The sequence below is a fragment of the Saccostrea cucullata genome, unplaced genomic scaffold, assembly GCF_032062105.1.
Source record: "Saccostrea cucullata isolate Sc308-1 unplaced genomic scaffold, CSIRO_AGI_Scuc_v1 ctg1207, whole genome shotgun sequence".
Classification (NCBI taxonomy): domain Eukaryota; kingdom Metazoa; phylum Mollusca; class Bivalvia; order Ostreida; family Ostreidae; genus Saccostrea; species Saccostrea cuccullata.
In genome coordinates, this window is record NW_026928115.1 from 1 (window position 1) to 55,512 (window position 55,512).

Genomic DNA, 55,512 nt, shown 5'->3' on the forward strand with positions numbered 1-55,512 from the left:
TGAATGGCATGTTCAAATCTGAGCTAAACATTAATTTAAGAAAAGTGAGGTGAAGGTCAAAGGAAAGGTCAGGGTCAAAAAATGTTGATGCAGTTGCATAGCTCTCATCAATATCTATCAACATATGAAGTTTGATGAAAATATCTTGGATAGTTTCTTTTAAACTTACCTTTGAGCAGACCTATACGCAATGTGTGACGGAAGGACGAAGACGGACATGACAAACACTATATGCCTTGGCCAAATTCATGGCGGGACATAACAATACAAAATAGGAGCAGATTAAACACAGACCTCCAAAACATCAGAGGTGGGATCAGGTGTCATGGAGGAATGAGCATCCCCTGCTGACCGGTCACACGCTCATTGTCTTGATCAGGAAATAACAGAATAACAGAAATATCTTTCATCAATTTAGTGTGTAAATAAAGGACTTACAATTGGTATGAAAAAAATCAGACAGCATTTTTACTCAATGATAAATTGTATTTGCTGACAAAGTCATTGTATTGACCATAGAACTTAGGCAATGATGACTTTGAACATGACTGCTGTAATCTTGTTTTGAAATTTTCAATAATTTACCTAGTTTTGGAAATTGCACATACATAGAGCATGCTATTGCACATCAATTAAACTGAGAGATATAACCATCAGCAGGTGATGAAAGTTTATTGCTGCACAATTAAGGGAAGTTCACAATGAAAAGTTTAATTCATCATATTTATCATAGAGCTTGGTTAGTAATCTATTTCTGGACATGCTTAAAAGCCTGCTCTGAAAACATTAACCTGGTCATTCTTTAGCTGAAATTGCAGCATCTTAAAACTTAACTGGTACAAAGAAACTTACTAGAAATATTTTTTTTTTTTAAAAATGCTCCCTAAACCTTATCCTAGGACACCTACACTGAAAGTTTACCAAAAGCTCTCCTTAACTTTTTTGAAGTGAACTAAACATATAGGTAACAAATATTACGAAGCTCATCTCGACAAATGTTATCAGTTTAAGTAATGCAAATCTACATCATATTTTCTCAATAGTAGGTATTTATCCTGAGAAATAGTTTAAATAAGTCTTACAGTTCCTTGGGGATTGACCTGTTCCAAAAACTTCAAACAAGAGGCCCAGGGGCCACATCACTCACCTGAGCAATAGGCTAGGAAAAAGCACACATCAGATCAGAACTGAAAGTTTACTGCTGAAGGGGGAGGGGGCTTGAATTTTAACCACCCAGAGGGTCATGATTTGAACAAAGCTTGAATCCACACTACCTAAGGATGATTCCCTATAAATATCACTAAGCATGGCTTTAAAGTACAGTTAATTCTCGATAAACCGCCACCTTTTGTAATTTAGAAATCATGGCGGTATAACGAATTTGGCAATGAATTGAATTTCCCATCTTATTGAAAACAAGAAGGAGACCATTTAGTGTTTCTATTCTTATTATTACATGTTCATGTATATAAAAACATATTCAGATTGAAAATACTTCAAGTAATTTTTTTAATGTACAATTTCACTAAAACAAAATGTGCAGTTATGAAATAAAGACATGTAGGTGTGTGTGCATGCAGGTAAATCTGCGCGTCTGATATTAAAAAAAAAACATGCTAAATTATTGTTAATGGCATCATTGTTAATGAAAAGTTCACAATTCATACCGTTTAAGTATTATTTCAGCAAACTTTGCATTGTTTAAAGTGGAGATCATCAAAATAATATCGTTATCGGCATACTTTAAAACAACCGCGAAGCTGGGCTAAATGATTTTTATTAAACAGAAAACAAATTAAATATAACAGTTCATGTTGAAATTATTGTTTATTTAATTCATGTTTATTTATTTAATTGCAAGTACCTTCTCTGCCTTTGCATGTTTTACAACAGGGATAGCGTCAACCAATTAGCTACACTTCACTGTCCGCATACACCTGAGGCCGTATATCGAGATAATTTACATTTAAAAAATGGACGTTTGTTGTGAAAACAGGGTGGCGGATGGCGGGATGCAAATTTGGCGTTATAAAGAGAAAAGATTTTAAAAGGTTTCCCTACAAATTCCTATGTAAAACTTTTATCACCCATTTGGCCCCACCCTACTGTCATGATTTGAACAAATTTGAATATTCACTACCTGGGGATGATTCCATAGGAGTTTCATCTTTCCTGTCTCAATGGTTCTTGAGAAGATTTTTCCTATATATTCCTATTTTTCTATATCAAATTTTGATTGGCCATTTGGCCCCACCCTACCCCCCGGGGGTCATGATTTAAAAAAACTTAAAACTACACTACCTGAGGATGATTCCACATGAGTTTCATCTTTCCTGGTCCAGTGGTTCTTGAGAAGAAGATTTTTAAAGATTTTTCCTATATATTCCTATGTTAAACTTTGATCGGCCATTTTGGCCCCACCCTACCCCTGGGGGTCATGATTTGAACAAACTTGAACCTACACTACCTGAGGAAGATTCCACATGAGTTTCATTTTTTCTGGCCCAGTGGTTCATGAGAAAAAGATTTTTAAAGATTTTTCCTATATATTCCTATGTAAAACTTTGATCGGCCATTTTCGCCCCACCTTACCCCTGGGGGTCATGATTTGAACAAACTTGAATCTACACTACCTGAGAATGATTCCACATGAGTTTCATCTTTTCTGGCCCAGTGGTTCTTGAGAAGAAGATTTTTAAAGAGGCCCAGGGGCCTATATATTCCTATGTAAGCACATTGGGCTTGCCATTTATGGCCCCACCCCTTCCAGGCGTTCATCATTTGAACAAACTAGAATCTACACTACCTGAGGCTGATTCTGTATAAATATCACTAATCATAGCTTTAAAGTACTTGAAAAGAAGATTTTAAAAGGTTTCCCTATATATTTTTGTAAATTATCGGCCATTTTGGCCCCACCCTAGCCCTGGGGGTCATGATTTGAACAAACTTGAATCTACATAATCTGAGGATGATTCCACATGAGTTTCATCTTTCCTGGCCCTGTGCTTCTGGAGAAGAAGATTTTTAAAGATTTTTCCTGTATATTCCTATGTAAAACTTGGGTCCGACATTTTGGCCCCACCCTTGCCCCGGGGTCATGATTTGAACAAACTTGAATCTACACTACCTGAGGATGATTCCACATGAGTTTCAGCTTTCCTGTCTCAATGGTCCTTAAGAAGAAGATTTTTAAAGATTTTTCCTATATATTCCTGTGTTAAACTTTGATCGGCCATTTTGGCCCCACCCTATCCTTGGGGGTCATGATTTGAACAAACTTGAACCTACACTACCTGAGGAAGATTCCACATGAGTTTCATTTTTTCGGGCCAAGTGGTTCTTCAGAGGAAGATTTTTTTAAAAGCCATTAATTTTTCCTATATATTCCTTTGTAAAACTTGAACAAACTTGAATTTCTTTTATCCAAGGAAATATTTTGGCCCCACCCTGAAAGCCCAGCAGCTTGAGAAGAAGTCGAAAATGTGAAAAGTTTGAACAAACTTGAAGACACATTACCTGAGGATGATTCCACATGAATTTCATCTTTCCTGGCCAATATTCGGCTCAGAAGTGATGTTTTTTTAAATGCCATTAATTTTTCTCTAATTCATTATTATCTCCCCTTGGAAAAGTGTGTGGCCCTTCATTTGAACAAAGTTGAATCCCCTTTACCCAAGGATGCTTTGTAGCAAATTTGGTTGAAATTGGCCCAGTGGTTCTTGAGAAGAAGATGAAAATGTGAAAAGTTTAGGACAACGACGCCAACGACAACGACAGACAACGGACAAATTTTGATCAGAAAAGCTCACTTGAGCCTTTGGCTCAGGTGAGCTAACTAGTAACTTGTTTGAAAAATTTAGGTCAGATCCATCATCCAGAGCAAGTCTTGATTGTCCATCCTTAGATGTATTATCCATGCAAGTTTGGTCCAGGTAGGGCTTATAGTTTCTTGGAAATAACCTGGTCACTCATCTGAAAAATGTAGGACAGATCCAGCATCCGAAGCAAGTCTGGTAGTGTCCATCCCTAGATGCATTATCCATGCAAGTTTGGTTCAGGTAAGGCATTTAATTTCGTTGTTTTGAAAGTAACCCTATTCAATATATAGTCATGTAAAATTTTGTGTGGGATTTAATATCTTTAATAATTGTTTTCAATGAAATAATTGTAATTTAATCCCCCACAAATATTTGTGCTTTTACAGTAGTTACATGGGAATGGACTTGCTCCTAGACCTTTAACCTGGTACACCAATGCTTATGTCAACGCCAATGCTGGGGTATAGCATAAGCTCATCTCGACTTCCTCCAGGTGAGCTAAGAAGGAAACATTCCTCACAAGGGGCAAAAGAGTACAAAGATGATCAGCCCTGTGAATCCATGCAGAGAACTGAAGCTTCAGTTCTGGACAACACATAAGAATTGCTACACATACCATTCTGAAGACTTACCTTTGATGAAGCTGGCTATGTCTACTGCTGACTGTTCTATTCTAAACTGATACCTGGAACAGTGTGGAAAGTCCTTTCAACTTGACAGCTTTTCCTGTCATGGGCTGAAAAGAAGTAGAAAACTTCAATGGTGCCTGGTACTGATTCAAACATAATAAACATGGACAAGGAACACTTATGTTTGTTAAGAGACTATAATTTTTTTTTTCTTTTGGACCAAAAATTCTTGATAGAATTGAAATATAATCTAAAATGGATCATATTATAAAAATCAACATCAAAATGTATTATAAGTATTTACTAGAATTTTTTTGAAAGTAGAATACATAAAAACTGTACTCATTGATTAAGGCTTGCGGATACTCAACATTGGATCTTTGGGAATCTGTATGGACACCTGTTGTAAAAGGATGTAGAGTGGCTCATCATCTAAATCAACAACAAAGTAGGAAAGATTACTTCAAAAGCAAACAAGAGGATACATGCTGATATGAGCACTTTTGCTAGGGAAAAAGCAGATATCAGTTCAGTATTAAAAAGTTTATTTATAGAAGTGGTCATAGGGGGGAGGGGGTTATTTATAGAAGTGGTCTCAGGGGGGAGGGGGTTATGATTTGAACAAACTTGAATTTTCACTCTCCCTGTGCATACTTCCAAATTCCTTTGGTCGCCCTCTTGGCACAGTGGTTAGAGCGTCTGCTCTAGAGTCGCAAAGTAAGAAGTTGATCCTTAGGTCTCGGGTTCAAATCCCACAAGGAGACCGGTCCTTTGGATGAGACCGTTTAAGGTCTCACACAAGGAAATAATTTCACTATATGTTACTATATAGCTTTGATTAAATTAATTAATTAACTAGACTCTCAGCAGATAATTCATAAAATAGAAAATAAAGATTAATGCTTTGACAAAAATTTGAGATCAGAGAAAATACCCCTAATGCGGCTTTTAAGAAAAAAAATTGAGATTAAACATACCTACCCTGAAATACACGTGGGTTTCAGATGTTGACGAACAGCCTACACACCATCCAGGAAGTTGCGTCACGTGCACCTAAAAAAGAGTTCCCTTTAATTCAGTGGCACAATTCTGCTAAAGATATGATATTCCTAGTACATGAGTCCAAAATTAAAACTGTAGACCTAAAAAAAGTTGCCGAAAATGAAAAAAGAAAAAGAAATTGTCCCCATGTATATGGAGCTTCATTTGACTAAGTTTGTTTTGATTGGCAATTTCCTTGCGTAAAACCTTAAACTGAGGTTCCATGTCACAGTAGGTGCTTGCATGAAAAAGATCCCTCACTGTTCAATGGCCCTGAGTGTAGAACAAAGGACAAAATTGGCAGTTCTCCACCGACAAATGGTGGCGTCTCCATAGGAGTAAAAAATTCTCAAGAAGGACGTTAAACAATATACAATCAATATATCCTTACCTGTCTGCGAAACATAACAAAGGTTACAGTGGTGATTGGTAGAAATACAGCGTCAAAACTCTCTGTTGATGTCCAGGCAGTATCCAGCAATGTTTATTATGGATGTTCCTTAACAGGGGAGACTACTCCTAAAATCAGAGGAAATGTCGTCAAAATAAAAGTTACCCATGATTCTTACAACTAGGTTCCAAACCAGAAAATATTTTCTTTACAGTATAACACGATAATAACAAACACTTAAACAAGAGGCCCATGGGCCACATCGCTCACCTGAGAACTGTGGCTAGGAAAAAGTAGAAATTGGTTTATTATTGAAAAGTTGAAATCCAAAAGTTGTTCCATGACCAGTCATGGCTTTGCTATTCTTGAGAAGATGATTTTTAAAGAATTTTCCTATATATTTCTATGTAAAACTTAGTGGGCCATTGTGGCCCCACCCTACCCCCAGGGGTCATGATTTGAACAAAGTTGAATCTACACTACCTGAGGATGCTTCCATATAAATATGATCAATTCTGGCTTTGCTATTCTTGAGAAGAAGATTTTTAAAGAATTTTCCTATATATATGTATATGTAAAACTTGGGTCAGCCATTGTGGCCCCGCCCTACCCCCAGGCATCATGATTTAAACAAATTTGAATCTACACTACCTGAGAATGCGTCCGTATCATTTTGATCAATTCTTGCTTTGCTATTCTTGAGAAAAAGATTTTTAAAGAATTTTCCTATATATTTTTATGTAAAACTTTGGTAGGCCATTGTGGCCCTAGCCCTGGGGGTCATGATTTGAACAAACTTGAATTTATACTACCTGAGAATGCTTCCATATAAATATGATCAATTCTGGCTTTGTTATTCTTGAGAGGAAGATTTTTAAAGAATTTCCCTATATATTTCTATGTAAAAGTTTGTCGGCCATTGTGGCCCCACCCTACCTCTTGGGTCATGATTTGAACAAACTGGAATCTACACTATCTGAGGATGTGTCCATATAAATATGATCAATTCTGGCTTTGCTATTCTTGAGAAGAAGATTTTTAAAGAATTTTCCTATAAATGTCTATGTAAAACTATGGTTGGCCATTGTGGCCCCGCCCTACCCCTGGGGGTCATGAATTGAACAAACTTGAATCTTCACTACCTGAGGATATGTTTCCCCATAAGTTTCATCTTTCCTGGCACAGTGGTTCTTGAGAATTTTCATTAATTTCCAATTATCTCCCCTTGAATGAGGGCACGGCCCTTCATTTGAACAAATTTGAATCCCCTTCACCCAAGGATGCTTTGTGGCAAGTTTGGTTGAAATTGGCCCAGCAGTTCTTGAGAAGAAGTTGAAAATGTGAAAGGTTTACAGACAAACGGACAGACAGCTAGACAGATGGACGCCGGACAAAATGTGATCAGAAAAGCTCACTTGAGCCTATGGCTCAGGTGAGCTAAAAAGAATTGACATTTACAGCAAAGTGGTTCTTATTCCCCATGGCTATAAATATATTGTAAACTAAACAGATACATCTTTAATGAACAATAAGGAAGCAAAATCCCTGGCACTTTCTATAAATCTGTTTCACTGTAAAAATGTAAAAAATGAAGACAGTTAGATTTGCATGCAGGGCTGACTGCTTCATTAGAAACAGATCTGTGTGGAATTAGTATAAAAAGTCATTGGTAAGAAGTTTGAAAAGTCAATGACCCCCCCCCCCCCCCACCATTTCAGTTAAAAAAATTTTTTTGGATTGTCAACTTTACTGGGTTAATTTGGGACCCCCCTTTTTTTGGAGGGAAAAAAAGATTCACACCTTGGGTGCATGGTTATTTCAACATTGGATATACTGATACTTGAATATTTCATAGAAATCAAATGCTTTTAAAAAAATGTGACCTTCTTTTGTAAAATTGAAAAATGAGGGTGAACTGCTACATATTTTTCTTATTCAGTTTTGAACTTTTCAACAATGTTCAATGAAGAAAAAAAATGAAAACTGTCCCTAAATAATGTATTTTACAGGGAAGTAGATGAACAGACACTCCAAAAGACGTTGGACACATTAAAAAAATGAAAACTGTAAGAATAAATTTTTTTTTCTAAAATATTCTTTACAGACAAAGACCTTGTATAAGGGTCTACCTCACAGTATCACTCAAGGCGATAAGCGCTCCTGATCTCGGACCAGTAGAGCTAAAAACTCATTTTACTTGAGCTTTTTTAAAATAAAAACAGATTTACCTATAAATAGTATCATGTGGCTGATTAAACATCGTCTCACTAGCCCTGAACAACCTCTCATTTCCCGCCACGGACGTCATACAAATGGCGTTCCAGTATTACGATCCCGATGCTATTTCACACCGGACATTGGCCCCACGATCAACAATTAAATCTGTAAACAGAGTAAACAAAAAAAGCATTCCCTCATGCAAGTCTTTCTTTCAGATTATCTTTGCCAAAGTCATGCATTGCATATTTTTTTCTCCACATTTGTATTTTTTTTGGTTAATCCAAAACTTTTCCTTCATTGATCAATATGTTTAAGATAATTTTACTCATAACATCCATAATGTTAGAATAAATTGAAAACATGTGCATGTATTAATATTGTATATGTACAGATATATGTTTAAACAGACAGTAGACAAAAATCTCTACATCGTGCGCGGATCTAAGAAAATTTTCAAATGTGAGATGATCAGATCTAGAGGGGTCGCGGTCCACATTACACTAACTTAACAAATTTACCAGGAATAGGAATTTCTTGGACAAGAGAAAAAAAACTCAAAACAAATAAAACAAAATCAAAGTTATTTCTTTTTTGTTACGTCATTCCAATTTTCTCTTTCTTTCATTAGCAAAAAAAAAATGTTTTCACTGAATTACAAAGTTTAATAAAGTTAATTATGTATAAATCGTACAGTACTCATCTGCTGTCTACCTGAATTTCTATTGACAGATGGAGGAGTGTTTCCTTACAATTTCACATGGACATAAAAAAAACGACTCACTCTCGAGCATTCTGAATCGAACATTCCGTATACCCTATTATGTAGTTGAAGCTATTTTTAATGGACTTTACGTACATTTGTATATATATTGTACAATACTCACTTGTCTATATCTGAATTTCTTTTGACCAGTGAACAAGCGGCTCCTCACATGTACAACTTCACGTGGACATAACAAAATCCAAAGACTCATTCTGAGCGTATTGAATCAAACATTCCCTGTACCCTGTTGTTGAAGTTATTTTAACAGGACTGTGTGCAAAGGCGCTCGTGCGTGAAAAACATAAAGTGTGGCCAGCAGACTAAGAAGTCGGAAATTCACGAAAACTACCGAACCTGAAAAAATGTAAAGAAATCTGTGTTATATTTTTTTTTTCGAGAGAAGACTTAGACATAAACGAATATATAGATAATTTCTAAAAAGAAATCAAATATTTAAAATTCTTTAGTGCCGGGGTTATTTATTCCATTGGATTTAGGTCAATACAGGACTGAGGGCCAGGTGGGTATAGCCTTACAGAAGACCTAAACAAGAAAAACAATCATGAGATATTTTTCTACGGACTAGGGATACACAATATATTAGCATAGTTTTCACTGTAATGTGTGCAAAAATAATTTCAAAAAAAATTTGCAAAATTATGAAAGAGCGCCTGTAGCTCTACGATTCTTGGTTCCAATGGGCTGGCTAAATCAGCCCCCACCATACCCCACCCCCTTCTGCATGGAATTTCCAGATTTACAGTGTATAATTATACAATATTTCTAAGAAGAAGTCAGGCACGTAGCATACCAGAGAAAATTTTTTTTACTTACCTGAAAAAGTTGACAAGCAAAAAAAAAAAAACAACAACAAAAAAACAACAACAAAAATTCAAACTTGCCCAAAATCCTATTTCGTGGGGGGAGGGGGGGGGGGAGGGGGGGGGCGGTAGCGGCCAATTTTTTCAAAGCCAACTTACTATCACTTTCAATTTTTCTACAATCCTTGATATTTACAGTGTATAATTGAACATTTACTATAGTAAAGGTTATTTCTAAAAAAGAAGAAGTTACAAATAAATAGCATTGGATCCTATAGAAAACACACTGACAAATGCCTCCAAGAATGGGGAAGAATTTATAAAGTCTTGTTTTGAACAAACTGATTCAAAAAAGTCTCCAAAATCAACGAAATAGGTTTTCCCAGGTTTTTTCGGTCTCTTTGATTGATCGTCGCCTGTCTTAACTTTTGCCTATAAAACTTTCGTTTCCATGCGATATCTTGAAGCTATATCTAAATGAAACTTGACATAACAACTACATCTACCTATGACTTACGAAAAACCTACTGATTTTGAGTCAAAGTTCAAGGTAATAAATTCAGTCATTCTGTTTGACTGTAAAACTTTCTGAGCAATATCTCTAAAAGCTTTTGAGTTTTTTCAGTGAAATTTTATGCCAAAACTCCCTATATAGCACCCACCCACCCCTTCTAGATCCATGCGTTATCTTCTTTATTCGTTAAGCGGCGGACACTGTCTTTAAATTACCTTGTTAATGAATGTGCTAGAAAGCTCTGAAGGGAGAAATTTCAATAGGGACGGGCGGGGGTTGCACAACGAAGTTTAATTATGTTAAGTTTTATGGTACAATCAAACTCAAATGTCTCGACAGAAATGCATGTATTTTGGTATTCATATAAATCAATTTTTCCAAAGTCCTATCTAAAAAAAATAAATAAACACTTGCTGTGGCTTCAAGAGACATTATACATGTACAATATTATAATTTCATGTAAATAAGTTGAATCTGATTGGTCGAGAAACATTTGTTAATTAAAAAACACTATTACCGGCTGAATAACGAAGCCACGCCCTCCAGTGTAGCAACAGTGCTTGACGACGGGTGATATTCCAAAAAAAAAAAAGCAACTGCGCAGAATTTATACGCTCACGGTTCACTGTTATATGTATTTGTATAAAACATTCAGTATAATATAATAAATATTGTATTTAGTTTTGTGCAACATTGAAAATTTTCACCCCAAGAAAACCACTGTCCACCTCGGCTGCTCCTCGGTTGACAATGGTTTTCTTGGGGGTGAAAATTTTCAATGTTACACAAAACTACATGCAATATTTATATATTAATATATACATGTATCAACGACATATTGTCAATTAACAGTCCACGTGGCGCAGTTGGTAGAGCGTCTGCTCTAGAGTCGCGAAGTAAGGAGTCAATCCTTATGTCGCGGGTTCGAATCCCACTAATGAGTCCGTATATAAACCGAGGTCCCGTGTCGCAGGTGCTTGGACGAAAAAGATCCTTCCCTGCTCAATGGCCTTAAGTGCCAAGTATAGGACAAAATATTTGCAGCTCTCCACCGGCAAGTGGTGGCGTCTCCAAGAGTGAAATATTCTCAAGAACGTTAAACAATATATGATCAATCAATTAACTATGGATATTTTTCCATTTTTTTAGTGAGCTTAAAATAAAAGATACCACAGAGTCTGACACATCTGTTTCATATTTAGATATTTTACTTGAAAAAACGTTAACTGTAATCTAACAACCATTCCAAGCAACTTTTCAATCAACTTCCCTTACTTATGCAGTAATATACCTTCGTCACCTGCATACAATCTCTCAAGTTGATTCGATACAAAAGAGAATGCTCTATGTGCATGTATGAACTATTTTTAAGGCAAGGTAAGTTGTTAACAAACAAGTTGCTGAAACAAGAATATCAGCAGTCTCATATAAAGTAGTCATTTTGTAAGTTCTATGGTCAACACAATGACCTTGTCAGCAAATACAATTTATTATCAAGTCAAATACTGACGTTTTTTATGCTAATTGTTATTCCATTATTTACACACTGAATTGTCGAGAACTTTTTTCGTTATTTCCCGCAATCATGAAAATGAGCACACTGTTGGTGTGAACAGTCGGCAAGAGATGCTCACTCCTCCATGGCAACACCTTAATTAGTCAAATTTCAAACATTTTTGTGCATCAGGTGAAATCTGTTCTTTGTCAAAAAAAAAAAAAAACAAAACAAAAAAAAACAAAAAAAAAACAAGATAATTCATAGCTTGCAATGATTTATTGCGGATTTTTCTACTTGTTAATTGTATAAAATAAAAATATATCTACCAGTTACAATAGCATCAATACAGGAGGGAGGAGAGAAACAGAGGAAATGTGGATTATCTCTAACAAAATATACACAACGCAAGACAACCACATCATGAAACATCAAGAGAAAGAAAAATAATGTACCGATACAAATGCACATAACTTATAGGAATATACTTTGTGAAGTGCATCTGTAAACAAGGAAACTTTAGACCGTACTACAATGTTTTGACAATTTTTTGTGCTCTTCTTTGTTTTAATGAAATTTTTTCATGTGAAATAAAGCAAAAAGAATCTATTAGTATTCAGTGAATAATGATGATCAGAAAGTCCTTTTTATGCTTGTTCTCTTCCCACTTACATACAGGGTATAAAAATAACATAATTTTAAAATATCTGTCTCATTAACCAGAAAAAAAATATAAAGAAATTGAAGAGATGGACCAATTAATAAAGTGTTCATTCTTCAAAAACAAGTAACTAAGCACCTTAATTAACCTGTATTGAAATTGCTTCAATCAATTGTTTTATGTAGTAGTCTTGTTGACTTTTGGTGCAATATAAAATTAAAGAATTGAAATCTGTTTTTTTTTTAATCTCCAACAATACGTACTGCTATAGATACTAGTAATACATGTACCTATAAGGATGATAAATGTAAACTAATAAAGGGAGTTGTTCAAACTTCCAATCAGTGATTAAAACTGCCGAGTTCAAAGATAGCTCTTTAAAAAAGTGACATAAAATATGTCCTGTGTACATAAAGTTAATCCCTTCATCTTCATACACACCCATATTACATATTTTAGCACAGAAAAAAAAGTACTAACCTTCCTCATGTAAAATTTTGTATAAATTATCTATTTCCTTTGTACTGTAAATTAGAAAAACTTTTTAAACTCCACCCCTAATATGTTTAAATCTACACTCAAAGAAAATATAAATTTTGGAATGGTCTATCAATTGTTGCAGTACATTATTGCTGGGACAGTATATTGTAACTAAAAATGAATTATGAATTTTAGATTGTACCATGTTCTCTTTTAAATAAAAAAATCTTTTAATTAAATATAAACAATGACCAAAAAAATTGCAAAAGTACAATTTTTTTTTCTTCTGAAGAACAGTAGGGCTTTATGAATACTCCTGGTATATGAATTTTTATCAAACATTCCCCTGCAGGTAATAATCTCTTTCTTCTTTTTTTCAACGTTCCAATGAGAATCCTAGTTTTTTTTTTTTTTTTAAATGATGCAATTTGTAAAAGAGTCACAAAAATTTCTTTAAGCGGTCTTGGTACATATAACATCAGAGATTTGTTATAATGAATTACAAGAAGCAATCAGACATGAAAACAAGGCCAGGGCAGCACTTTTTGTGATCTTGTAGACATAAAAAAATGTAATATACATATATATCATAGATTTAAGAAGAAAAACCCTCCTCTGAATATGAAAATTTATGACAATATATCAAATTTCTTATCTTTATACTCACTGACGAAAAAAAATGTGTGTACCCCATCAGTTTGTCAATGTCCACGTTACTTAAAAATAAAAATTAAAAAGCAGTGAACATGGTGAAGCATACGCAAAAATACAATTTTGCATAGATACTGTGAATATATTAACAAGTACCTCACATGTACATACATAACAACAACAAAAAAAGCAAGAAGACCAAGAGAGACTATCACACATATCGTCCTATCTAAACTGTACACAGTACACAAGTACCTAGAAAATCAACATAATACAACAATGGAATTGGTTTCCTCTATGGAGTAGCTCAAGACACTGAGACAAAAAAATCTATTGGACCCTATACATGTAAAACAAGAGGCCCAAGCTTTGACCATTCTGTTCTTTACCAGATTTCATCCTTGTTATACATAATGCATCCCCACCCTACCCCACTGATCATAATTGAGACATTTTGAAATCTACACTACCCCATGATTCTTCCATGGGCACATATGTTTCAGCTTTTTTGGCTCAGTGGTTCCTGAGAAGAAGATTTTCAAAGATTTTTCCTATATATTTCTATGTAAAACTTTGATTCCCCATTGTGGCCCCGACCTTCCCCCGGGGGTCATGATTCCTACAATTTAGAATTTACACTACCCCAGAATGCTTCAACGTAAGCTTCACTTTTTCTGGCCCAGTGGTTCTTGAGAAGAAAATTTTCAAAGAATTTTCCTATATATTTCTAAATAAAACTTTGATTCCCCATTGTGGCCCCGCCCTTCCCCCAGGTGTCATTATTTGAACAATTTAGAATCTACATTATACCAGGATGCTTCCACATTAGTTTCAGCTTTTCAGGCCGAGTGGTTCTTGAGAAGAAGATTTTCAAATATTTTTCCTATATATTTCTATGTAAAATTTTGATACCCCATTATGGCCCCACCCTTCCCCTGGGGGTCATGATTAAGTTTCAGCTTTTCTGGCCGAGTGGTTCTTGAGAAGAAGATTTTCAAAGATTTTTCCTATATATTTCTATATAAAACTTTGATTCCCCATTGTGGCCCCGCCCTTCCCCCAGGTGTCATTATTTGAACAATAGAATCTACATTATGATGCTTCCACATGGCTTTTCTGGCCCAGTGGTTCTTGAGAAGAAGATTTTCAAAGATTTTTCCTATATATTTCTATGTAAAACTTTGATTCCCCATTGTGGCCCCGCCCTTCCCCTGGGGGTCATGATTTGAACAATTTGAATCTACACTATACAAGATGCTTCCATATAAGTTTCAGCTTTTCTGGCCCAGTGGTTCTTGAGAAGAAGATTTTCAAAGATTTTTCCAATATATTTCTATATAAAACTTTGATTCCCCATTGTGGCCCCGCCCTTCCCCTGGGGGTCATGATTTGAACAATTTGAATCTACACTACCCCAGGATCCACATAAGTTTCAGCTTTACTGTCCCAGTGGTTCTTGAGAAGAAGATTTTTTAATGACCCCACCCTATTTTTGTGTTTTCTTGATTATCTCCCCTTGCGAGGGGATATGTCCCTTCATTTTAACAATTTAAATTCCCCTTTACCCAAGGATGCTTTGTACCAAGTTTGGTCAAAAGCCCAGTGGTTCTTGAGAAGAATCGAAAATGTAAGACAAAATGTGATGAAAAGATGATGTGAGCTAAAAAAAAAAAAAGTCAGATGTGAACTGGTTCTCCTGAAATGTGTTTACTGGTTCTCCTGAAGGATATGTCACGCACTTTGGCACTCTTGCATCCGTTTCTTGGTTACCATGGTTACATTTTGCAAACAGATATAATATAAGCTTCAGATATGTCAAATCATTAGTGTTAGCTTTTATTGGGATGAAAAAACAAGAGAGCTCAAAATATGAAAAGGATCTGTAAATTGAAGAGTGATTGTGAAGGGGAATAACTCTGACCAAAAAAATCAATAAGGTTGATATATTTATCTTTCTCAAACTCTTTTTACTCTCTAATTAAAAATGAAAAAAATGTTTTCCCACTACATTTAGTCCCTACAATTTGAATGCCAGATGAATATTTAATGCCTGATAGATGAAGCAGTAGAAAATTACCTGTAACCAGATAAAACAATGCATGGGAATGTTTAAATGTATAAAACATGTATAATTCTTAACCCTAATCATATGACAACAAAATATTGCTTTTGTCTTTTTCTTATGAATACATGATCTAGATGAACATTCTGGCAATGTGTTATGAGGAATTGTGATTACCTTTTTGGAAAAAGGATAGTAAGGCAGTGTGGATATGTATGAAGATGAAGGATTTTTAAAAAATATATACCATCATGCATCCAATTATTTTTTTTTTTTAATTATTCATCTGATGAATGCAATCAAAACAAATTTCAATCACAAATATTTGCCTGTTTTTTTTGCCCTACTTGTGCTGACTTGTGTGTGTGAAATGATATGTGCCAATGACTTCTGTGGTTAAGGAATCAGCCTTACTTATGTGGTTGTACCCATATGTAAAGAGGGTTCACTGAGGGACACAAAGTAACATAGCTCAAATGCACACACTCACTGAAGAGAGGGAGAGTGGTTCAGGTAACACAGATTACAACAACTCCACAGGTGCAAAAACATGAAAAAGCCCAAGTTACTGTAGATGTACTTTTTACCACGGGATCATATTTACGCGGAATCTCAATTTCTGTTTAATTAGCGTGTACAAAATTACGCGGATTTCCTAGACCGTCACTTTATGCCTTACATTATATGAAGTACGCTATGACAAATTTCCGCGGACAATTTGTGACCGCTTACATAACGTAAATTAATACCGCGCGGAAAAAAGTACTTCTACAGTACATCCGAGAGAAGAAAAATACAACATCTGAGATGCTGTGGATGAAATGTCATGAAACTGATACACGTAACAATTAAAGTACGGCAAAAACAAAACAAATGTAACTTTTAACGAAATACGCACACAAATAATTTCAATATTAGAAAATGAGCCTCGAGAAAAAAAGCATAAACAGAGCTATGCTTTCATTATTCAAGTTATGCTGGACCCTAGTACACAAATATACATATGTGACATTGAATGTACATAACCAGTGGAATTATTTGTAAAAAGCCTTGGGAAAAATACTTGTAAACTATTGCTAGGTGAAGGGAATTTTCTTTGGTCCACATTGGATCTGATCAATAACAAATTGAATGCACTCATAGTTAAAATATACATATATAATCATATATCTTTCTGACATGGATTTGATCCCAATTTGCATGTATAATTATCAATAATGACTAATTATCTAACAAACCTTAGAAAGTACAATGTAATTTATGAGAGAACAACACGCCATGTGTGAAAAAGAAAATGATGTCGGCTTGGTCAAAATTGGTAAAGGGATTCTAAACAATTTAACAATTTGGTGGAAAAGAAATAACATAAAGCAAAATATGCTGTTACACAAGTACATTATAAAAGCCTGTAAATAGTCAGAAACACTTTTCAGTGCATATAGCCCTTTGAAGACATGTTCAAACTGTACCATCTAATGGCACAGTCAGTACATAAAAATAACTTATGTCTGATTTTTAACAGTAATATACTGTCTACAGAAAATAATAATGAAAACAAAATCTTATCTGTTTTTATACACCCAGTTGAGACCTCACTAAATTACAAAAACCTTGAAGCTATATTTTCCCAAAATACGACCATTTTTTTGAAAAAAAAAAAGAAAAAAAAAGAGAAATCCTCTATAAAAATGTGAAGCATTTTAACAGCGAGAAATGGACCGTCACACCAAGGAGACTTTATTATCGATATCCTCTGCCAGCTCCATGTTGTCTTCACCCGTGGAAGACCAATCAGCTATATGCTTACAACTATGACACTTGGTAGTGTCCATGTTTTCATTGCACATTGAAGGGCCATTTTCTTCTGTCACTTTATCTAAAATGTCTGAACACAGAATTAACTTCTTTAGATCTTTTTCTTGACAAGAATCTTTTTCCGTTGAAATATTTTCCTTCAAACTTTCCTTTAACACTTCCTCTGGATTTTCTTTGTTCAACCTGCTGTTTTCTGAAATCTGATTGGATGGTTCACACTCAGAACTGTTTTCATTGGTTACACTGAGTTCACACTCAGAACTGTCCACATTTTCATTGGTTACAATGAGTTCACTTTCTTTGTCCTGATTGGTGAACACTGATTTGTCCTCCATGTCTTCTTTTTCTTCAATGGAGATCTCAAGGATTTTTTCAGGATCCACTCGACCTATGACCCAGGGATGTTGTAAACATTGTTTGGCAGTCAATCTTTCCCTGCAAAAGTTATCAATTTGACAGTTACATGTAACAACAGTTACCTCTAATTAAACTCTCTAAAATCATTTTGTTACTGACAAAATTTCATTTTTTTTTTATTTTTTGAATTTTCTGATAAATGCTTTCCTTTAGAAAGGGTTTCATCTAAATAAAAAATGCTTTTTCTTCCATTATAACAAATATGATTAAACATTTTGAGAAAAATAAGCCCCATCCCCTCCAACAAATGTATGATTCAGAATATTGGATGCAACTTTTATGGGAACACTAGTACATGTAATACAATATGTCATATACATAACAAACCTTTCAACCAGTGATACATTTTTTTCTGCAATGTTTGCAATCCTTAATTCCCACACATTGTACATGTATTTAAAAAAAAAAAGAAACATTAAGACATGTTATTGTTTATGTCTGTATATCTTTTTCTTTGAACTTCCTCATGACTTACTCGGGGTCTTTGACCAGTAACTTGGTGATGAAGTCCTGGGCCAGTGGTGAGGTACCCTTAAAGAGACTCTCCGGGAAGTCCAGGTTGACCTGTGATATGTTGAGAAACGTCTCCTGGTTATCCTTACCGGCGAACGGTGAGTGGGCGGTCAGCATGACGTACGTTAGTACCCCCAGACTCCTAAAAATAGACAAAGTGTTGTAAGTAAACTTAAGTCAGTACCCCCAGACTCCTTTAAATAGACAGTGATAGGCATTCAATAGTGAAGATTTAGTCAGTGCAGAGAGCATAAACACATTTAACTCTCTTTTCATACTGATGTTCATGTATTTCATTTTGATTATTAAAGCATCAATACCCTAAGTAAGGATGTTTTTATTAAATAAAAGTTTCCTAAATTTTTCTCATAATTTTTAGCTAATATAGTTTGAATTTCAATCCATTGGCAATATTAATTTTGCTTTTAAAATTTTTTTTAAATATAGTTAAATTCTATTTTAGTGAGCAGCAGGTCATATTTTTTTCCTTGATAAATATCCAAGCATATGTTAAATTAATTGATTACTTTTCAACCAGTATAACTTCGAAGTTGCAGACACTATGTCCTTACAACAACCTTAAGCTGAGAGGGTAACACCACCTTAAACCTTGCCTAAACACTGCATCACCTTAAGCTTTTTACAAAATACAGAAAGAGTGTGACATTCCATCACTAGCCTGACGTACATGGATACACTGGGAAGATAAATCACAGCTTACACGCTGTAAACAACATCACGGACATTGTCCGCCCCATCTGTGTATTTATAGCCTAGAGGATCAGAGTCACATCAAAGCTTTAACCTAAGCTCAAATCAGGTCTCATTAATAAAACATTCAGATCACCCACAGTCTGCAAAGAACCAGCACAAAGGGATGGGGAACTAATCTGGATCTTTTTAATTCATTCAGGATAAATCTATTACCCCCATATGTAAAACTCAAAGAGGATTGTTGAGTATTAATTGAATTTAATACACTTCACATCTACATGATCATGTGATGATCTAAGAATGTACTTTCTGAAGAAATGACAAAACATATCATTAAGTCTCTCAATAGTTTTTTTGCTAGGCTAATTAGGCTTATTCTATCACTCTTTAACAATACATACATTCTTAATTTCTCTTCAAAGAAATGGAAAGAAAAAAACCAACTCACTTCAATTCAGTACATATCACAAATCATATCAAATCCTATTAAATAATTTTAAAATATAATTAAAATTAATACACCTGTAACTGTAAAAATGCCCTCTAAAGTTTGTTATATTTTTGATCATCAATACAGTAAAACTCGGTTATAGCGAAGTCAATGGGACCTATGAAATTACTTCGCTATAACTGTAATTTGTTATATCCATAGAAGAAATAAATTAAATTTACATAGCTCGGGACCCAAGATAACTTCGCTATATATATATTCGCAATATCCGCGTTCATACTAAATGGGTTTTAACTGTATTTCATCTGAGCAATAAGCAATCAAACCTCAGTATACCTTGGTCAGAAAAATTTCTTGTCAAGATAAGACACTTTGAAATGATTCTATTAACTGACTCTAACCATGGTATGTGTAAACTGAACAGTCATACTATACCAGCCCCATCAGATGAAAACTCAGCTCCTAGCAGCAAACTTAATCAGGAGAAAGTTCATCAACTAATAACAAAGGTAATGAAGTGAAGGCTCAACTCTCAAAATATCTAACCAAGTAAAGGCTCAACTATCAACATATCTAACCATGCAAAGACTCAACCCTCAACAAACCTAACCAAGTGAAGACTGAACTCTCAACATACCTAACTAAGTGAAGACTCAACTCAACAACTATCAACATATCTTACTAAGTGATGACTCAACTCTCAACATACCTAACCAACTGAAGGCTCAACTCTCATCATACCTAAACAAGTGAAGGCTCAACTCTCAACATACCTAACTAAGTGAAGGATCAACTCTCATTACATAAACAAGTGAAGGCTCAACAGTCAAAATACCTAACTAAGTGAAGGATCAACTATCAACATACCTAACTAAGTGAAGACTCAACTATCAACATACCTAACCAAGTGAAGACTCAACTATCAACATACCATACTAAGAGATGACTCAACTCTCAACATACCTAACTAAGTGAAGGCTCAACTCTCATCATACCTAAACAAGTGAAGGCTCAACTCTCAACATACAGGTCTATATAACCAAGTGAAAACTCAACACTCAACATACAGAACAAAATGAAGGCCCAACTCTCAACATACTAACTAAGTGAAGACTTAACTCTCACTATACCTAACCAAGTGAGGGATCAACTATCAACACACCTAACCAAGTGAAGGCTCAACTTTCAATGTTAACCTACACAACTATCAACACTGCTTCATCAATGTTTTAAAAAAACATAAAAACAGAATTCTTCCTATAAAACATCAGTCTGGAGTCTATATTTCTTTACTGATTATGCAGTGTTTTTCTACGACCCATAATCACAGCAAAAAATAAGCAGTTTCCTCAGGGGTCAAGAAAATGTGGTAATTTTTCCCCCAAAATAAACATTATTTTCCCAGAAAGAACTATATTTTCTCAATTGTTATAAAGATTTCAACAGTGTTCAACATAAAAAAAAAATCCCAAAATAAATGAGAAATTAAGGCTGCGTTTGAATATGGGTGAAAATACTGCCGTGACCTCTCAAGACCTTGTCCTGACACGGCATGTAATGTAATTGAGGAAATAGTCATTTACTGAACAGGAAGTCTGCGGAACCCCGTACTTCAAACGGAAGTCCCCTTAAGTGTTTGTGTGAATAAAGTTATATAGAGTAATTCCACATCTGCAGCCTAGCTGGCACAGATAAAATCATTTATAAATACATGTAATATTTAATGTAAAAGATTAAAATCTAAGTGAAAAAAAATATAAGGATTACAATGCTTCATTTCCCTGTCAATCACTATGTGTGACATATGCATTGTATTCATTTAGAAAACTTAAATTTAGAAAGTCTTATATAATATGAAGCTGCTACAATGAAATAAATTCAGGTGAATTTTTAAAGAATGGTGTGGTTCATCCACAAATAACTTTTAAAAATAGCACAAAGTTTTAGTGTCATAATGGTTATAATCTTTACCTATCGAAATTGATTTAAACAACAAACTAAAAAACATGAGGATTTCTTCAAAAGACTATAATAATCATGGCATATATTAAGAAACTGTTTCTTAATTATTGTGAAAATTAACCTAATTATGGAAACTGTATTTTTTTTTTCCAAACAATTTCTTAATTCCAGTTTTTGGTGTAAGTTGCAAGTTCTTTTGTAAAACGGGCCCCTGGCTGAGAAGAAAAAAAAAACAAGTCGACACCTTCCACATCAGTTGACAAATTCTTCTGAGGCCCAGAGAGAACTTATTAAAAGAACATAAAATCTAACTATACATGACAGAAAAAGGAAATAAAAGCAGTGTTTAAACCACCACTCATTGGACTTTATTGCTAATAAACTTTACCTCATAAACAATATTTTGCATTGTCATGGTTTAACATTAAGTTAAAGGCCAAAAAAAAGAATAAATAAATAAAACGATATGCTTGAAAGGGGAACCAAAATCAGTTTCAAATGCTGATTAGTTTGAGATATGGAAGTAAAAAAAAAATAATGTAAATTGGTAATGATAGAAGAAACTTGAGGACCGCTTTTTATGCCACATTCCAATTTCTGTCTCATTTACAACCCACCCACAAAACCTGCTTTTGTTAAAAGTACATTTCCAGTTCATATTTCGTATTTCCCATATCTATTACAGTGTCCAGGTTGATAACGCTATAGCTTTATTTTAAAAAAATTATTTTTTTAAAAACTCTTTTTATTAAAGTGCAATTTTGGATCAACTTTCGCGTATTAAAATGCAAATCCATCAATTCAAATGCCTGCCTTTATTCTGCAGCCCATAATTCATCCTATAAATGAGCCCCTTCTTTCTATGAGAGAGACAGATTCCCTCAAGCCCTCGTGTTTATTGACCCTTCTGCTGCAATCCAAACATATTTCATTCTTAAAAGCAGTGTAATCCTTTCTTTAACACACTGTTTCCTATACATAGCAGGTTTAAATGTATTACTTAGTGAAATCACAAATACGGAATGGAAAACTAATGTTTAGGGATGGGTATCGCCAAAAATTTCATATCGCGATATATCACAATTTTTTCTCAAAATATCACGATAATATCATGATATTTTTACAATCAATTTTTACAATGATTTTTAATGAATTGTCATTATTTTTCTTCAAAATACAGCAAAATTTCACAGATATATGTTTGGAAAAATGTTCTTTACACACAACATTTTTTAGATTTTCTATAATTGTAATTTAAAACATTGAACAAATAAATGAATAATTTCTGGACTTTATAAAGTGTACCTAAATACGGTATTATATAATATGAAGCAACAAAAAATTGTGATATATATACCGGTATACCGATAAAATCGCACATCTCTACTAATGTTGAGAGTGAAATTCCCTAATTAGAATTTTTATGACCCATTTTTGTTGTAAACAATAATTTCGGATATATCATATTTAAATATAATTATTGAAATAAATCTTATATACAAAAATTAATACTAGAAAAACATTCTTTCTACCTAATTATTGAAATAAATCTTTTTTAAAAAATTAAAACCATACATTTGAATTTTTAAAAAATATTAAGGAAATGGTTGATTCAAATAACTATATAATACTTAATATGATGCCAGCCAGTGACTTGTCACAGTGTTTTATGATATACGACCCCCTGCAACTCTGAATCATCCCATTAGGAGAAATTCCAGACCCTCGTTAGATTTCAGTGACATGCTGGCATTATATAACGACTCCGGTTTAATCTATTGGTTATAAGAGAGGGAACTAGGTACTGCTTTATTTTCGTTGTTGAAAAATTAACAAAGAATGAGTCAGCTTTCTTTGAATTATCTATTGTCATGGCAAATTGAAACTTGGAGATTCATTCATAAAGCAATGCTTTGTTAAAATTGTTAACCATAATAAGAGAGTAATGATATCGTGTAGTGTAATAATTATATGGAGTACAATAATATAAGTTAAACGTGTAGTGTAATACAGTCAAACCTGTCTTATCTGACATGCACTGGGAGACAAATTTTGTGTTGGAATAGATGGTGTGCCGGATTGAAAAGTGTAAAATAACATTAAAATTAGTAAAATGGGAGAGAAATTTTGGGTCAGGATTTACAGTGTGATGGATTACGTGGGTGTTGGATAAGACAGTTTTCACTGTAATAAATTTCTTACCACATATCTGTGTACAAACCCAGGGGTTCATAAGACAGCACTTCTGGAGCTATGGAATGAAAATCAAAATTTATCATGTTAATTATACTGTACACATTTTGAACTTTTCTAATATTCATGCTAAAATATATATCTATTTTTAAACCATATGGTAACCATTGTTAGTGTCATGGTTTTCAAGTACCTGCTGTATGTACCTACCTACATAATCTGGAGTACCAATGATGTCTCTGATATCCTCCCCTGTGTTGACCAGACAGGCAAAGCCAAGATCACAGACTTTTATATCACCATGGGGAAATGGCTTGGTAAATAATATATTCTGAGGCTAAAAAAAAACAAAGCAAATACTAAACAGCATTTTGTCATTTTATTCCTTAGTAAGAAGGAAATTTAATGTGAATATTTGCATGCCAGTTTGAATCAAATTCACATTATTAAGCAATTAAACTCTCTCAGTGTCTCTCTCTCTCTCTCTCCCCCTCACTTCCCCTCTTTCTCTCTCCCTCTCTCTATTTCTCATAGAATGACTCTGATGGAGTATTTTGTCTTATACAACCACAACTCCCGCTAAATATTACACCTTGACACTTTCCACTTCACCTCCCACAAACTTATAAGCATGACTGAGATAAATAGACAGGCATGACTTTATTGTACAACAAGAATTCAATTAAAAAACGCCACAGTGATCTGTCACGTTAGGTTATTTTAGAGTCGGTCAAATATCGGATCCTTCCCTCCCTACATCTGCTTACAACTGGCTGACAACTGGTCAAATGTCAGATCCTTCCCTTCACTACACCTGTTATGGTCCTGCTTACAACTACATGACAACTGTCAAACCATGTTTTTTCTGCTTTTTAAGAGCTTTATTTTTTTTTTAAAAAGTAACAAATAAAAAGGTTAATGAACTTCTAAAATGGATGGTTTAATCCCCCCCTTTTGTTTGTTTGTTTGTTTTTTTTTTTTAACAATAAAAACAACTAAGCAATAATAACTTTCAATTCCGAAAAAATAATTTGTGTTCTGCCTATTCAGCAATTTTAATTTATATTTTTTCACACTTATTAAGTTATTTTTCTGCACATATTAACTCAAAGGTACATTTTTAAAAACATTTATGAGCACTATATGGCCTCCCACTAAACACTGCAAAAAACCGAAACACTGCAGTTAAAATAAAGTTTAATGAAGCCTCCAATAACTTTACGACCACATTAACAGCGTTTTAAACCTTTCTTCCTCACCCACACGTCAACTCCCCCCTTTTTCTTTAAAACTTCATAAGCAAGAGTTATTACAGTCAACAGGTCATAAAACTTTCTCTACATGGACCAGTACAGTATGCCCCTATACAAAGTTTTTAAACGATCGTAATAATAAAAGTCCTTGGGGACAAATTGTCTTGGTTTGACAACAAGAGCTGTATAAATCAACACTCTTCAGCGAAACTCAATTAAAAGAGTCTAGACCTTAGCAATTTTTCTTCCAATCAGATAAGACACATTGAGTTGCAGACTTTCCCTTTTCTTATATAGTTCTATGGTCCAAAAGCTCCTTCACACACAAGAGAAGAATTTGACTGGTTCTATCAAGAGTAAATTACTTAAACCTAACAGCATTATCAATGCTCAGTGGATAATTTTAAAGGATGCTCTACTTTAATATGTTTAAGATTCCAACTGATTCTAATAGATGTGCTTGGGTCTTTATACTTTTGAATTATCATATACTTGTCAACTTTATGTGTTAAAATTGGTCAGCACAAAGATGTCTCATGAAGATCTACACTTTAGAAGTAAAATTCCTCCTTTATATGATTCACAGGTCTAAAGTAGCATGTTAGACATGTCTGTTCTGTTTGACTTTGGAAAGTACTTTATGTACCTAAAGTGCTCAGAAAAACACAGACACAATTTTTAGCATTTACAGCAAGATCTTTAATATTTCAGTTTCGTATATAAAATTAACATTTATTTATGCAGCAATTCATATAAAAAAAAATCCCCAACACACCAGTTCCATCCTAATAACAAATTAACCCATAATTATGAAGAAAAATGTATTGTAAAGGGTTAACATCACATCAATAAACCCTTTAATAAATTAAGGCTAGACCTAAACTAAAATTTTTACTAGTGTACACAGGGAAAACTTCGCCCCCGTTTATTTTTCGCCCCTTTCGCCCTCTTCACCATTGCTAAATGCTGTTTGTTACAGGCTAAGGTTTGATCTTTATGAGCAGAAACTCCTTTAACCTTACAAGAAATTTTTATTTCAAAGCAGTATTTTTATCAATTGAAGCGATCACTTTGGCCGTTTGTCGGTTCTTATGGAAAACACTGGCTGTCATTTGTTTTAAGCATTATTGTATAAGCAAAATTTTTAGCGAGGATTTAATTTTGGCATTATTAGCGATGGTGCTGAGATCACTAAAAACTGAATATCGCTAAAAATTAATTGTGTTTTATTGTAATAGCTTCTTTAGTGAGCATTTTAAAATTGCTAAAATTACATCTTGCAAAAAATAAAACGCCAACTTTTAAGGACAAATTGCTAAATTTGTATCTCACTAAAAATTTCCACTTGTACAGAAATCATTACCTTTAGATCTAAGTGCACTATATTTCTTTCGTGAAGGTAGTCGAGGCCCTCCAAGATCTGTGCCAGGAATCGGACGACATCGGCTTCACTGAAGGACTCCTCTATCACACACTCCGTGAATAACTCCCCACCCGCACAGCTGGAATTATACATAACAAAACTGTCAAAAGAATGTACAAAGCAACAATAGCAAAAGAATGTGCAACAAAACACTGTAAACTAAATGTACAGTTGTATCAGAAGCAGCTCAACGACCTTATTCAAGCAGATCATTTTGCAGAAGTTGGGTTTTATTTGAATGTATGCTTTGATTTTGAGCTTTGAGATTGGTTTATTAATCTGTGATATGTATGAGCTGTGATCTGAGATTGACCAATCCAGTAACTATCTGATGATTGAGTATGAGCCAATATCTGAGATTGACTTACGTACTACTTTGTGATGAGAATATGAGTTTGAGTCATTAGTATGCAATGAATAGGAGCTGAGATGCGAGATTTGTTTAATACTCTGCAATAAATAAGTGCTGAGATATTGGCATATAATACTATTCTAGCTGTGATGAGTATGAGCTGAGATCTGATATTGACTTACTACTCTGTGATGAGTATGAGCTGAGATCTGATATTGACTTACTACTCTGTGATGAGGATGAGATGTGATATTGACTTACTACTCTGTGATGAGTATGAGCTGAGATCTGATATATCGACTTACTATTCTGTGATGAGTATGAGCTGAGATCTGATATCGACTTACTACTCTGTGATGAGTATGAGCTGAGATCTGATATCGACTTACTACTCTGTGATGAGGATGAGATGTGATATTGACTTACTACTCTGTGATGAGGATGAGATGTGATCTGATATCGACTTACTACTCTGTGATGAGGATGAGATGTGATATTGACTTACTACTCTGTGATGAGTATGAGATCTGATATCGACTTACTACTCTGTGATGAGGATGAGCTGAGATCTGATATTGACTTACTACTCTGTGATGAGGATGAGCTCAGTTTGCGTCTCAAACACTTCTTTGAGATCCACCAGTCGGGGATGTTCTAACCCGAGCTCTAACATGACCACCTCTCTCAGGATTTCATCTCGACACGACTTTCCCTTCCGGCGCTTGCGGATAAATTTGGCGGCTACCTCTTCCCCTGTCTCATTATTGATACACTTCCGTACAACTGCAAACTTCCCTCTGAAAAAAAAAAAGAAAAGAAAACAATTACTAGAGACTTCAGATCATTTTTCTAGTCATTACTTTGGGAAGTCATTCTTATGGAAGATGAATCAATGAGCATGACGAGGGCAGTGTTGAAACATGCAACCAATTACATGTGTGTAAAACCAAAAAATTGAAACTCAAAATAATTGTAGCATAGATACACAGAAACAGAGAAAGGAGCAATTTGTGATAGTGCATAATGAATTTCATGCAATTAACAATCAACAGTTTAAAATGGACATGACAATCATTAACTATTTATAAATATATGATGTTTATCAATTCAACATGTTCAACATCATTTTTATGGATCATAACAAAAAAGAGATAAAAATCTTTCATTTATTTTTTATGAAAATACTTGTGGCAGGTCAAAATTGAGCAAAAACACCATTTAGAAACATGAATGCATACAACAGTGTGCCAGAAAATGTCTTTCTAATGAAGAATTCAAACTACCTTTATGCACTAAATTGCTATGTACATAGTATTTAAATCTGTCAACCTTGCAAAAACTGCATTTCAACATTGTTTAATTGAACTTAGAGGTGAGATTTTCAACAACAGACTTTTCGGGCTTCTTCTTCTTTCTTTTTTTTTTTTTAATCGCACTTCAAGGTTATCATATTTTTCTTTATACCTGCAGGCAGCCTTCAGAATGTTTAAATTAATTTATCAAACATCCAATATTTCTTTCCTAAATCTTTCATAACAAGAGATGTTTGTAAAACACTTATGGACTTAATCCCCCCCCCTCGAAGGGGAGGGGCATATTATAAATTGCTGATTTAATGCAATAAAATTGCAGAACGTTTTTCTTGAATTTGAATGAACATGATGAAAATAACATGACTAATTTCACATCCTGCATGGTGACTATATATATATATAAACTGATTTCCAAAATAATTCATAATTTTAAAATAATTTCCTCTTCAATGAAAAGCAGAGGGAAGAAAATGCAAGTGACATATGGCTACCTCTAGATAATTTATTCATTTGAATCAATATCAGACTTTTATTACAATCATACAACTATTGTAAACAGGGCTTCCCTTTAGTATATTATGTAGTTTCTATTTTTTATTCAGGGAGGGGGGATTCCCTTTTAGAAAGTTTACAAAATGATATTGCACAGGAACTTGATCATGACTCTTTCTTGCACTCCTACATCACCAGGAAACTGCAGAAAATTCAGTAAAATCTCCATATATTAACATGATTAATGTGAAATCATTTTCAATTTTTGTGGGAAGATAAGCCCATAACTTAAATCTCATTTATATCAAAATTTTCCTTAATATTTCATCTAACATTAAAGTATACTTTATGTAAAATCTCACAACTTGCACAAATCTTATGAAGATTGAAGTTATTTGCCTATGAAATATTATAAAATCACACTATAACACTATTTTTCGTTATGGCATTTTTTTGCAGTTTACATAAAAACATACATATTTTGGTTTTCATTTTACCTTAAAAATATAATTTTATGACATAACTTTCGCACTACGAAATACTCGAAGTCCCTTAAGTCAATGGTCATATCACAAACATGATTTAAATGCCACACTTCATCAGGACTTGTGTAGCGTATTGGTTAGCGTGCTGGTCTCAAAAGAGAATACAACTGAGGATTTTTATTGCCAAACCAATGGATACCTTATTATTTTTTTTTTATATAAAAATGCATTTTGAAAAATTTTCCTCAAAACTTTTTGTTTCTCATGATTTCATGAAAATCAATGATGAGAACTTTACTCTAAATACTGAATTCACAATTTGAATATATTTTTATATATCTGAAGTTTCACCCATCTCCTTTACAACCACACCACGAAATCTAAAATTTCATATGGCTTGCATTACTACTTAGCATTTTCCAACTACGAAATCAAGTCCTCAAAAAGTAATACATGTATTGATTTCCTCAATTAAACCTCAAAAATTTGATCCCACAAAAATATGTGATTTACAGTATAAATGTTTACTCTCGGAGTGAACCAGATAAACATATTAAAAAAGTTAAATTATTTTAAATAATGCAATATTTCTTAAGACGAAATAATAATTTTTTTAAAAGAAAGAATTCAAATTTTTTTTTTTTCAACCTGCCAAAAAATAATGTCACAAAATTTCAAATGATTACAGAATCAACTGAATTTCTGGAATGTTTATCATCAGTCATTTGTGTTTCCCAATACCAGAATACGTAGATTGTATATAGAATTCCATACTCAAAGACTTATATTACCATTCTATCTCTTTAAAGGAGATGTGAACACATAAATCTGACCTTGACAGCCAATTAAAGGGTCAAACACAATGTCAGAGATAAGAGAAGAATTCCAAGTGCCCCTCATGTTCAATACTTAATCATATTTAAAACCACCCATTAACAATGACGATAGTAAGAAATCGCGCACTCATCCTACACAAATATTTACAATATAATGCTTATCAGAGCCTCGATCATCCTCTAATTAACCAGAACAATGCCGGGGATGGAATTGTGGGTGATCTCCTTATGTGTAAAGCAATCTGTTCCCTATTTCACGTTTAATATTATAACATGTATAAAGATTGATCAAAATGTTTCAAATCATAATATATTTCCTCTATTTTACCAAATCACAGAATCTGACCCTCGGCATTGCCATATATGTTATTAATATAACTCCAAAATATAGTAGCTCGTAGTGCTTGATCTCTTAAATGATTTTGTTTAAGACAATTTTTTTTTATTGAAAATCATACTGTATAATCATGAATGATAGTGGGTTTATGATTTTGCAATAATCAAATTTTCCCTTTCTGCAAGCATTTTTAAATGATAAAAAAATTGTACTGGAAATAAAATTGTAACTGATTGTGTACCCCATATATTAACAAAGATAAATTTCTATCACACCAATTGATGGGACAATTGCAAAAAAAGGACTTGTCTACATGTCAAACTAAAAATAACACTTTTTCACAAACAATTAAAATACCCATATATTGTAACTATATATGTATTTTTATGTATATTGTATATCATCCTGAATTTTTCATGTAAATACCATTTGCCTGGAGAAATAGTATTAATATCAGAGCCATTGAGCATGTATTATGCCAGCATACTATGTATACATGGTTTTATATGGGGTGTCAATTTCAACTGTTACCCTCCAAAACAGGCACCATTTATATAATGCACAGACAAATTTGAGACATTGTACTAAATGAAAACTTAATGACAATGGGAAAAGAGAAAGTGTACAAACTCCTACAGTAAGCAGAGATGAACAGAACCTGAGTGTGACATTAAGTGAGTTAAGAAACTCTACAGATCAATCTATACACTCAGCAATGTCTGATCTCTTGGATTTCCTGCTGGAAGATTACTCCTATTAACCAGATGACTGAGAGAACAGGCCCTAGAATTAAGATAATGATGAAGCCTACATGTTAGGCATCAGTAAAAAGTCAATATCCCTCATTCTGCAGTCAGTCCATGTCAAAGCATGTTTGCTCTCGTAGAAGCTTTTTGCCAATTAATCTTAACAGGAAATACAGTTCTAGTCATTAATTACAGAAGCTTAGATGTACTGAATTTGTACAAAATGTCAACACATGCTCAAAGTCTTAATTAGATGTAAATGAATCTGTCTCTAATATACATACCCTTTAGGGTTTCAGTGTTGTGTGTTTTAGCTTGTTTAGTACAAAGAATACTTTTACTTCATTGAATGTCAGTAACAGTGTAACCTTGTTAATATGGCCACCAATAAACTGGATACTCCATCTTCCAGACAAAATTTGTATGGAACAATTTATACATTTTTATAATTATATACATCACATATATTTATAAACCAAATATGTTTGTGTAAGTAATCTGAATGCTTCATTAACTTGAATGGACAATTTTCTGAAAGGGGAACAATAAAATATCCAGATTTTTATCTGTAAATAAACACAGCCTTAAAATTAGTGCACCTATTTTCTTTTTCTGCCCCTCGTAAGTTTTGTAATTTTTGTGGCTATGAGACAGCTGCTCTTCTTTTTCCTGTTAATTTACGGACCACGGGGGATTTTGTGACCTTGTGCACTACAGTCGATGGCTCTTGTGTCTGTCGCAGCATGTAATGTCCCAAACCACATAGAAGACAATGACTCTGTATATAAAACCAGGTGGGCTATCTAGAACTGGGACAAATTCTCAATTGATGAGTCACAGAAACTTATACAGCCTGTCCAAATATATATAGTTATATATTCTGTTGTAGGATATAAGTAAGAAAGACTAAAAATCTACAACACAGTAGACATAGGGACCATATATACACGAATCTGGCCCATTTCCTGTCAAGCACGTAATGACAGAAATGTCAATCAATTGCATGCCAAATTGGTAATTATTGACAGTGGTTTTGTTATTATCTTATTGGCTTAATCACCATGATCAATATATTAATTGTAAAAAAATTCATTAATTTCTTTTTTTTTTTTAAATAATTTTCTGACAAAGTTTGAGATCATATATATTATCATAACTACAGTTACCATGGTTACAATGTAATGAATTTTTCAAAACAGTTTTTTAGTACAATCCAAACGTAAATGATTTTAACCATTTGAAGATTCTGAGAAAAAAATTTTCTGAACATGTTCATGCATGATGACCTTGAAATATTTCCATTTCTATATATCATGATATACTGAAAATCACATTTTCTTGGGATCACATATTCCTGGTTTGAGGAAAAAAATGCTTTATCGGAATTCACTTTAACAATGGAAGCAGTGTAATAAATTGTATCTTAACTATAAAGTTTTTAAATTTTGTGGGAAACAAAAATTAAAAGGGTCTATGATGATGAAAACAATGAAAATTAGCCCCCTACCCACCACCACCACCATTACCCCAGGGATCACTTTGGGCTGCGCCTTTGCGCCATTGGCGCCCAATATTTGTAAATGGCGCACTAAAAAATTAGAAAGGGGTCAGTCTGGCGCATGTCTTACAGATATGGCGCTATAAGATGCAAAACTGTGGGTCAAAACTTTTATCTTGGTGCATTTTAGGACCTAAGCTGACCGATTGTATTCATGTCGTATCTGAGCATACTGTTACTTCGTTCAATCAGACTCTTTGTAGTCGCGTATGTTATTTACACCAGCAGAGCGTCTGGTTGATCAAGACTTAAATCGGAGTTGTACATGGAATATTTCCTTCGTTTAGATTACGCTACTAGAAATTTTTTACCGAATACTGAGTCAACTATATTTATTAAAATTTTATGTAATGATTAAAATAATAAACCAGTAAGTAATATGTCCTATATATTTCTCAAAACTTTGATTATTTATTTCGAAACAAAACAAGTACAAGTTACTCATTGTGTATCCAGACACTTGCCCGAAATGCCTCCAAAGCGAGGATCGGTATTGGGCCCAACTGACCCAAAACAACGAAAGCTTTCGTTTGTTTTACAAATGAAACGACGGAAACTTTTTAATTCCCAGACTCGGCAGAGGTCTCTGATTAAGAAGAACAGTCCAAGACGTTGACTCCTGATGTCAACGGCAACGATGGTCGTCATTTTCAGTCCAAGTGGCTAACTTTGCATCCGTGGTTGGAATTTGATTAGATTGGACTAAAATGTTTTGCAAACAAATAAAAATTTTCTCATTTAAGTTTTTTGCCTATTTTGCTCCGAGTTCTTTGCATACAAAACCAGTCCCTACCTTTTGAACCAAATTTAATCTGCAACTGCCCCAGGTATATTCAGTAGAGAAATGTGAATGTAAGTTTGCATCCTTTATAGTTTAGCTCTTCAACAAAAACTAAATCAATAAAATCCAAGGGGCGAGGAATTAACTCTCCAATATGACATTTTTCAGTACTGAGATGAAATTAAAAAAAAAATATTTTATATTTATAATATAATCCAATTTATTAAAAAAAAAATTAAATTGGTTGTGTCAGAAATGGCATTTAAAAACCCTCAAAGACCCATCATATTTACTTGAAATTCATCACAAAATAGCATGGAAAATCAATTTTTCCCGGGGGGCTTCGCCCCCCACCCCCTACCGGGGCGTTGCCCCTGGAAAAATGGATTTTAATGTTGATGGGCCAATGGCCCATCAACATTAAAATCCAGAGTGATCCCTGTTACCCCTGCAAAAAAATCTACTCAGATTTCACAAACTACAAATGCAAAGGATGCATGAAAATGAAATTCCGCTACCCTGGCCAAATTTCATGATAATTAATTTTATATTAAGTTTGAACACTAGAGGTCCGATATGAAATCCTCTGAACAAACAAAGTTTTCACTTTAACTCTGGTGGACACACACAAGTCCACAAGACCCTGAGATAATATTGGCCAGCACAGGTGATTCCACGCAACAAATCCTCCTTCAATTCCGGCCAAATATTTTCTCATTTAAATGCTGGAGGAGAAATACTTGTTCTGGATTTCAAAAATTTTGACCAGGATTAAATTCTGTTAGACCTATTAGTACAGAAATCAAAATGAAGTTTTGAATAGACTTGGGAGGGGGAAAACAATGCCAAGAAAAATATTTACCGAGGATCTGACAATAGTGAAGTTAAACTGTCAGAAGTGTTTCTTATTTAGAAGACATATTACTTCCCCTAAATTAAATCAAGACGTAAAGTCACCCATGCAATGGATCCCTTAAGTAGGAATAATGTATGTAATATGTAGATTGCTTGCTTTACCAATTTTCTTTTTTACGAAAAATACAAGGTGAATACAAATACTTTGCTTTATTAAAAAAAAATTCTGAAAATGTTACACATTCCAAAAAGGCTGACAAAACATATTGGTAACAAAAGACATAGCTGATGTGTTGCATTGTGTAGAAATTATGTAATAAGTTAATTATCAGCAAAATCTATCAGTCTACATGTGTCTTTATTGTGAAAATGAGGTAATTTTCTGTCTGAAAAAAAGTGGTCGGTGGTACTCAGAGAATGGTATTACTTCTTGTGTAACACGTAACACTAACACATATTAAAACATGTACAAGTGTCCCCCTCCTCCTACTCTATTTACTCTTCTAAATTTGTTGGATTATCCGTTTGACCTGGGAGGGGTCGGATTTCCCCACCTATAAATTAGTAAACATAATCCTTTACTTGCTCTTCTATTCCCCCTAAGTCTTCTGTTAGGGATCAGGATTCGAACCCTAGACCCACTTCTACTTTTTTTTATGTCTCCTGCTATTCAAATTCTTGGGGTCAACCCTCTGTATATAGAGTTACAAAATAAAACTACATGTACAGATGTAAATCATGATGTCTGGTAACATGTACAGTAATACATATGAACCTTCAAGCCAAGGACATGAATTTTTAATGGACACAGAGAAAAAAAAAATTCTTTCTCTCCTACTCAATGTTACAAGACAGCACATCAAAGAATTCGAATAACTTTGACAACGAAGTGTAACCTAGGTCATAATGGGCGAAGGAGCAAGGTAAAACTTTTATTAATACACAACATCAAAGGTGATATTTCTCCTGTGGGGGGTCGACATAGTGGTAAAATCTGGATACCAGGGCTATATAACTCTATAGAGGGCGATATCATAGCTGTATCGCCCCGCACCAGTCAGCACTTTGTTGACACTGGGTGACAAAGGTCGGCATTAAGGAGAAAGTTAACGGTCATTAAGGGCTGGATAACGGCTAATCAACTACACCTGTATAGCATTTACACCTGAACAGGTGAAAACATGCACGGCTCCTCAGGAAATACACAGCGGGGACACTCGCACTAATGCACTGGGCATCTCGTCACTTTGAGTATAGTGTACAATGTATTAGAGAAGTGCATATTCTTGTACATAATGTACTATATATATATATATAATACCAATACGAAAATTATGAAAATGATTCTAATTCATTGCCAAATATGGAATATCTGTGCTAGTGTGGTATTCCTAATTAAAGAATACATCATGTGTTCATTACTTTAATTGCAGAGGTCTCATGACAAGCTTTCTGTGTCAAATGTCATCATATGTATATATAAATATTGTGTTAATTAATGTACAGTGTATATATACAGAATATTATACAGTCATATAATTTTTTTTCATTCATATAATTAAAAGTGTGCTTCCTGATAATCCCAGTGTATCCGATTCATTCAATTAAAATCTAAATCAGTAAATGAGGAGTAAAAAAAAAAATGAAAGTTTCAGATAATAACCATGATAACTATGATAACTTTGAAATATTTCCTTCTGCTTGGAAGTTTTACATGTTTTATATGATATGTCAGATTTGGGGTGACTAAACCACTTGCTTTTATCAGATCTGTGTGAAGTGTCGCTTGTTATATTTTTTTTTATCAGTTAGATTTAAATGGACTTCCTTGTTTTAAAGGCCTAGAACCTTCAAGCCCATATTTGACAGATTACATAATAAACGTAGATTACGAAAATGTGTGTACACGCTGCACAACTCCAAAAAGTTCCTTGATCTAAAACACTGATCACCAAAGATAAGGTCACAATATCATTGTAGATATCTCTCCAATCTTATATCGTTTTCATACTGCTGTTACAATTCAAATTCTGTAACTAATAAGTAATTATCCTTAGTCAGATATCTATTTTTATTTGCGGGAATTTTATTCAAAATTGTCAATTTTAATTGACCAAAGTGACAGCCTCAAAGATTTGAAATTTTCTATCTTTTTGCCAATTAAGCAAACAAATTCAGGATTCCATATAATATATAAATATTTGTGACATCTTTTTCAGTCTTCTTAATTAATAATTGAAAGAGTATGTAATGGAAATAAAGTTAATAATATAAATATTCTTTTTTTCTAGGTCAATACAATTTTTAGCCACTGGGTCATGATCATTAGCCCGAAGGGCGAGGTCATAATTCTATTCCAAGATGGCTAAACCATGGTTGTCCATAAGAATTAAATAATTGTTTTATTATATGATTCACTGATAAAATGATACAGCTCAGTACTTGTTAACTTGCATTTAATTAAGTCCTAGCCAAATACAACAGAGAAACAGAATTAAACTGTGAATAAACCTTACCAGTCGTATCAATTTGAAATGTTTTTTTTTTTTATCAATTTTAGTTGACATGAAAAAATTAATATAATGTCAGTCTTTTTATATAGGATAAATTTTGAAAGGAAGGAGTATTATCAAGGAAGACTGACTGCCAAAAAAGTAAAAAAAAAACATGTTGTTCAGTAAAAGTGTTGGACAAACATTTTGGATAAACCCTTTGATAAAATATATATTCGTTTATGTTTTTTTTCACATGAAAAAAAAAAAAATCACAGTCGTTTAAATAGCTTTCCAAAACAATTTGTATCAATTTGGAATTTCCTGATCTATTTTTAGATCAATGTAGAGGAAATTAATCCTTGTATTCACCTGAAACGTCACGTGAAGGTCAATACAGTGTAGTATTTTTCTAACATAGTTGGATCTCAGCCAATCAGAGAGATGGAAATTATTCAATCATATAATAAATATTCTTATTTTCTGTAAACTTTTTCCCCACTGGGTCATGATCATTTACTCATAATTGTATTCCAATCACTGGCATAACCATGGTTGTCCATAAGAATTAAATAACAATTAAGGGACATAAAAGGGTAAAAAGATTTCAGGGGTTCTTCCCATAACAGAGTATTGAGGGAGAATACGAGATAACGACGGGGTGGGGAGGGGGGGGGTCATTATTACATGTATTAGGCAGGGAATTTAATACCCCACCCCCTGGATCTTTAAGGGACAGCCCTACCTACCGTACATTGTCATCATGGTCATTTTATGTTTTTAAGCTGTTACTACTTTACTTGTTTGCACCGAATTCAAATAAATATGGAATGATCAACTAATATGACAAACATTTTGGATAAACACTGATAAAATTTGGATACTTGTATAATTCCAAGCATATGGAAAAACATATCCTAACTTCATCTGACTGTTCATGGTGTGTTATTACTTAACTTGTATTCATTATGTAAATTGTATATAAATTTTCTCTTTTCACGTTAAGTCTCCATTACGATCTTTATAATCACTGGTTACACTTGTAGACAAAATATTCCGGTTTCAAGGAAAAATATTTTCCCTTGTGTAAACAAGACACACAAAAGGACCTCCAAGGAAAGAATTTTTATCTGTATAGAGTAAAAACTGAGAAAGCTTAATCCACAGAATCAACATACATTTAAAATAAACTAGACCATCCAGAGCCCTTTAACTGACTCTACCTTATAAACAACCAATACTCCCCCAAGGGGCACCTAGGAAGGCATGTCAATTAAATGAAGACTCTCTGTAAACAAAAATAAACCCTCTATCTCAGTACTAAATCTCACTGGAGGATGATTTTGCAGAAAGAATGGTTTGTCTGTCTACAAAATTAAATCCACCTCCGAGTGCAATGCAAAACCTATTAAGAGGTGAAGATTCTAAAACTGTTAAGAAAAAACATCTGTTGTAAACTTTAACATTGTTAAAAGAATGTTCAAAGAGTTATACAAAGTGTAGCACTTATATATCTGTATTTATAATCTTATTCTTCCTTGATTTGTGCAAATGTGGGTTGGGTGGGGGATAATAAGAGTTTTACATTTCAAGTAACCCCAGATCCCCACAGAATACCTGGTGCACATTTTTATACTGCATATTCTAAATATACAAATGAGCTAATAATTATTGGCATATAAAAGGATTAAATAAATACACACTGTTTACATTAACCAGTATCTGCAATAATTCAGGGATTTATCTAGCTATTTTGTTTTACTACCGTTTTATATGTGGGGGTCATGAGAACAATTTAGAATCTACACTAGCCCAAGGATGCTTCCACATAAGATTCAGCTTTTCTGGCCCAGTGCCCCCCCGGAAAATATTTAAATAAATGGAGCAAAATCCTGCATTTTTAGATTCCCCACTTCTGAAGGCCATTTGTAGACCTTTACAAAGGCCACAAAAACTTCACTTCTTAGACAAAATATTAATTAACAAAAAAAAAAAAAATTAAACCAGGTCAATACTTTATTCAATTTTTTTCTCTCAATATCTATCACAAATCAATTCTGTTTTTCATGTTTCACTACTAACATTGTTTTTGTTGTTACTCCATTCTTCTGATCCATAGTGATATAAGCTCCGTCTTACTCATCTACACTTTTCTAAAAACATCTGCAATCCAGTACGTATATTTTGTCATCATGGACATGGCACATGTTTACCGATCAATATCAAATAGAAGCTTATATATTGTACTCTCTCTTTTCAAAGCGTTTGAATGACTAGGATGGTAAATTAGGATATGCTGTTAAACTTCAATCGGACAAAAACGGAAAATTCAATACGATGTTTTAAATATTCTTTTTAATCAGAGAATTTTCTAAATATAAAAGGGGAATTTTTACTTTTGGCATATAAAAGGATTAAATAAATACACAGTTTGATAAATCCCTGTAATTACAATGTTAATTGGATTAAAGGATTGACCTACTTATAGAAACAGGTGTTATAAACATTTGTAAATATTACACAGTTGTACTTGTACACTTGACCATAACATTAGACCCCTATAGACAGTAGCTCACAGGACCCCTGACTCTACCTGTTAAATTAAGTGGAAGGGGTACTCAAGGGGAGATAATCAGATTAGAATTAATGTTACATCAATATTGACATGCATGCCCCATTAATACAAACACTGTATGTAAAGAAAGCTTACTTAAAAGTAACAGTTAGGGCCCTGATGCTCTTTGATAAGTAGACCATATCCAGTTCTGATGTCCTGATATATACATTTTTTGTGTACATACCTACTGATTTACTTTTATGTTGTTTAGGGGACTTTGTGCATGTATGCATTTCATATTTTTGCCTTACTTAAGGAAATGGGCACTTAAAGTTACGACTTAATGAGAAATGGGGGAAAAAGTATAACATGTTCAAGATGGGGTTCAATGTCCTCTTTATACAATCATTTCTTAGAAAGAAAAAAATATTTCATAAAACAAACAAAAATTTTATTATCTCTGAGTTCATAAATAATTTTTTACCAAGAAACAGCAATATACTTTTAATCGAAAATTGTCCGTCCAATTAAAATTTGGTTTTTCTTTTTCCAAAAATAAATTTTTTCCCCCTAAGGACAAAATCCCTTCTCATAAAATGATTTCAACATCAAATGATAATATTACACTGAATGAGGTCACACTCAGCATTGACAGATGTTATGACCTGATACAAGTTCAAAAGACAACACAATAACATCATTTACATGATAACACAACATAACACACCCATGATTACATCGGAAACATCATGTCACTACTAACCATAGATCACCATCTGCTGGTCTTGAGCTGAAAGATTCGACTTTCTTATTTGAAAACTGATCAATGAATGCCTTAGGCTTTATATGTTTGCTTTTTCATAGCCTTGTGTTTGAAATATTTGCATTTTAAAAATATTTACCCTTGAATGCATGCATGATTATAACTTCCTGCTTGTGAATCAGATTTTATGCAGAGAGCTTTTACATTACGAACAAATTACATGTGAAGTTATGCAATGATGCACACATGCCAATTATAAAACAATTTTACAATTGTAATGACAAATACCCCTTAATGGTTGATAAAGCAATCCTGTTTCATAAGATTCTAAATTTTATTTCATTCTTTTATTAAATAATGAAACTTTACACTATTAGATGGTACGTGTATCAGCAACCTTCATATGGAAGTTCACACAAGCCATGGCTTAAACTCTTAATACAAAGTCATGATACACATCAGCACTGTCTGAATTCAAACCTGCGAATTATGAATGGGATTGTTTGGAATCAATTTTCACATCCGCTCACAAGAGTGAGTGTGTCAGTGTAAGCACCTCTAGCATACACTGCATAACAAAGGTTCAGTTAGCCCCTTTGAAAAGTAAAGTATTTGATTGACTTTTGCAATTTAAAATAATTATTTATAAATTAAATGTGGATGCAGCACCACACAGTGATTTTCCACTGTAGTTATGATAGAATAACCCACCCATCAAAACAGACCAAAAAAATTTGACTATTATATTTTGTTATATAACTCGCAAACGATTTCTACTTCCCTCAAACTTGATAATTAAGTATGCATTCCTAATTAACATACAGTGTATTGCACAACCTGCTGATAATAAAGCTTTATCATGTTTATACCGCAATACTCTAATTTCTCGCTCATATGAATTAAGATTCAAATATTCTAAAAACAGGAGATCACATTTCCCTATTCAACAGGCTGACTCAGATGGAAACCATGCATCTCAAAATCTCCGAACGAGGACAATTTATGTACACTGTGCATGCAGCGTGGTCATGATAAATATAAATATACTGCGTACATATATTTTACGCGCATTTCTCAAAAATATTTTACTTTAAAAAAAACAAAACACATTGTGATTTCACGTGAAGTGACATTGAGAAAGAATAAGATTCAGCCAGTGTATGTGCATTAGGCTTTATCAAAAAAAGGGAGCTGCATTGTGCAGTTAAGACATTTATGACTGGTACTTCAACACGCAGATCAATAAATTGATTCAACATTCTGCAAACTTAACCAACCTTATCAAAAAATAGACAGGCTTTGCAAATAAGGAAAAAAGAGTGTTTGAAAATAAACAATTTAAGTTTTAAAAAATATATTAAAATGAGATGCAGAATAATCATTGCGTGGCCAAGGACTTCCAGATTATTTGCTCCTAGCTCAAGTTTCTGATTTGTTTCATTATGGCCCCTTGAAGATCATCAATAAACTTGATAAATAGTATTAAGGAAACTGTTCAAAGGACAATATACTATTCTCATGGGTTCTTGACAAAGATATGATGAGCATTACACTCTTGTAACAGACAATATACCTGTATCTGTCTGATACGAGATTCAAGTACACAAATAATCATCGGATGTTTAACGAAGCCCAGGCCATAAATATTTGAAACAAAGGTGTAATTTCACATTCTCAACATGTTGTCAACATGGCATGCCTAAAGCATATGATAAAACCTTGAATTTCATATCCTTATTGACTGAACAGGTTGATAAATTGAAAAGGAAGAAATTCATTTACAATGACGACAATTGTCACACCTTTGTCATATTATTTTTTTTTTTTAAAAATAATTACAATTTGAAATTAAAAATTTAAGCAATCATCCCAACATGCTTGAATAGTTTGCAGGTTTTTGGACAGGTTTTAAAATAATTTGGAATTGCAATGGATCAGCTTAATAAAAAAAAAACTTAAATAAATAAACATCTTTTTCATGTTTAAACAATGGATTGTGACATTGAACTCTGCATGAATTTAAGGGGGAAAATAGATGAATTGATGCTTTGGTCATAATATTAACGACAGGTAAAAACTTCAAAAGTGGATGAAGAAGGAAAAGGGTTAAGGGGGGGGGGATAAAAGGGAGTGTGGGAGGGGGAGAGCGGACTCTGGGTGAACGGGAATTAGGGCGAATGGTGTCATTGATGAACAATTTTTAAATTGAATGGACATAGAACTGGGGGGGAGCATCTCTAACACCCTCAAACATCACAGAGAGTTATATGTCCAATTTTAACCTACTTTTAACACCAAGTTGTTGAGTTGACAATTTCTACCATACACCTACCTGCCAATTTCTCCCTTGATTGTGTATTTGTCTGTCAGTGTTTCTGTTTTGATGGCGGTGGAGGGTCGATATTTGGTCTCGTTGTTGGCCAGGCCTAGGGCAGAAACACTGTTGTGATAGTGCGGCGGCTGTCTCAATGCTATTCCATTCATTTTGTTGTCACAACCCTTGACTTCATACTACACCTTGATATTGTTTATTAACTTTTTTAATATAATCTCCTTGGAATGATCCACAGACAAGTTACCAATTTTTATATATTATTTTCCTATTTATCCACAACAGATATTATCAAATTCTTCACATTCCTCAGAAAATCGTTGAATAAACTTTTTCACACCTCGATCACAGGTGAAAACTGAACGGCACTTTTTCCACACCGTCTGATCGCCGACCCCCCTATCCCATGAGTATTCTTACAGTGTATTGTGATATATACTTATCTCTAATCCTTTCAATAAGATACGAAGCACTAACTTCACACAGAAACTTCTTTCGAAACGGAAATAGGACACTTCAGTTTAATGTCATGTTAAAACGAGGCTGTTTTTTAAAAAAATGAAACCAAGCACGATAACGATAAAGAATCCGGATTAGTCATTTTTGGAATGTGCATGAACACCTGCGGACACTAAATGACAAGATGGTGTCATTCTTTTAAACAAACATTAAATAAACCAAATTTTACTAATTTGCCAAGAATTTTTGACATATTCAACAACAAATTGCCAAAAGAATGCAATTATATTTTCTTTCTTTTTTCAAGGGAAAAGCTAGACTATTGTAGTTTTTTTTTCTAATTCACTCTCAATTATAAGCCTGGATGTTAAAAAAAAATTCTGTGTGATAAGTAATTTCTGTTTCTTTAATCAAAATACATGAAAATAATATTTTTGAGGGAAGATAGACTCTCGGTGGCATAGTTTCCGTCAGAGCATCCAAAACTGAGTTTAAAAAATAAGAAAGAATGAAAGACAGAAAAGAAAAGAAATAAAGAATATTTTTTTTATTTAAATCAATGAATAAATGCAATATTTGAAATTGTTTAACGATGGAATTAATAAAGCTGTTATAATATTATGATTATTTGTCTATATATTCAGATTATATTGTTCTAAGATTCCTAAATTTCCCTTGATATATCCATACCTCTCGTGAAAAAAATATATTGATAGAAATTAAGATACGTTATTAAGAGGGGGATAACGAAAGAGGTGATTTCAAGAGGTCACGGAAAATAGATACTATAATAGTATCTCAGTGGCCGTACGGATGTACACGATAAGTACGTAAACAGATAGATAGTGAAATGAGGAGGGTATTAAGCTATCTCTATATAGAATGAGATGTACGATATGTACTGTACGTACAGATAGATAGATAGTGAAATGAGGAGAGAATTAAGCTATCTCTATATAGAATGAGATGTACGATATGTACTGTACGTACAGATAGATAGATAGTGAAATGAGGAGAGAATTAAGCTATCTCTATATAGATGTACGATATATACTGTATGTATATAAATAGATTGTGAAATGAGGAGAGAATTAAGCTATCTCTATATATATATAGATGTACGATATGTACTGTATGTATATAAATATATAATGAAATGAGGAGAGAATTAAATTATCTCTATATAGATGTACGATATGTACTGTATGTACAGATAGATAGTGAAATGAGGAGGGAATTATAAGCTATCTCTACATAATTGTACTGTATGTATTGTACATATGTATACAGATAGATAGTGAAATGAGGAGAGAATTAATCTCTCTCTATGTAGATCTAAGATATGTACTTTTTGGTATTTTTTTTCAACTTTTTTTGACCGTGCTTTCATATATTATACATGTGTGGTCCAGAAATTTTTTTTCAAAAAAAATCCAATCCCAGAAATTTCAGAAATTTCTTGACAAGCAAAAAAAAAAAAAAAAAAAAAAAAAAAAAAAAAAACCTAAATTCGCTCAAACGTCAAAAACCTATTTCATATATGGTGACTTCTATTGCCTCATTGCCTCAATTCTTTCACTTTTCATACCCATTTCACACATATTTGCGTTTACCAGGGGGGTCGCCGTTTTCCAGGGGGGGTCCATGGTAACTTTTTTCTTCTTTTAGTATATACATTTTTTAACCTGGTAAATTCCAGGGGGGGTCCTGACCCCCCCCCCCCCCCCCCCCCCCTAGATCCGCGCATGTGTGTATACATCTTGACTGAAGACCTTTCTGTGGATGCAAATTGATATTTTTTTTATCTTGACCATAAATAACCAACAATTTTGACCTTGACTTAATGCAAAGGCATTTCATTTATACTCAAGTATTATTTTGGGACTAACAAGCGGAGTGAAAAAGGAGAATAATTTTAGAGGGAAAACTTATTAATAGCAAACAATCAGAATTTACAAAATTTTATTACATGACATTTTTAAAATTTTGCTCGTGACGTTTATTTTGTTTCGGTATATTTCTATTTTTTTTTAGAGAAAGATTTTGGTTATATTTTTGAAAGTTTAAAAAAAAAACGCTGCATGTACATATGTACATCAAAGCCTTGGGGATATGCATTTTTATCAAAAAGATATTCTGAAATTTTGTTGAAGTTTGACCTCTGCATAAGGCTCTGAAAATTTGCATTACATTATTAATCATTTAATTTGTATCTGTATATGGTACGTGTTTTTTTTTGTTTTGTTTTTTTTAATAATTATTTACAAAGTACCGAAAAATACACACATATCAAATTTATGGGATCACAACAATCCGGATTTCCGAAAATCACTGTTTGGAGTTTTAAATTAGCGACATTTCTCCGTTTCCAGTTATAACTTCAAAGTTCGCAATCTTTGTACTTCCCGAGACCAATATTTATTTTTCACGGAATCAGGCGAATGTCATCGAAAAAAATAAGTTCTGTTTTGTGTGCAAGGACATAAGGATATATTCCAAGTTATTTTTCACGCTATGCTGTAATTTGCATGTCAGTTTGATACTTTTGACTGTGACAGTGAACACAGTAAGCTGATCGGGTGTTGAGGTTCTGGGGAAAATAAAAAACACTTTTTTTGAATTCAAGTATATCCAATTATATCTAAAAAACTAAAAACAGAAATCTTTGTTTCTTTCAACTGCTTGTCAATTATTATAAGTCTCAATCAGTCAATGTGCTTGTTGAACTTATTAAAAAATACAATCTTATATTTACTATTTCCCTTTAAAATATCTGTTAATTCTTTCAAGTTGTTCATCTTTGAAGTAAATTTTTGGACAGTGAACATTTGACTGTATAATTGTTATCTTAATTTCAGAGACCGTTGGAAGAGTAGATTAATTACAGAATCATGTTTGAGTCGGGGCTTTTAATTTTGACACGTCCAGTTCCGATACTAAGAAAAAATGTACAGGACATACTCTCACGGGCAGCAAAAATAATCTCAAGTACATTGTACGTACATATCCAACCTAATCTATCCACGAAACTGGAACCTGACCCAGCCAGACTTCAGTTTGTTCCTCCTGACAGAAACCTCCGCTTGCTGATGACGGACATCTATTCCTCTAGTGCATCAGTGTGTGGAAACATGGACATTTATGTATTGCTGGGAAATATAACCAACCATCAAAGCCCGATGACAAAGTGTCGCTATAATCTTAGATCCAAATTAGAAGTTGTTCTCTTGGACAATAGTGATCAATTTACAGCGAATGAACAGTATTTTTATAAGTTTTTCCAGAACACCTTTCAAACATCTAACAACGACATTAAATTTCAATGTATTAGTGACATAGATTTCACACAGGAAATGAATTCTGAGGAGAATTCACACATACAGACATACAGACAGGTGGTTCTAGGTGGTACCTTTGATCGTTTACATGTTGGACACAAGATTCTCCTGGGGGAGGGGTGTTTACTGGCAGACGAGAGATTAACAGTGGGGGTCACAACGGGAGAAATGAATCTTAGTAAGCATCAATTTTAGTGCATTAACTATGTAAAATAATATTAACAGACATGAACTGAAAAATTGTTGTCCATTATTATAGTAATCACAGAAGTATTTCTGACTACGGGAACAAACACAGACTTTATAATGCTGTTAGTTCATGTTAAATTTTTATAAAATTCTAAAATGCATGTTTAAAAATCAAATACAGTATGTGTCATTTGTCATTACATGTACTATTAAAACTTTTAATCTTGTCTTTATAATTTTCGCAGAAAAATCTCTACCAGAGTTTATCCAGCCCACCACAGAAAGAATCAACTCTGTGGTGCACTTTATCGAGACAGTGAAACCACAGATCAGTCACCACGTGGTGCCCATCTCGGACATGTTTGGCCCCACCATCACTGACCCAGATTTACAGTGTATCATTGTCAGTGCTGAGACGGCAAGAGGGGGCGAGATAGTGAACCAAGAAAGACAGAAAAAGGTTGGAACCCACTTGTTTTTACCCGTTCTCCTACTGTAACATTATCTACTGTATATCCTAACCTAGCTGCAGATCTGTAGTGTTATGGTTTTATATATTTGTCTTTGACCATAACCCTACAGATCCCATAATGCAAAAAAGGTGCAATTTACAATGCAATATTTTTTGTGCACTTTTGGGGAGAATTTCTCCACTTTCTAGCATTGGTCAATCAACTACCTTTCACTTCCTAATTCTTAGTTAACACATTCTGTGGCCGATATGTTTATTTTATCCACCTCCCAACCATTTATAGTTGTCTGTACAGGAAATTAACCCGTTTGAAGTGAATTTTGAGCTATTTTAATCAAGCGAGTTTATCTCATATAGAGAAGATTATAAAGGGTTGGGAGATGGATAAAATATACCGATTAGTAAAATAATGTGCCTAGAATTAGGGAGTGAGAGGTAGTTTAATTGATCAATGCTGGGAAGTGGAGAAATTCTCCCCAGAAGTGCCCAAAAAATACGCAGTACAGTTAAGGCGCACAATGGAAATATCGACTAAATTTTGTATTTAAAAATGTATTCAAAATCGGGTTGGCGATTATTTTTAGTACATTATTTATATCGGATAATAGTAATTTTGATTAATGACTACATATCCAGGACGATTATGTTTTTTGATTAGACTATTCGCGTGATGCGCGGTCACGCGATTTTAGCACATTAAATTGAAGTATTGATGTTACATATAAATATCACTAGTGCAAGGGCATAACCAAGTTAAATTTCCAAGTTTAGCATATAAATATTTTCAACACGCATTGTTGTTCCTAAAAAGTGCTGCGATCCTGTCTAAATTTTGCAATTTTATTGTTAAAAGTATACTTGTTTGACCGAATGCTATATTTTTTGCTGGTCGGCGGCATGAAATATTGATATAATTAAATTGTTTTTAAGATTAAATTTGTGCACTTTTCAGATATATAGTTATATAGTTGAAATGTAAAAGCTTACTTTTTAAGTGTATGCCCTTGCACTAGATTGAAGACCCTCCACATTACCCTCCCATGTACTTGCATACAAATATACAACAGTGTCAATTAAATACGTAATGTACAGAAAATATATTAATAAAATTGTTAAGAAGACATTAAATTCAAGTTATTGGCCTATAGAATATCTGTAATTAACATTTTATTTTCAGAAAATATTATATCTATGTCTCACTGCATAATCCACGTTGTAAGAAATTTAACAAGTGTATTGCGATCAGTGACTTGTTTATAACTTGTTATGTGGGATTTAACTTTAGAATATTGAAATTTAATAAATTCAGTACATTCATTTTGTGGTATTTTAAAGGAATGTTGTGTGATGTATACTGTGTATGATGTCATAGTCAAGTTTTCCCGTACAAATTAGGCTCCGCCTCCTTTTTGTAACCTTAACTGTGCTGCGTATTGTGCTGTAAACTGCACCTTTTTTACACTATGGGATCTGTAGCATTATGGTCAAAAACAAATATATAATACCATAACGCTACAGATCTGCAGCTAATTTGAATCATAATAAGCTCTTCAAGGTGCTTTCTAGTTTCTTAAATTTGTGCTTATATGTATATAGTGTTAAACTTTAGAATCTCAAGGACCAATATGTCGTTCATGAGACAGGTCGTTATGTAGAATATTTTTAGTTTATAAGTTATTCCACAAGTTTAACATGGCCATTTAGAAATTGAAATTTAATAAATTCTGTTTTCAAGATATTGTTTACTGTATAAATACTTCTACTTGTTTTAGGGTTTTCAACAGCTAGATGTGGAACAGATTCATGATGGTCAATCCAGCTCATCATCGCTACGGAAACGGTTACTGGGAACAGTGATTAATCCAGTTAAGGTACTTCAGGATTTGTACTTAACTTCTATTTCCATTGTCCATGTGGGTTCCTTAAATTTTAATTTTAGGAGCCAGTAGGTTATTAAGCCTTATCCTAGTTATCAATTTAGTTGAATTTGTATAAAATGCATTTTTAGTGATCAAGCCATAAAAACCGGTAAATAATTATAGGTAGAAGTACTTTTCATGATTTGAAAACATCCCCTCTTATCGCTAAATGAATTATTAGCGTTATACAATTTTAGTGATCTTTGTTAGAGCATATGCTCTAGAGTCTCGGAGTAAGGAGTTGATCCTTATGTTATAGGTTCGAATCCCACTGTGGGATATAGAAACAAGTCCTTCAGATAAGACCGTATAAACTGAGGTCCTGTGTTCCAGTAGGTGCTGGCACAAAAAAGACCACTCCCTGCTCAGGGGCCCTAAGTGCCGAGTATAGGACAAAATTTGCAGTTCTCTACCGTCAAGTGGCGGGGTCTCCAGATGAGTGAAAAATTCTCGAGAGGGACGTTAAACAACATACAAATAAAAATATCCATTGCCAATAGAGCCAAAATTGAATTCTAACTAGGAATCCTTCATTCAAAAAAAGAAAAATTAATGATGGAAATTAAGCAATGTTCAGAATAAGAACAATTTTCAAATGAATTAGAAGTTCTCATCATGCAGTATTTATTAGCTGATGTAATGTATATAATTTTGATTTTCAGGAGAACAGGAACATTCCGACTTCTCCCTACGTTCTGGGTGTGACGGGGGGTATAGCTAGTGGGAAGTCAGCCATTTGTAAACGACTAGAGAAGCTGGGTGCAGCTACAGTGGACTGTGATAAACTAGGTATAAATCCTGCATGATTTTAGAAACAGAAAAAAAAATATACCAGTATATTCATCAAACTCTCAGTTTACAGTTCACACTGCCTCCCCCCCCCCTAAATAATAAAAGGTCTTGGATAGTGAACAATCAGAGTCTACTTTCTTTTAATTTGATACTTGTATCTATCTTTTCAGGTCATCAGGCCTATGTAAAAGGCACTCCTGGTTACGATAAAGTTGTCAGTACTTTTGGTACTGGGATTCTTGGGGAGGATGGGGAGGTAAACAGAAGAGCCCTGGGAGCCATTGTTTTCAGTGATGAGGTAATTTTTCCAATTCAGCCTTCATGAGAGAAATGAACTACAACAAACTTTTAATGTTTTTTATGGCTACTACCTAGGAATGACCGAAATATTTTTTTCATATATTTATATTCTTCATCTCAGGCAAAAATGCAAACCCTAAATGGAATTGTTTGGCCAGAGATTGCCAGGATGGCCACGGAGGAGATCAGGCAGTATGGCAAAGGTTTTTATTTTTTCTTTTTGGACATTAAAAAAGTTATATTTTAATTAATTTTTGAAAAAAATATTCATATGTATCATATCTTATCTGAATCAAATAATCTTGAATTACACTAACAAAGTATCAAATGTGTAAAATGTTTTGTGAGAAGTTACATCATTGTTTTTCAGAAGCTCACAAAATTTTATTACGCATTTTCTTCAATCAGTATCCGGAGTGTTAACAAAGAGATAATTTAACAATTTAATAGATAGTATATATGTAAGACAGTCACTCCAAAGTCCGATGGTCTCGCCAAACCCCGATGGTTTTTTGTTGATACGGATGCCAAAGTCTGATGGTCTGATGGTCATGCCAATGCCCGATGGGTCATTTCCTATGAGACACACTGCGCTAAAGTACGATGGTCTGACACACCAAAGTCCGATGGTGTAATCAACGTTTTTGACTTCACAATAATTTGACGTCAATCCAATTATATTGCCATAATTTCAGAATTTAGCCTTGCATACGCTTTTATTTATTTATTTTTTTTGGCGTATTGCTTACATATTTCAGAGATATTAGGATAAGTCCTTGCACACCACTCAAGATTATAGTCCTTTTAGTTGCTTTGATTTGGGTTAGTCCTCGCACACTAGTCAAGTTATTAGGGTTAGTATCGCAGCCACCCAAGATATCAAGATATCTATATATATACTTCGAGCGTGGACCTTCAGATATCACAGATAATACTTATTTAAAACCCATGTGGCATATTTGGCACATGCTTCATAAACGTTAATCCGTACGATTTTTCATCGGAACAGAATTCCTCAATGTTATTTTGTCTTGTTTAACTGGTAATTCAGGTATCCGGAAACTTCACATTTCCGGACAAATTTACTGGGAACCAAAGCGTCTGGATAAATGAGGCTCCACTGTTTATAAGTATTTTTCTTTCTACTTTCACTTTTGTAGAGGGTAAGACAATCGTGGTATTAGAGGCAGCCATTCTACTTAAGGCAGGCTGGGAGACCATGTGTCATGAAGTTTGGGGGTGTGTCATTCCTTTGGCAGAGGTACGATGAAATTAAAATAGACAAATTAGAGATACAGTCCAAACTAGTTACTTGAAATTCTGTGGGTCTTGTGAAAATCTCTGTGATATATAGGGTAATTTACTTAAAGAATCAATGGTTGGGATTTTAGAATGACTTCAAAAAAACCATGGTACTTTACCAAAAAAAAAAATGCAATAAGAGTAGATGTAAAGTAAGACATGCATACTGTACATGGCATATTAAGGCTTATTGTAACTAAAATGGAGTCTTTTTGTTTAAAAATAAAATTAAAATTCTGAATTAAATGATTGACAAAATTTAATGTATTTTCATGTTGGAAGGGAGATTCACTATAACCAGGCTTTATTGTACATACTTGTATATACAGTAAAACTTACCTTATTTGGATGTTGAATATTTTGAAATCCTGCCTATAACAGTGTAGTTTTTACAGTCTATATTTAATTTTTTTTAATCCGACATGGAATTTTATCTGACAGTCAATTTCTATGTAACAACTCACTAGATTAAGCAAGTTTTACTGTACATAAATTATGTACACTAGTTAATATTTATGCCCTTTGCTAACTCTGCAGGCCGTCAAGAGACTGGAGGACAGGAATCACTTATCTGAGGAGGAAGCTGTGAAAAGAATAAAACTGGGAGTGACTAACGAGGAACTCGTCAACAGGTGTAATGTCATCCTGTGTTCACAGTGGGAATACGAGTACACTCAACAACAGGTATAAAGCTGAGCTTGTCATGTAATGTAATGTCATCCTGTGTTCTCAGTGGGAATACGAGCACACTCAACAACAAGTGAGCTGAGTTTGTCATGTAATGTAACGTCATTCTGTGATCTCATTTGGAATATGAGTACACGCAACAACAGGTATAAAACTGAGTTTGTCAAGATATGTAACTTAATTCCGTGTTCACAGCGGGACTATGACTACACTTAACAACAAGTGAGAAGTGACTCATCCATATAAATTCCTCATAATTTACGTAACATTCAACAATATTTTAGCTGTATCTTGATTGTGAATATTGCTACTTATTTCTTTGATATCTAGTGTGTTGTATGCATGTACATGTATTTTCTATACATCACTGTTGACCTTACATTTCTTTCATTTTAGGTTGAGAAAGCCTGGCACCTTCTTCAGGAGAGACTCCCATCCTCTGTCAAGTCTCAGTACTGAAGTCATTCCACTGATGGGCAACATTAAAAAACAATTTTTTAAAAAAAATTTCTTCTGACAATAAAGGAAACCAACTTTTACGCGCAAGCAACTACACATGTATGTCCGCCAGTTTTAAGAATTTTTTTCAGTCATTGCTGGATTTCAAACTGAAGAATCCCAAATGAAAGATGTCAAAAATAATTATAGTTGGTTTTCAATATATATAAATGATATAATTTCCATAAATTTTAAATCAGAATGGACAGATACTAGCCAAATAAGATTTGGTGAGGAAATATAGTTAGATGATCATATAATGAAATTAAGGCAGTATTTTTATACTTTTGTATGTTGTGAAATTGTGATGAAAAAGATGAGATAATTCTACTCAGGAAGTTAACTCTACCAAGGGGAGATAATGCTGTTAAGTAGATAGAGATAACTTTGCTAGGGGAGTTAACTTTAGCACAATAATTAAACTTTAATAAATCAATGTTTTGTAACTTAACAAATATTCCAGTATCATTGACTTTGTGTAAATTCTGGTGTGCATTCATTTGCATATTTCATTTATTGAGTACAGGTCTAATTTTATCTCAGTCTGTTTTATTCTTAGAAAATTATCCTATATGTACTGTAAATCACTTTTCATTCGCGAAAACTTTATTTTCACGTAATTACGCGAGACAGTGTGCTCGCGAACATTAAATTCTCGCATATAATAGTATTCCTTAAGATTATATAGAGCAATAACCACAATTCGTGAAAATTTTGTCTCGCTAATCAAGAGTCAATGACTATCTCGCGAAAATAAGGTGTCGCGAAAATTTAGTGATCTACAGTATATTGTAAGCAGATTGATTTTCTGTTTTGAAAGCAGCAATATTTTTAAACAAATTGTGCTAGAAACAAGAAAACAAATTTCAAAGCATCAGTATAAGTGTAGTAATGTAATTTTACATATACTAGTATATATAAAGATTGTACTGAATATGTAACATTAAAATGGATTATGAATCCTTTTCTTTTGTCAGTCTGTTTTTTTACCATGATCCTTCTTAAGCATATTAAGGTGGAAGAGAAATCCTTAATTTGTATGTAGGGCACGGAAAGAAAAGATCAAGCATTCTGGGAGTATTACATTAACAATGCTAGTCCTCTACCTGCAAGTGTAATTTGATTCCCATTAAATCTTGAAAAGCCATAAAAATAATCATTGATTGATTCTATGTTGATTCATGTCCCATTTGAGAATTTTTCACTCATTTTGAGCTGTCTCCATGTTCATGTACTTGTGAAAGTTACTCGGCACTCAGGGCCCATGAGCAGTGAGGAATCTTTTTTTTGCCAACTCCTGCCATGACACAGGCCTCGGTTTTTAAGGTCTCATCTGAAGGCCCCCCCAGTTTTCACTTTAAAGTCCCGAGCACTTAACAAAGCAACAGGTGCAACTTTTTTTAGGTCACCTGAGTCACTCAGGTGACCTATTGCTATCTGTTTTCGTTCGTCGTCAATCGGTCGTAAACTTTTGAACATTTTCAGCTTCTTCTCTGCAACCACTGAACCAATTTCAACCAAATTTTGCACAAAGCATCTATGGGTGAAGGGGAACAAAAATTGTGAATTTCATTATCCCTGCCCCCCTGGGGCCTGGGGGGTGGGGCCAAAACCACTTAAATTAATGCAATCTTTAAAAATCTTCTTCTTTACTCCTGGACATCAAGCAGTCAAACTGTTTGCATGATTGTAATCAGCATTGAGTCCTCTACCAAAATTGTGAAATTCATGGCCCTGGGGTCAGGGGTTCTTGTGCTAGGGTGGGGCTAAATAAGTATATAGTGAAAATGCATTATTTCTTTGAAAATCTTCTTCTCTGCTCCTGGGTATTAAATAAACTAACTAAGTACATAGTTATGATGAGCAAGAGTGCCTCTACCAAAATTGTGAATTTTATGGCCCCAGGGTCAGGGGTTCTGGTGTTAGGGCGGGGCTCTATTGATTATATAGTGAAAATACATGAAATCTTTGAAAATCTTCTTCTCTGCTCGTAGGTATTAAATAAATTAACTAAGTGCATAGTTATGATGAGCAAGAGTGCCTCTACCAAAACTGTGAATTTTATGGCCCCAGGGTCAGGGGTTCTGGTGTTAGGGCGGGGCTCTATAATATTGATTATGTAGTGAAAATGCATTATTTTTTGAAAATCCTCTTCTCTGCTCCTGGGTATTATATAAACTAACTAAGTACATAGTTATGATGAGCAAGAGTGCCTCTACCAAAATTGTTTATTTTATGGCCCCAGGGTCAGGGGTTCTGGTGTTAGGGCGGGGCTCTATTGTTTATATAGTGAAAATGCACGAATTCTTTGAAAATCTTCTTCTCTGCTCCTAGGTATTAAATAAACTTACTAAGTACATAGTTATGATGAGCAAGAGTGCCTCTACTAAAATTGTTAATTTTATGGCCCCAGGGTCAGGGGTTCTGGTGTTAGGGCGGGGCTCTATTGTTTATATAGTGAAAATACACAAATCCTTTGAAAATCTTCTACTCTGCTCCTAGGTATTAAATAAACTTACTAAGTACATAGATATGATGAACAAGAGTGCCTCTACTAAAATTGTGAATTTTATGGCCCCAGGGTCGGGGGTCTGGTGTTACAGCGGAGCTCTATTGATTATATAGTGAAAATACATGAATTCTTTGAAAATCTTCTTCTCTGCTCCAAAGTATTAAATAAACTAAATAAGTACATAGTTATGATGAACAAGAATGCCTCTACCAAAATTGTTAATTTTATGGCCCCAGGGTCAGGGGTTCTGGTGTTAGGGCGGGGTTCTATTGATTATATAGTGAAAAAACATTAAATCTTTGAAAATTTTCTTCTCTGCTTCTGGGTATTAAGCATATGAACTACCTATATAGTTATGAGCAAGGGCCCTTATCTTCCAGAATTGTGAATTTCAAGGCCCCCAGGGTCAGTAGTACCATAGAGGGAGAGGGGTCTGTACTTATATACTGAAAAATAATGAATTGTTTGAAATCTGCTCCTTGGTATTAATCAAATACTTCTGAAAAGCAAGGATGCCTTTTCAAAAATTGTGCAATGTGTTTATCTAGGCCTTAGAGTCAAGGGTTCATGTGTGGTGGTGGCACTACTGATTATTGCTGAGTATTACTGATTTGTTGAAATGCATTTTTGTTCCCCTACCCTGCCTATGGGTATTAAGTAACCAAACTAAGCAACTGCTAAGTGTATAGTTATGATGATCAAAATTGTAAATGCTCTAGCATCTGGCTTAAGCCATGGATGAAATTCAATCATTGGAAAGTTGTTGCATAACGCTCAGGTGACCCATGGGCCTCTTGTTTTATCATGATCTTGGGTCAGAGGCTGCCAAGATTTGAGGCCTTCCTGTCATAAAGT

At 33.9% G+C, this 55,512-nt stretch overlaps 2 protein-coding genes and 1 long non-coding RNA gene across 4 annotated transcripts; 1 reads left to right on the plus strand and 2 right to left on the minus strand.

The window, feature by feature from the left end:
- Positions 1-4,454: 4,454 nt before the first annotated feature.
- LOC134276457 (uncharacterized) lies at positions 4,455-8,264 on the minus strand. 2 transcript variants are annotated; one of them, XR_009994053.1, is made up of 5 exons: positions 8,111-8,264; positions 5,883-6,010; positions 5,432-5,503; positions 4,793-4,882; positions 4,455-4,557 (listed from the first exon to the last, which is right to left on the minus strand). It is a non-coding gene; the product is annotated as an uncharacterized LOC134276457 (long non-coding RNA). The 2 variants fall into 2 exon arrangements; XR_009994052.1 differs by having other exon boundaries at positions 4,755-4,882.
- An 8,945-nt stretch (positions 8,265-17,209) lies between these two features.
- On the minus strand, positions 17,210-42,715 carry LOC134276462 (serine/threonine-protein kinase 17B-like). Its single transcript, XM_062758714.1, has 7 exons — positions 42,190-42,715; positions 27,227-27,439; positions 26,231-26,369; positions 23,825-23,951; positions 23,624-23,672; positions 18,257-18,436; positions 17,210-17,799 (listed from the first exon to the last, which is right to left on the minus strand). Exons 1-7 carry the CDS (start codon positions 42,339-42,341, stop codon positions 17,271-17,273), a joined length of 1,389 nt encoding a protein of 462 aa, XP_062614698.1. The 5' UTR covers positions 42,342-42,715; the 3' UTR covers positions 17,210-17,270.
- Positions 42,716-45,027: 2,312 nt separating this feature from the next.
- Positions 45,028-52,450, plus strand: LOC134276463 (bifunctional coenzyme A synthase-like). Its single transcript, XM_062758715.1, has 10 exons — positions 45,028-45,214; positions 45,507-46,164; positions 46,421-46,635; positions 48,420-48,518; positions 49,229-49,355; positions 49,529-49,656; positions 49,780-49,861; positions 50,819-50,919; positions 51,498-51,644; positions 52,044-52,450. Exons 2-10 carry the CDS (start codon positions 45,540-45,542, stop codon positions 52,104-52,106), a joined length of 1,587 nt encoding a protein of 528 aa, XP_062614699.1. The 5' UTR covers positions 45,028-45,214; positions 45,507-45,539; the 3' UTR covers positions 52,107-52,450.
- The last annotated feature ends 3,062 nt before the right edge of the window (positions 52,451-55,512 follow it).

Bases quoted from the DNA above. Each gene is read 5' to 3' on its own strand.
- LOC134276463 (XM_062758715.1), top strand. From the start codon at position 45,540: ATGTTTGAGTCGGGGCTTTTAATTTTGACACGTCCAGTTCCGATACTA. The intron at 46,165-46,420 runs GTAAGCATCAAT...TAATTTTCGCAG, and splicing joins AACGGGAGAAATGAATCTTA to AAAAATCTCTACCAGAGTTT. The intron at 46,636-48,419 runs GTTGGAACCCAC...TACTTGTTTTAG, and splicing joins ACCAAGAAAGACAGAAAAAG to GGTTTTCAACAGCTAGATGT.
- LOC134276462 (XM_062758714.1), bottom strand. From the start codon at position 42,341: ATGAATGGAATAGCATTGAGACAGCCGCCGCACTATCACAACAGTGTT. The intron at 27,440-42,189 runs GTAGGTGTATGG...TTTTTTTTTCAG, and splicing joins ATCAAGGGAGAAATTGGCAG to AGGGAAGTTTGCAGTTGTAC. The intron at 23,952-26,230 runs GTAATGATTTCT...GTTTTTTTTTAG, and splicing joins TAGTGCACTTAGATCTAAAG to CCTCAGAATATATTATTTAC.